Source organism: Amblyomma maculatum, chromosome 9 (genome assembly GCF_055883805.1).
Source record: "Amblyomma maculatum isolate TAMU_Amacu chromosome 9, ASM5588380v1, whole genome shotgun sequence".
In the NCBI taxonomy this organism is placed as follows: domain Eukaryota; kingdom Metazoa; phylum Arthropoda; class Arachnida; order Ixodida; family Ixodidae; genus Amblyomma; species Amblyomma maculatum.
The window spans coordinates 64,581,315-64,653,403 of record NC_139352.1 but is presented as its reverse complement, the minus strand read 5'-3'; the positions used below and the strand labels follow the sequence as shown (position 1 = coordinate 64,653,403).

The window sequence follows — 72,089 nt, the reverse complement described above, 5'->3', positions numbered from 1 at the left end:
AACGAGGAAGTTGTCATTATTGTAATCCAGGAGTCTGTTCGAAGACACAGCACTGGGCGATAGGCCAACGACAGGAAAAGCGCATGTTTTCTTCCTTCTACTTTCTATTTATGGCAAAACTACCTGCAGATTAACCACGACATGAAAAAATATTGCGACCAACCTCTACCACAGATCTACGCGTCCCAGCTTATCCCCGCCGCATCGATCGGCGCCACCTTTATTTCGATATTATTTTACCATGGTAGAACTTGATTTTACTCTGTTTAGGGCTTGTTCGGCGCCAATTTTTCAGCAGAGTGAGAGGTGAACAAACAGGGCCGCTAAAAAGACAAAAATAAAATCTCGCGCTTTCTTTAACGTTTTTTTCTACCTAACTTTGTACAGTTATTTCCGCATTAAAACTAATGCTGTTTATTGAACGGAACTGATTTTGTTGTAAAACATAAAGAGGAGAGCAGATATTTATGGCTAATAACTAGCGCTATGTAGGAATATGCGGCCAGGATTTTGATGACAATGCCCAGTCTAGAAGATCAAAACAAGGTCACGTGACTAAAAGCGCCAGCCATCTTAAGCGTCTTTTCATGACGCCGCGTCCCTTATCCTGTAGTGCGCCTAAAGTGTGTGGTACGCTGTGGCGTATTGTGTGGACGGCTGCATACAAGTCCTGTCGCGCAAGCGTGTCGCCGCCTTTCGAAGCCATGGAACACCAACAGTTATTTCTACGAGCCTCCCTACTAGTCCACCAAAACCACTGCAACCATCACTGCCCAGCCAACCGAAGGAGCGCGGTCTAGGCCCCTAGGCCATGGACTCAAAGAAGAGTCCCAATCGGTGAGTGCGCTGTCTTGAGTTCCAGCCGGCTGCCCTAGTTTAGATCGGCATCGAACGTAACCGTTACGTATCTTATACCTGGCTAGCGAGCGAGCTGGCGTAGCTAGATTGGAGGCCATCGCTCGCCCTCACATCGTCACAAAAAAAAAAAAGCCTGTTTGTGCGCAAGGCCCCTCTGGCTTGTCGTCATAAGTAAAGATGCGTTCTTTCCTCGTATTTCTTTTTCCCTCTTTCTTTCGCTGCGATATATTACCGGCCCGAGACTGGGAGGACAACTCCCGGATATGAAGTCAGCTTTAATGTTTCGTGAGTGACCGCGCTAGCTAGTAACTCTGCCAAGTGGGCGGCAAAAGTCGCAGATTCTCTTGTCGCTTCTAGGCTGCTAAATTTCCTGTGTGCCGGAGCATGTGTGTATATTTACTTGATGGTCATCTCCCGCGGCCTTGGCATTTCGCTTACGAGCAATATAATTGAGATAAGCCTCTGGCGCATTCTAAGGGTGCAAAACCCATATAGTAATCTTGCCGTACAGGACGCACAGCTACTCGAGTCCCGCTATTCTCGTTTCGCGTGCTTAACTGTTAGGTTCTTCACAGGATACTCTATGGCGCCAGCGATTGTAGTCATGATCACTGCAGTGAGGGTAATGCAGGAAACTTTCGTAGTTACTGAACCTGTCATGTAAAATAGCTGCAAGACAAGATTCTCAGTTAGATATCGGGCCTTTAATTTCCCTTGTTCTGTTCTAGTACTAGCCTTGTCAGGCAGGGTGCCATTAAATTTTGAAAATATAAGAGTTCAACTTTAATGAATAGGGAGCCAAACATATTGGCAATGACTTCATGAGGTTTCATCGGTGACAACTTGTTCTGTGACCGGCTTCTAAGCTATCATTTATCTAACCAATCATTTGTTGTAGGCTCTTTTGCAACACTTGAAAGCTTCAATTACTCCAAAACTGTGCGAGCAGGCTGTGTTTGTCGAGAGACCACGAATTCCATGTCGCCCCTCAAAGATAACAGGCAGATCAAAGGGTGCAAATGTTGCGTAACAAACTTTCAAGCACACAGCTGCCAGTGTAAAGCAGCCATGACGCGAAGGATACTATGGTCCAGGTTAACCTACCATATTCCCAATGGTGCCAAGCGCAATTAGTACTAGTTTGCATAACGAGCAACTTGAGGTGTCAGAAATTTTCACTTTTCGTGGAACTCAAAGGTTGACGACGGCTTGATGAAAGGTCACTTTAGATTCTCCAGAGTGGTATGGGATAATTTTTCATCCAGAGGATTCATTGTGTACTGTTATCTTCATATCATTCAATAACCGAGTAACCAGATTGGTAACCAGATTCTACTCACTGGTACAAAACCGCCTATTTCCATTCTAGGCAAGTACTGCTGTGTCCACCGCATTGTAGGCACTGGGAGGCTGGAATGCGGATACGAGCATGCCACACTTTTTGACCTCACTTCGACATATTTGTTTGACGCCACTTTTTGAATATGTACTTCAGTAGATCCCTTGCCCAGGAACACAAACCAGGCTAACTGTATAAAGCGATAACTACATGTGGCGTTGTTCGTTGATGATGCGTAACACGATGGCATCGCCACTGCCTGTCACTGCCGGCACACCTGCACGAAGTAACAGAACTTGGTGATAGAGCAGTGCATTTTCATTGTTGCTTTGTCTGCACCTCCTCATCGTTTCGTCGCCTTGAACGGTCAGGGAAGTATAATTATGCTACTTAAATGTTTTAAATTTTTAATGCTAAACAAGATAACATATGATAAAATTGCCGATGGAAATTCTTCTGGCAATGCACTGCATTCTAAGGGGAACAGTGCAGTGGCGCCAAACTACACTCTTCAGTACAGAGAGTTCAAAGAGGTGACCTCCCTCTCCTTTTGATAATCATTAACAATATATACGCACAAGGCTTTCTCATCTTTTATTCCTGTTAAGCTTTCACTAAACTATCTTGGTGCTTATATATGCACAGCTTGGACAAAGCAAGCGTCTGCAGGCTCTTTGCTAAAACTGCGCTAGGAAAATAAACTTCTCTCTTAAAATAGCTAGATTGGAAGTAATGTAGCAAAGTGTGTGATTGGCTGGTCTTGTGAGCTGTGTCCGGGCGACGAGTGAAATTTTCTACAGACCCAGAATCTGAGTGACGCGATGAACGGCACTGTTTTAGCAGCCTGCAGCGTATCATGTGGCGCGTGGCTGTAAACTATTACTACACGCGGTTAGTGCATAATGCACCTGGAAGAAGGCAAGATGTTTTCTCCTTCTTCCTTTTTTCTTTATTTTTTTTCTGCAGGCCGTGTTGATGTTTCATTCTGGCCTGACTGTACCTGTGCATGAGTGGTTTGTCCTTTTTAGCTGCTGGGCTAAGCTTGGTGGGCAGGGAGGTTTGATGAGAGCCCTCACTGAGCCTTAGTCGGATTGGGTAGCTTCATTGGACGCTACGTTGCGAGTTTCATTCGAGCTCAAAGACAAGAGACTGCTCACTTGGTGTCTGTTGCTGGACGACCACGAAATCAAAACCTAGACCCTGGGTAAGAACATCTGTTCGAGATGTTTTGAGTTGCCAGCTGCTTTTCTCACAAAATCAGAACTGCTGAGGTCATTTGACTTGACAGGTGGCATTGTCCAGTTGATGAAATGCAAGAACTTGCAAGTACAACTATAACTTCATCTACAACTATAACTGATCACATGTAGTCAACTTTTAGAGCAGACTTCTTTACTTGAATATGGCTGCTGTGGACTCCATTGAAGAAGAGATGAGAACGGTCTCGGAGGGTGTGGATCCACGCTTCGGCTAGAGTCACTGTTGTAAATGTAGCATGCCTTCAGTTTTGCACTTAGCGCCACCTTTGTAACCAAATTGCAATACTTTCACTTGCACACTAAATAAAAGGGTTTTTGAACTCGTTTGTAATAGCTAGTGTATGGAAAATATAGGGACTCATACACTGGTTGAAAAGTACTATTTGCTCGCTAGTCCCGTTGCGTAATTGTGCAAAGAAGCCAGCTATAAGTGCCTTACTCATGGCCGCATGTGAATGATTGTGTTGAGAAGCTCACCAGAACCAGCATCATTTGTACTGTTACAAGTAGAGCTGTGTAAGGCATGCAGAATGTGGCGTAGCAAAGGAGGCTGTGTGAAAAAGAAATTGGGCTTGAATGTGCAACTTCCAGCCAGCATTCAACAAATCCCAGTCTTTCACATTAAAGGGACGGTCTGCTGCCGGAGACGAGCATAAAGATGGCATAACTTGTGGTTTAACCAGGAAGTTATATTTTAATTTGATCAAGAAAGTCAGGTTTTAGCAGATGGTGGCATCATACCTTTCGTTGCTACTAATGTTATCTGTTAGGAGCGTCTGAAGTGAATATGCTATGTTTTATGACTATGCCACAGTGTCACACAGAGAGGTATTTGTGTTTGTATGAACATAAGGCAGCCTACTTTTTTCTCTTGCAATAAATTACAGCTAACTTTTTTCTTTAATCTTGATTGAATCACATTTAAAATGTGTTCAAAACAGAAAATCGCACAACCAAAGACTCAGCCATACTTGTAGCGGCATACTTGTGTTATAGTTTGACGAAATCTGGGCCTCCTAGTTAATGACACATTCTGCATGCAACTGAGGCAGCATGGGTTGTATTTATAGAGCTACATAGAGTTACTATACTAACTGTATGTTATTTCCATGATGTCACTGCTTGCAGATGCGGTCTACTACTGAGCAAACGAAACTACCGCGTTGAGAAATAAGTTTTAAATTGTTCTGCTGTGTTTCTCAGCTCCACAGCTGGGTATTCATTAATTTGGGGATGGAGCAAGAAAAAAAAGATTTGTTGAAGAAGTGAGTAAGGGGAGCTGCGGGAATATGTTAAAAATTTTTAGTTCATAAGCCTATCACAGTCTGTGGAGGCCCCCCTCTGCACTAGAAAAGAATACTTTAAAAGTGCGCCTCACCTTCCTGGCTCAGTGGTTACGGCACTCGTCTGCTGAACCCAAGGACCCGAGATTGAATCTTGGCTACGGCGGCCACTTTTTCATGCAGTACGAAGTCAGTGCACATTAATCAAAATTTCCAGAGCCCTCAACTGCTTCCCTATTGAGGGCACAAAGCGTAGATTTTAAACATTTATTTGGACTGCAAAGGACCAAGAAACTCAGCTGGTAGAAAAAACACCGGAGTTGCCTTTTAAAAAGACTGTTCGGGAGTTGGAAAAACTCGAAAGTATTACTGAAACAGACGTTTTCTGCCTTCGAGCTTTCAGGCTAGTTCAAAGGCTTTGATCTGGATTTCTATGCAACTTAGAATGGGCATGTAAAGTTCACCAAATACTAATGTTGCTGACACCATACCAATTTTTCACAGCTGCGGCAACAAAATTTTGATATTGGCTTTTGAATGTAGGTTGAATAGCTAACATAACATATTCTTTCTTAGACGCCTTCATAATTCAGGCTTCATAAGGGTTGAGGTACGTTGTTATAACTGGAGTGGTTTGTCACCTTTTTGAGCCCACAGCTTGGAAACTCTGCTTAATTAGACTCGACAGTAAATAAGTGTGTCACGCATATTTTTTCATGTGCTGTTGTAAATTGAGAATGTTGCTTTTTGTTTACCCTGCTTGTGCTATCTTATTTTCCATCGCCCATTGGCAGGTGAGTAATGCATTTTAGGCGTATGCTATATAGCTGAGTTTTATGTTGGTGCTGTTTTGCAAGGTGCCAGAGCCCTAAACCGCGCCGTGTTCCAATCTGGTGCAGGCGCCCCAAGCGACAGGCGCCACCGTCCAAGGAAGAGCAGGTGTGGGACTGCAGCGTCTGCACGTACCGAAACACTGCGGAGGCTTTCAAGTGTCTCATGTGTGACGTTCGCAAGGGAACATCCACAAGGTTGGTGAACCTTTTGCCGTGCGCCCCTCTTTTTTTGGTTTGCTTGTTTCGGGCCATGGTTGTGAGAGGATTAAAGATGGCGGTTAGAGTTTTGCAGATGTATTAAACACATCCACTAAAAAGGGTGTGGCTTCAGAGCAGTAGCATTAACCGGGTGAAAGATTTCACTCACTGGTTCTTTCGATGACGGCAAGCTCCAAAGTAATGTGATAGAGCTATGGTTTGAGAAAAATAAATTGTATTCCATCTGTGAGCAAGTGTTATGAAAGCTTGTATGAAAGCTTGTTACTGTGGTCAGCAGCACAAGAGCTCTATTTGCCGTATTGGGTTCTAATGATTTTGCCTTTGTAGGGACGGGATAGAGGTTACAAAACCGAATATGAAACATGCGTTTTTGTCAGCTTGATGAGTTTGTTTGCCTGTAATCAATGTGCAGACGCTAGGTAGCATTTGCAGCTGCGCTTGTTGAAAGTTGCTGTCATTAAAAAAAAAGACAATGTACTGAGACAATCAGCAAACAAAAACTTAAGTGTAAGTCTGCTTCTGAGGACTAGGTGGACATGTTATCATTGGGTTGTCGCTCAGAGTGGAGCAGAGAGTTGCGCATCACTCACATGTATGTCGTGTGTGTTGATGGCGGAGATGGAACTGCCGCTGAGTTGTCATAGAAACCAGAACTTGGTATTTTTCATGATGGCCATGCATGATTTTGTGTCGTTGTTCCTATTTGTATTTGATAAACTTAACTGCTCCGATGCTTGGGGATAGCAAACAAAAAGTGCTTAGCTAGCAAGCAGCAAGGAGGTGCTGCTCCCCATTCTACATACCACAAACTGGTTCGTTGCGCCGTTTATCCAGCAGTATCACTGTCGCATCATGCCCCTAGCTTCCTTTCTTAGTTCATTTTCATCTTTGACCAAGTGTAGCCCGCTCTCAAAAGCCAAACTATGCCTTGCATGCCGAGAATTCTGGCCTTTTTCAAAGAAATACGCACATGTAGCCATTTATTGGGGACTCGGTTAAGCAAAGTGGTTTGCTGGGTCTAGAAACTAGCCTAAAGAAAACAAAAGTAGTGTTCAGCAGTCTAGGTAGGAAGCAACAGCTCAGTGACATCCCGGCCAAAACCAAAAAGGAACCGAACGTGTAATAAAAGGGTAAGATTATTGGGCGCAGTTGTTTCGAAGATGAGGCAAGCGCAGCAGGCATGGCAGAGAGATATGGGCAAACAAGGTTAGGAAGTTTGCCAGGACGCCATGGCTACAGCTAGTACAAAACAGGATTAATTGAGAGGATGTGGGAGAAACCTTTTCCCTGCAGTAGACATAGTCTTGATGCCGGCGGTGCTGATGTGTCCATTTTGCTGTGCAGGAAGCCGCGCCTGAACGCGCAGCTGGTGGCGCAGCAGCTGGGTCCCAGCAGTGGGCGCCGGGGCTCGAGCAGCCGGCGGGGCTCTGGCGGCACAGGAGGTAGCTCCAGCGGCCGCTCCCACGGCACGGCACGGCCTCGCCTGAAGAATGTCGACCGCTCCTCGGGCCAGCAGAGGGCGGTGACGGTCAACAATGTCACTGTCATCATCACCGAATTCCAGCCCAAGCGGCTCTCGGACGCCTCCTCTTCCACCGACGGGGCTCACTCGGACGGGCACGTTGAGGGACGCTAGTGGGGCCCCTCCACCAGGTGAGGAAAACTGAGAATCCTGAGCTTCGAGCATTGCCTGTGTTGATGACAGGTGGCAGGCTTCGCCGCATTACATGATGACTCATGGTGGAGCATGCCCATCGGGGGTTTCATAAATGCATGACAGATGGCACAGCAGTATGTTTCGCTTTTTGTTCTGCTCTATAGATTGAACTCCACTGGCAGCATTTATGCATGAAACGGCACATGAAAATGGTGGTCCGTTGCAGCTAGTTTTCAGCTTTATCTGCTCTAATTAAGGAGGCTTCTGCTACATGTATTCGATGTGTGAAAGCTTCATTAAAGGGGTCATGACAGCTAACAGTTGAGCGTAAACTGATTACATATCACATGATTGCATATCACTCCTCACAGGTTAAATTACAAATCTTCGAAATTTGAGCTCATCCCGTGACATCACAATGTCAGCCGTGATGTCTCCATGTCGTCTGCTATTCGGGGTGTCGGCTGCACTCTAGCATGCACGTCGTAAATGGTGGTGTCCGAGTTTGTTTTCTTCAGCAAAAATATTTGATTATCTTTTCTTTGAGTAGCCTTCACTATAATATGCGACTTTAGAGATCCTCGGGCTTGTTTTGAGCTTTGTCCAGAGATTGCCAAAAAGACCGGGCTCATGCTGTAAAATATAGGCATGCAATCAGAAACGTATTATTCTTACATTATGGGAGTTAGCTTCTTTTAGCTTCAAGCGCTCCCGCATATAAAAGGGCACTTGTCCAATGTTTCCTTCGGCCGTGTACATGTGCCTGCGAAAGCAGGGAGGGGATATCGTTATGTTCCTGATTGTTGAGCTATTGCTGTCGCTCTTTGGGTCCAAAAACTAAGCGTAAATCTCAAACAGGCGCACGTTGCGATATTGGAGGAGCAGCCAAAACTTTCGAAAGAAGCGCTATGCTGTTATATGCGCGTGTTAGTCAGGCAATTATTTTCGGCTGGTAAAACATTTTTGCAAAATTATGCTCAGTCTGGGGGGCCACGGCCAGAGCACGAAAGAATGTGCCGCTGCCGCCGCTTAAGTCCCGTCATCACAAAACCCAACGCAATTCGATTGCTCTCCACTGCATGCCCGCACCGAAGAAGAGCTTCCCAGTCACATTTCAAAATGGCGGTTGTCTCAGTGGGAGGAGCTTCTGAATTTTGATTTCTGTTGCGTTTTTTTGTAATATGCGCCGCGCGCTAGGCACTAAAACTTTACGAGTAAAATCACAGACCTGTATATTATTCACAGAAGTATAAAACTGCAATACGTCGAACGACCTTGTCATCGCCCCATTAAGTGGCGAAAAAATTCATTAGTGTCAATGGGGCAAAGAATAGGAAGTGACGGAAAATTAGTTACTTTGCATATTTTGTTAAAAATCAGGATCATATATTTGAGTGTAGAGAGCTGTGAGTGTAAATACCGAAATTTTGCTTCCTTGTGTTCTTTCTTTTACTGTTGTGTTGGACATTGATATTAGTAGATCACCGCATGGCACTCCTGTATGACCACGAAATAATTTGAGTGAATTTCTTCTCAATTCCGTTTTGTGTTCGACGTCCGAAGAAAGGCTGCATCACGGAAGTACATATTCTACTTCTACATTTTACTAGAAAGGCGACAACTAGGTTTGAAGTTTCATATCAGGGTATTCTTTAGCAATTCTTCTTCAGCAACAGAGATCTGGTGGCAGTGGTAACATTCGGTAACCAGGAAACTGTGGAAAGGGTTGTCTGAAGATTGTTTCATAATTGAGTACAGTCGAATAGAAGCCTTCTGCTTGTGCGCAGGTGTTGCCAAACTGATTGTCGCCGGCCACTCGTGTGTTCTTCAGCTACTACTCTCCATCATGTCAAGATCCCCCCCCCCCAACGTCAAGCGGACCAGCCTTTGCGGTGCTTTGCTCGTGAAACTATCTCCACCTGGTGACTTAGTGGAGTCGACTGGTGCTGTGTGACCCTTTAGCATGCGATTGGGCCTAGCGCAAGGAACTTGTAGGGCCATCATGGTAGACTGGTGTTTGGAACAGGACAGTGCATTGTGAAAACCCCAGGATCATCACCTTGGCAAATGGAACAAACAGTGTGTTTGGAGTAGTGTTCGTGTTAGTGGTGCACACTGCGGTTCACAGTCATGATTAGTGTGACCCATAGTTGGCAAAAGCATGGTGAAGGATGTTTATGGGTTGGAGTGGGGGCGCATATTGGCATTTACATTGTCATTAACCAAGGAAAGGGGGAATGGCATCATTGTATACATATTGTCCGACTGCCGTTACATTTCTGTGCCGACTATGGTTTGACGGTCAATGGGGAGGTCATTGTCTGGGCACTGATGATACACTCGCTCAGTAGTGATACCCCGATAAAAGTAGTTTCCAATTATTTGCCATCTCCAGTGTGTGTGCGCTCGACAAAGCGGCGACTGAAGAGGATTGCCATGACTTCAGACTGGAAGTGCATTCCGTGGAGGCTGAGGTGAAGATGTGTGCTGCCTGTGCATGACCACCACTGTACAGAAAGTGATGTAATTTTCTCTCACATGGCATGCTCATGCTGTTGCTCCACGAACATGGAAGGCTAGAAAAATGCGGATATGTGATCTCGCTCTGCCTGTTAAGCATTGGTGAGGTGTTTTGATACTGTCATGCTGGTTATAGTATTTCTGCTTAGCACATTGAAAAACTTTCGTATGACTTATGGAGTAACTGCGCGGCATTGATTGGAAAATGTACATTTCTGTTTTGATGGACCTTGGTACATTAGTGCCCACAATTTTGCCATCCAGTGAGGGGAACACTGGCTGGCGCTGTGCAGGTGGGTTAAACATTAGTCTAAATTGTCATTTCTGTAAACAAAAAGTATTACTAATGTCTACTTGTAATTTTGTTCCCTTCCCCATACGCAACGGTTTTACCATTAGATCAATTGGCGAGGTTCACACTAATCGAGGCTGGCATCTCTCATGATGGCCAGTTCTGTCTGTATGTGGAAGTTTGGCAGGATATTTATGACCGACAAAAAAAAAAAAAATTGTTTATATACCTTGGAATTACTCCTTTCGTGTACTATTGTTTGGCCTCTCTTCTCTTCAGTAGGCTGGCTAGCACTGCCAAAATGCTTGCACAACTTTCGTCTCCTCGCCGGCAGCACTTCTAGCGTATTCCAACCTCTTACTTCTAACTTTCTGTACCTCTTCATTCCAAAACATTCTTTTTGTTTTTCAGCAGAACGGTAGCTTTGTTCTCACCTGCAGGTCACTTTCTTGTCTGCTGTTGGCACATTTTAGCCACCTTTGTCCCCCCAAATGACTCGCTGTGTGTAGTGACATTTCATTCTTACTATGTAGCTGTGCCACCACTGCTTTTGCTTCTGCTCAGCTTGGCTAGCTTGGTGGAAATCGATACGTTGGGCATGACATGACGACGGGTTCTTAAAGGTGTTGGTAAAGGTGCAATTCATCAGGCAAGATTAGGCATGCGAACTACGATCACTTAAGCAGAGGTGCTACAACAGAGATCTCCTATGTGCCCTGTGTTGGCTGTCCGCACTGCACAGCACGCCACTGCTCTTGCATTGCAGAATGTGTGGCTCGCTCAAGACGGCACATTGCGGCAAATAAAAGGCTGTATGCCCCGCAGTGCCCTTTTCTGGTCATGGGAGAAAAAACACTCTCGTCGAGGCATTCTGCCGAGGGTCCTGCTCCGGCGGGGAAAATTGTCTCAGCTGTGCAGGGTGCACCAGTCTGTGCTGAATACTGTAGTAGTGCAGTGTGGGGGCCACTAAAGTGACGCCTGATGACAGCCAGTGGATTTCAACTGTGCATTGCTTGTACGAATTGCCTTGAATTGTAGAGCACTTGTGACCAGCCCGGTGCACTCTGTATGGCTAGTGAGCTTCCTTCATGCTGGACCTGTGGGTTCCATTACAGATTGTACAGGGAGAGAGTTTTTAGAAGCAGAAAATAAAGATTTTTTTACACTGCCCGCCCTGCTGCCTCGAATTTGTACTTGGCTTGCCATATGTCTGCTTAAACCATATTTCTGGTAAGCCAGTATGAACTGCTGATTTTCGACCATCAGGGAGGTAGTTTCTGCGGTAAAGGAGGTTGTCACGGATAGTAAAGTGATGGGCTTGATGTCGGAGAGCTCGAGAAGGGTGGCATTGTGATTTGTTGGCCAGAACGTTCATGAGTGAAACAATCCCGGGATCTTTGCGCTGCTCAGATGCCATATCCATGGCTTTAAGGGAGAAAGGTGTGAGGCTGGCGACAGCGTGTGGTCCAGGGGCAGAGGTCACAGGGGAGCACGAAAGGGCGTCTGCGTCGGAGTGCTTGCGTCCAGACCGATAAAGGGCATGAATGTCATAGTCTTATAAACGGAGAGTCCAGCGGGTGAGACGGCTGGACGAATCTTTGAGGGACGACAGACAGCACAGAGCATGGTGATCGGTGATGACATCGAACGGCCGACCATATAAGGATGAAATTTAGTGATGGCCCAAACAATCGCCAGACATTTTAGGAGGCTATTACCTGACACTGCGGTGATAGGGGACCGTTGGCCGTGCTGGCGTCATCGTCAGCACGCGAAGGATCAGTGTGTCGATAAGCTAAGGAACCTGTTTTTCTGTTACTCGGTCGTCCGCCTTCGCATCACTCTCCGACACTTACCGATTCATATACCTAGCACCTCCATCAAGTGTAAAAAAGCGGTTTAGATAGTTCGCACAGAAATATATTTATCTTACGCAAAAGCTACGACAGCCTAGCGACAACTCGAGCTTCGTCCTCTTTATCGTCTTCAGCGCGCGACGTCTCCGATTTCCTCTTCTTTCTCTTTTCCACTGGTCATGCATCTTTCTTATAATATATATATATATATATATATATATATATATATATATATATATATATGCTGACCTCGAATAGACTACCGCTGGCAGCCACTGAATAATCGCTTCATCAAATTGTTTTTCATTTTTTTTAAGCGAGACTAGTCTACATTCCTTTTTCTTCCATATCTCTGCTGCCTTTTTTACCGTGCCCAATGGCAAACATCTAATAGAAAAGAAAAAAAACTGCGAAATATTGTGTGTGCATAGTAAGCATGATCGAACGACGTCTGCTTCAGATCCATGTATTCCCCATGTTCTTGCGCAGATGGCGTCAAACCTTTTGTCGGTGATGGTGAGAGGGTCGAGACCCCGCTGATTGAACCCAGGATCAGTGCAATAGTAATAGATTCCCTGTGTTATCGTTGCTGCCTTGTCATCAACCTTGTCATCTGAGTACACAAGAAAGACACAATCGAGTTCTGTGATGCCTATGCTGCGGATCTAGCGCAAGCTATCCGATTGATACGCCCCATACTGGCGGAAGGTAATGTGCAGCTGGGAGCAAAATTATGCTATTATATACCGTTGCCAGCGGCTCTGTACGTGTCCAATATTCTCAAAAAAGGTTCATTCTTGACATTACTTTACGCTAGACTTTATAATTTGCTAGAGCAACAAATCCTAACATGTTTTATTCTGACACCAGTGCCTGCAAGGTTGCGCTGTTTATATAGAGAAGGTGTTGGCTGGACGGAGAAGGCTTGTGGTACAGTGTTCTAGAACACTGTACTTGTGGGGAGAGAGGCGGCAGAGCCGCCCTCGGACAGCGCATAGGCTCACTGTTGACGCATCATCGAGCAGCTTTCTACACGATTTGCAGTATTTGCATTGATGTTACTCCAGCTTGGGGTTGAGTGGCAAGCACACGAGGCAGAAGTCATCCAAGGTCAGCTACTGGCGAATACCGCTGTCTTCGCGCGGTGTTAGAGAGCACAGAACTGTTCAAGTGTGCTTATTGCTTTGATTGCTGACTATTTAGATCTGGTGCCTATTGAAAGACACACTAACTACATTAGGATAATGTTTCAAGACGTAACTTGCGGACACACACGCACGCACACATTTCACATCATGTGGACCCGCTATAATTGGTGCTGATACTTTAGGGCCGTTATTCATGCAGGAATGCTCCAAACGAACTAGACGCGGAAGTCGTCTCCTAGCCTCCGCATTCAGCCCTAGCAGTCAGAGCTTTGACCCCAACCCACGATGCGAGAAGTCACCATTGCGGCGGGTTCGGATCTGAGAGGACAAACACGAGTTGCGTACCCCAAGCTGGCTTTATTGTGCCCGAGTACACGGTAAAATACCGCACTCAAATGCAACCGCCGGAGCGAGCGGACGTCCCGCTTGCGTATGGGGTTGAAAGAGAATCACCGAAAGGGGAAGCAGATGCGGAAAAGTGAGAGGAATGTTCTGTTCACCTGGTGTGGATTCGCACTCACGGCCTGCGGCGGTGTCTGCGATGACCAGATGGCTCAAGCGACGGCAGTGGTTTCCTCGGCAGGATGTCTGAGCCACGCGCGTGTGCGATCACCCGCGGAAAGATAAAGAATTACGGGAGGCGCGCTCGTCTCAGTGTGTGGATCATGCCGGGCTCAAAACCGCGGCGGCGCCGCTGCGGGAGGTTGGGAGGCAGTGGGGGTTGACCGTGTGCCCATTTCTCAGATTGGGAGGCGGGGGGGGGGGGGGGGGGGGGGAGGGGGGGGGGTTGACCGTGTGTTCTTTTCTCACCATGCTCACTAACAGCGCGATGTAATATCGCGTTTTAACTACGTGGGCCGTGCCCTGTTTGCATGGACTGACAGCGGATGGTCGAGTTGGAGAGTTGAGTGTGCTTGACCCTTGAGTGTGCCCCGACTCAACCCGACAGTGTTTACATGCTTCCTGTGGCGGGGGCAAATCCGCTCAATTCACTCTTTGCGCGGGAGTTGACTAGACTTGGCCCGTCGACTCCGACCCGACGGGATTTACATGAACCCGGTAACCGGTTTTCTACCCGATAATTCAACTCAGCTCACTCCTGTCGTGTCCATGTAAACACCGCTACAATGGGACTGGAGATTCATGTGTATCCCCAGAGATTACCCACTCGCCCGGCCGAAGCCAGTGACGTAGGAAAGCCAGCGCCTTTCGGTGCGAGTGTAACTGAATTTCACAGCGTGACACTGCGTGAATGACATCAATTACAAATATCACTCGTTGAACGGGACACTTAATTTTTAATTTTGATAACGCAAATAACCTTGCAGCTACACAATGGTATGGTGAAAATATCTTTGAAAATATATTACAGCGCCCGAATGCTGGCAAATCGCGGTGCAGGCGCGGCCTCGGAGATTCCGCAGTCCCGCGGTCCCCAGAGAGACGGATCCGATGGCGGTGCACAAGTCAGCAGAAAACGACTGAACGCGAGAGCGGGTCTAAATCTGGTCGAAGGAATACTGTTAAAACCGCCATCATAACGAGAAACCGCACAAGCTATTGGCTGAGGATAACAAGAACACCTTTTGAAAGCTATTATATTTCGGTTATAGTTTCGCCCAAACCGATACCGCTGGTTCTCCCCTGTTTAGGCGCTTGTCCCACGCTTTTCTGTATATCATGGGGCTTGCGAACAAGCTTGCAGTCTTGTAGTGACCGCCATCCATACTACATGTGGGAGGAGGCCCTGACAGGGGAAAAGCCTAGCACAAAGTACAAGCGAGTCCGGCTAGTACGCGAGTCGACTTCTGCCAGCATTGCAACCTGATCTGCTCTACAATCCTCCCACTCAACTTCAATTTAGAAATAAAAGGTGCATCATCATAATCATCATCATCGAAGTACGACCCTGCAATAATGCGCTGCACGTTGATAGCCAGCAGCTTTGATTTACTTCCGACCAGCGTCATCAGCGCCATTCCGAAATTCTCAAACTGGTAATTTTTGAAGTTACATTGCTGCCAATCATCTACTGATATGATCTGATCTATTTACCTACTGATGTAAGTTCGTTTAGAGTGCCGGGAAGGATGTGTATGATTGCTATGACGTCTATTTCTGTACCCCCACCCCCTCCCCCAACGCTTATGTAGTACATACAGTTTTGTGGCGGACTCAGTACAAAATGCGATTAAACCGAACATTAATGGAGCCCGAGGTACAAATCCCACCAGAATTCCGTCGTTCTCACACGTAGTTTCTTTTGCTATGTGCGCCTCTACATGCGCCATCAAAAAAAAAAAAAAAAAAAAAAAAAACAGAGCACCTGTATACAATATCAGCAGAGCATATGTTCGTCCTAGCTACGGCTCACATTGAAAATTGGTATGCTTAATTCATCGCTCGATTTGAGCGTCTACTCCATGCTTTCTTTCACACATGGTGCTCTTCTGATAGCAATGAAGTGTTCAAAAAGGTCTCGTCACATGAAAATACTCTCAGCATGCGTTCACACAATCTGTAATGCGCGCGACCAACACATCACGTGGTACTTGTACATGCCAGGGCCAGCCAGGAAAAGAAAATCTAGCAGTCGAGCTATAATTTATAGGACGCCAGCATGAGCCAGTCAGGAACTAGAAAGGTTGGCTTCCAACGATAACAAATGCTTCAGCAGAGGCGTTTGCCGATCAAGATACGAGATAGCGGCACGTGCTCGTCTGCGATAGGTGAGATTTGCCGAGACTAGGCCTAACCCCAGCAGAATGCTACGGAGCCGCCGAAGCACAGCTTTGCATTCCCGACCCTGCCCAGGTTACGCTAATTGATTCCGAACGTTTCAACTCCGCCCAGGACTAACCAGACTACTCTGTACGATGCGTTTCAATAATAGAGGTATTAGAACATTCCTCGCCTCTCTTCTCAGTCCCTGCAGTTGTGAACTGTGACGTTGTTCAAACCCTACAAATGCCGAGGCCTCGGAATCTATACCATGCTGCACGCTCGCCTGTCCACTGCAATCGCCAATCGACAGTGTTGTGTCTGTGCAAGAAGTTCATCCGAACGTCGCCAACCACTGCTGGTTACTGTTTTCATGGCGTTCTAAACTGTATCAGCAGCACTTCCTGCCAGTCTTCGCGGTGGGATGTTATTGGCGCCGCACCGTGTGTCAGCCAGATTCAGCTCTGCGTGCAAGATCAAAGTTCCTCACCCCCAGCGCCCAAATGGTAAGTGTCAGTTTTTGTCCCTTGTGTCGCCATATATGGCAATGTTGTCCCCGCTTGGTTTAATATCATCAGAATCTGGAACGCATTGGACGCTGTTTCGAACACCCCTTTAACGAGGTGTTTTCATTCTGAAATATTTGCAGCGCCGATCTTCGTATGTAGGGCTAGAATTAGCAAAAAAAAAAAAAAAAAGTAAAGCCACATTATGCTTGTGGCATTAGTGTGTACCTGCAGTTATTTTAGTGTATATAGAAGTTTTAGCTCATCGTCCTTGCATTAAAAATTAACGACGTTCTTGTTAACTTATCCCATCAAATTTACTTAGAAAAAAACACGACGAAATAAATTTTCATAATCAAAATGACGCCATAGTAACCTACGAGTACCATCTGAAATGTTCACATATTTACGCCACTGTTGGTGATCTGTCATTCATGATCCGATGGTACTTTCCGAAAGTACTCGTCCCATTCTGATTCTAGTTATTTATGCAACGTTTCGTGACCTAGATCTGCAGCCACAATCCGTCGTAAGTAGACGTATTTCGTTACTACATCTAGCTCCTCGCTACTCTCCATTCCGGCATAATGCTGTGTAACTCCATTCCCCACACATATTTCTTGGCACTGGCGATAATTCCTCGGAATGACGAGCTCGAATGTCTCTGCGATTCACGTGTTGATTTTAGCACCATGCGATAGGAACACATTAGAATATTTTCTTAATTCGCGTGTGCTCAGCTCGCCAACGTGCGGTGTCATTTCGCGGCTTTACGCCATATATTGTGCGAGATTCGCGTACCGTGTGCCATCGATTCGCATACGTTAAATCTGTCACTTTTTTAATAAAACAATATCTTTATGATGCCGTGTCGCCTTCACAATGCTGTTGTACGTAATAATGCAAATTTTTGCGCTACTGGTATGTCGCAAAGTGAATACGCTATGAGCTAACACTTAAAACAAAGTGATTTGCCCCGAATCATGCGCAGTTCCCCTTTATTCCACGACTTTTGTAACGTACCGTCTTTGCCAAAAGTAACCAGGCTGCTCCGAAGGTTGCCGGAGCAAGCGCGCGGCCGTGTGGCGGCGTTGCGCTCGCTGTGGCTTTAAAGCCCCTTGATACTTTGAAAGTTACGCCAACGATTGGTGGTGGTGGTGGTGACTATGGTTTATTTTTGGGGAGGGGGTACTGGTCACGTCTTATGTTAGCCATCTTTGTGGCATCACTCTTGGTGACCAGGGGGAAGGGGAAGTTGGGATTAGGGGAAGGTTGGGGAGGGGAACCAACGATTGAACTTCGCCGCCGCCGCGCTACCTCCTCGCCTCCTCCTCGCCCCTTGCGCGCCCCTTCGCTGAAGGCCGGCTCTCCGCCCGATTTCCCGAGCGACGATTGGTCTCCCTGCCGTTGCCCTTGGAAACCGACGCGCGTCCGGCGTTTTCCTTGTGTTTTCTTTTTCCTTCGCGCCATTTTTCCCCTAGTCTCGGCGAGCGAATATTGCGCGCTGTGCTTTTATTGCAGCGTGCAAGCTCTATGCCGTGCTGTTGTGCGTACAACTGCAGCAAGCGGCCTGAAGATGGTTATGCGGTATTCATGATATCTCAAGGCAAGCGTGACGGCTTGCGCACGAGTCAATGGATTCACAAGATTAGTCGAAAGACGTTTATTCCTAGAAACAACAGAGTTGTTTGCGACGTCGAGTGCCTTTCTCACTCCCCGTAATAACGCGTCGTAATAACGCGTCGTAACGCTGCGTTTTTTATTCCTGCTTGCTGCTCAATATTTTTGCGGCGGCAGCATGTTCATTGTATAAAAATAAGGTTGTACTCTGCAGCATGCTGAATATTCTGCGAGGCTCCAAGGCTCCATCATTTAACACGCTTCGACTTCTGTACAGTCAGAAACAGGGCGCTATAATCTGCTTTTTGCTGTCAGAAATAACTGGAAAATTACAGTCTCTCGATTGCATTTGTCGCGATTATTCTAGGATCCCTGGCCTCCTAAAAATCAAAATTCGGGCTTGTAGAGGAGCTAGCATTTCCAGCTTTTACTTGTAGTGTGCGTCGGTTACTCGGGAGCAATGAATGCTGGCCCTGAAAAACTCTTTGGCAAGTAAACCCGAGGTATTGCGGGTAATCTGCACTAGTTAGGTCGTATGGCATTTTTTTTTTTTTTCAATTCTTGAATGTGTCTTGCCATGCTTCGACGCACGCGTGGGTTAAAAAATATGCGTTCGTTTTATCAGGGATACGGCCAATGTGCAGGAGGTGTTCATATGATCACACACGCTTCACTTTGACCATGACTACTAGGCGTTGGCAGGTTACCTTCGCTTTGAAAGCTGGAGCTCTAAAAGCGCGATTCCGCGTATTCATTTATCGATGTCAAATCAGCCGGAATCATTGCATCAATTTTCTGTATTTACGAAACTTAAACAATCAATAATGATTATAGTTATTATGTAAAAATAGGGGAACATTTTGCGAGCAACAATTCTTAACACTAACATATTACTCATTTCAATTGTATGCAAGATTTTTTTTTTTCACCTAGCCTGAGTAATTATCTCATCGCTCTATGTTCTAGCTACATTTCACTGAAGACCAGTTTGAGCCGCCAATATTACACGAACTCGAAAAAAAGAACAGACCAAACGCAGTTCCATCAATTTTCTCTCACCGACCTGTCCTGAAGTAAAGGAAGCCTCCTCGACAGAGACATGAACCTCGCGCTGATATTAGTCAGTTATTTCTGTGGCTTGCTCTTTTCCCACCTCCATTTATGAGAAAACAAGAAAGTATAAGAATTAAAAGTCAATGTATAGTTGTCTCGTCAGATATTATGAGATAATAGAGATATGACTGACAACGTAAGTCAATGAAAATTGAAGTATATCAATGGGTCATGGGACGGCATCAGATTAAATAGTGATGGTTATGAATAGTGATAAGTAATGATGGTGACTGTTACGGATAATAATAGTAAATTATAGTGATAGGCCCGGATAGTGAGGTGATAGTGTTCGTTGCGGATAGTGACAGTTACGATAGGTCTCTGGCATTAGTAGATATAGTGATAGATAGGATAGCGATAGTTAATGAATTGGCAGTTATATGCTTTCTCATTTCCGCACGTTGAAGACCTATGTGCACCTTGTAATTTTTTTATTTGATTGTTGCGTTCAATGAAATCAAGCTCTTTTACACAGCGCATGAGACCACAGCATGCTTGCCCCAGAACTTCAGTGTATCGGCAATAGGGCCCACCACTTCTCCCAGTGTACCCTGCTGTCTTTTAACCACACGCGAAGTCAGTGAGGGGCCACGTACTCATAAAATTATTTAATTCCTCCATCAGCATCATATCAAGCCTGCCGTGGCAAACCTGTTCCTTGCCTCGAAGCAGCAAGGAACAGCTCAAATTTTGATTTTATACAAAATTAACTAATGAACGCAGATTATCGCGGATCGCTAACTAGCACAGTGCCATTACGCTTGGCCTAAGCTTTCCAACGGTATACGGTTCGGTGTTGCAGCTAAAATTTAGATTTTAAATGCAATATTAATTTGGCCCAGTAATTGATTGAAATACATGTACAATTAACCAATAATCCAATCTCATGGTTGATCACGTGACATATACTATGCTTAGAGAGATAGCTTGACAGTAGCGAAATAGACCTATAGTCCTGCTTTACCTTCTCTAATCTTGAAGTTCAAAGCACCAGCCTGGATCGTTTTCTGAAGTTTTACCGCGGTGACAGATTTCACGCTCTAAAAAAAAAACAAACACAAAGTCAGAGGCAGTACTAGATTAAGTGCACAAAGTAAAACCTTATCATGAGACTTGTGTCTGTAGCACAGAACTCGCCTGAAAGCTTTGTTTATCAGTATTCCCCATTCAAACAGTTCTAAGAAGAAACCAATCAATTCATGAACTTTACTATCGGCATTCTCAATGCTTTTCTCGCAATTTTTCAAAAATTTTGTGCACTCCTAGAGCGCAGACCTGGCCCAAAAGCTCGCGCTTCACTCACTGCTGCGGCCGGCCGGTGGGCGTCAGGGGGAAAAAGCGTGTCGTGCGCAGCGCTCGCCGCCGCCGCGCGAGGAGAATCGAGGAGGAAAGCGCGGCGCGGAGGAGAGTGTCGCTACTTTCAAATTATCAAGGGACTTTATGTGGCTTATCGGTGCTCGTCAGCTGCGAGGGTACAACAGCTGACGTAACTTCGCACCCTCACTCTCGCCCGTTGGATGATAAAAATTAGGCGCGTATGATGTGTGGGCTGCGGTTTCACGCAGGCGGAGCCTGGTTGTGCCCAGCGAGGGCGCTCAGTATAGCGACGGGGCTATTATCTCTTCTCAGCAACTGCGGAAAACAGAAAAGCAGGGGATAGTAGACACGGTGAGCTCTTGTTCGTTTCTAGGACGAATATGGGCTAGATTTGCCGGACAATGCTGCTCTGAAATAAGGGTTCCGCGAACGAGAAAGCAGTCATGTGCATATAATGGCTAAGCGTGAAGAAGCTTTCATTATCGTTTGTTACCTATACCAAAATTTACCTACCAGCAAATGTGAGAATTTGTTAGAATCAAACATTAATCTTATTTATACACAGCCTCCCCAAGCTACTAGCACAATTTTGCAAGCCTAAAAGAGAGATAAGGTGGCTTGGAAGGGCTCACAAGCTTTCCCATAACTTTGTACCGGAGTTACGGTCCGTAAAATTGCAGTACGCAAGGCACCTCGGAGAAAGCATGTTGAAATTTCAAGGTGCGTTATCATTCTTTATGTACAGGCGCATTAAACACGCAGGAAAGCGCAATTCTGCTGGCGTGTTTCAGTACCGGATTGCAGAACACAAGCACGTATAATTATATAGCGAGAAACGCGAAATCTGCTTCAGGGCAGTTGCCGAGAAGAGTGCATAACCCCCTCGCTGGGCAAAACCAAGCTTCGCACGCGTGAAACCGACGCTCGCACATCATATGCGCCTAGTTTTTATCATCCAACGAGCGAGAGTAAGGGTGCGAAGTTACGTCAGCTGTTGTACCCTCAGAGCTGACGAGCACCGATAAGCCACAGCGAGCGAAACGCCGCCACACGGCCGCGCACTTGCTCCGCCAGCCTTCGCAGCAGCCTGGTTACTTTTGGCAAAGACGGTACGCTGCTCGTTCATTCGGAAAGGCATCGCTACCCCCGAATTACGAAAAACGTGTTGGAAAAAAAGGCGCCAGAATGTGGTAGCCACCGGAACTAATCGAGACCTTCTACGTCATTGCGGAGACAGATAAGGCCTCCGTCTTCCAAGTCTGACGCACCCTATCAAGTCCCAAAACGGCTTTCGCAGTGCGAAATGTGCGTCTGCGTCGATTTTTCTCAATGCGGAAGCACCCCACTGGGCCACAGGCCGCTATCGCGTGACATCTTTGAGGCGGAGCGTAAGTGTTCCCCTTATCGTCAAAGCTTCGCGCTTTCAATGTCATTATTAGCGCTCAATACTTACTACTCTTTTCAGTGATTGTGACCAAGACAACTTTTAAACCGAATTCTATATTCTATAATCCTATAACGAAAATGGTATATTCGACGCTGACTTTCATTTTATCGTCTAATAAGAAACCTAATGACGTTGTTTGATGATTTTTGTTTGATCAAAGACAAAGAGAGGGCTGAATTCCGTATACGGTAGTATCGGTTTGCGCTTATGAAAACATAGCCCTCTCCTTATGCGCTAAAGACAACCTCTCAAAACCCGTATACCTCATGCAAGCGCTCCAGTCGAGCCGTGCATACGATGGCCAGAATCACCCCTGCAGAATCGCAGCTGCAGCAGAGGCACCTGGCAGCGAAGCTCATCGCCGTCGGTCCAGGACCTCCACAAGCTCCTCGCTGTTACGAGCGTATACGCGAAAATGCCATAGCGTCAGGTGAATGACAGATACCTACACGAAAAGCTATAGGGGGTGCGCCCGCCGTAGCTATGTTTGATAAAGACCCCCCCCCCCCCCCCTCCTTCGATTTCTGTTTATTAGCAGGGGTGCCAATTTGGCCAGAATTTTTTGCCACTGCGAAGGGCGAGTATTCGAGATTCGAAACGCAGCGCAATAAAGGGAGGGAGTTTAGTTGCTATGGTTGGAGAAGCGTACCAGTGTTCCCTGAATCGAAACGCGGGTATATGTAATTGTACTCATCCGCCGGTGTAATACAGCTCCACTATTAACTATTAACTTGTGTGTATTAACGTGATAAGCTAGATTAGTTTATTAAGATTAGTGCTTAACGAGCGCAGGGTAAAACGAAAGGGCATGAGCACTGTAGTTTTGCTCCGTCATCGACTTTATGCGCTCTTACATGTGAACTTTATTAAGCATGTTGTTTCGCACTCCGCACTGCTTCTACGCCCTTTTTTATACTCGGCACGAAGACAGCGAAAAAAGTCAACCATACATGAGCACGCGACACAAAAGAACGCTGCTATCAGCTGATGTTAATTTCTGTGGTTGTTTTTTGTGCTGTCCTCTCCAGTTCAGTTCAGTCGTGTCCGACTCTTCGTGACCCTATGGACCATGTCACGACACGCTTTCCGGTCTCTCACTATCTTCCTAACATTACATAACTTCGTTTGTAATGCCTCGAGGATGCCATCTAACCATCGCTTTCGCTGCCTACCCCTTCTCCGGCGACCCTCAACCTTTCCAAACATCAAATCTTTCGCCAGCGACTCCTCTCTTCTCATCAGATGACCAAAGTAGCTGAGCTTTAACTTAAGAATTTGACCCTCCAATGAGCAGTCAGGGTTTAGGTCGACAATATCGACTGATTTGATCTTCTGGCAGTCCAAGGAACTCTCAAGAGTCTTCGCCAGCACCACAATTCAAACGCGTCAATTCTTCGGCGGTCAGCCTTTTTCACAGTCCAACTCTCGCATCCATACATCACAACTGGAAAGACCATAGCACGAGTTATACGGATCTTGGTTGGCAAACTGTCTCTGCTCTTTACTAGGCGGTCAAGGCTAACCATTGCTCTCTTTCCCAGTGGTCCTCTTACTGAATGCGATTAACTAACTAGCCCAGCACCACGTGTTATTGCAGCCCTGTTTTAGCTCTCTCATTTCCAGGGGAGTAGCGTCACCGAACATTTTCGCTATCGGCTACAGCTCGAGAGTGGCTTCAGAGCAGTTAGGCTCATTGCAGGCAGAGAACAGTTTTGTGATAAACGGCAGCAAAAAGCCTGAGATTGGTTCAGACATTAGTAACTAACGCTCTAGCGAGGATTATAACCTTTCTCTGATTATGTACACCTACATTCGTGTAGTTACGGACAGGTCGTAAGAATACCACCTGCGAGCGTTCCTTACTGGTTGGGTTTGTTTTGGTTTTAAACGCCCCGCAGCGAATCAGGCGATGATAGACGCCGTAGTGGAGAGCTCTGGGAATTTCGACCACCTGAGGTGTTAGCGGGCACTGATATCGCACAGCACTACCATCCTTCCACCTCCATCGAAAGCCTGAATGACCTGACGTTGTCTTACATCGGTCGTGACTCCCGAGCCGATTGGCAGGTCTTCACGCTTTTCGAATGTTTCGCAAATTGCAGTATGTTGTCCCGGCTAGATTACTGCAGACTTCGTTGCGGAACTCCTATTACGAACTGCAGCAGCGAAGACACATCGTCACAGAAGTAATTCACAAACGACGAAATTACGATTCCAAACGTCCCTTACGGATATACCCGGTTACGCCGCCTTCATTTCATATTCCGAACGTTTTGCAGCATATTTCTTCCGGGTGTTTCATCTATCAAGCAGCTTTACAATCCGCATTTCCAAAGCAGAATGAATGCGATGCAGCAGGGACACGGAAGACGCTGACAAGGGAAGGAGAATCATAGGCTCATATATCTGAAAGACGTGTAAAAGCGCTTTCATAACTTGCGTGCACGTGTGCAAGCTGTTTCCATGTGACACACGAAGGCACGATGCCGCTTTCCAGTCCCGTTTCCAGTTTTGCATTCCGCACCGCATGTTCCACATTCATTACCGCTGTACCGTACGCGTACAAAACCAGCACCAGCAGTAACAGGCATCCACCCTTCGGATGCCCGGGGGACAGCGAGAGGAGATGATGTGCCGAAAAGGCACACCACCTCGCCTTGTCCACCACACACGGCGACTAAGTGTACAGCCGGAGTCTGTACGGCTCCGGAACGACACCAGTAAGAATCTCAGTCCCCGCAACACAGCGATCGAAGGCACAAGCGCTGCAGGCGCTGGGATTCGAACCAGCGTCTTCGCGTGTGCGAGCTCAGCACGTTACCCACTTAGCTACCGTGTGGCACGGCTTCTAGGTGACACTCAGAATAGGTGTTGCGTGGGGGATGAAGCGTTCATACCGGAGCATGCGCCGTGCCGACTTGCTGCTTTTTACGTGATAGTGCGAGCGGGAAGGATATCTTGCGATATCGAGTGCAGCCTCTGTAGCGTGCGCACTTGATATCGAATGTAGCCGCTTTAACTTTCGTGCCTGGTCATGCATGATTACCTTGTCACTTAATTCCGTGCTTCGTTGTGCAGACGGCGGATGTAAGAACGGTGCAAACAAGGTCGGCGGAGTCTGCGTTGAATACAAATGTTACTCGCAGTGCTGTAGACTGTTTCCATGGCGAAAACATTGCCGCCTACGTAACTACAAAACACTAAAAGGCCAATAAATACAGCAGCTGCAATATAGTTTTAATGTTACTAATTTGTATAAACATATACTAAATAATAATTCAACCTTTTTCGCCGTACTCCTCACTTTCTCGGAGTTACTCTGAGATTTGTCGCTCTCCTACGTTGTCAGATAGCCCCTGCAAGCATACACCCCCCTCGCACGATGTTGGCTGGAGGAGTGCAGATATGTTGCCACCATGTCAGTTATTTTTTGCTTACGCTCAAGCACATGCAGTCTCCCACTTCTTCGCTAGAGCGGAAAAACAGCTTGGCGCGGAGCAAGCGTAGTTCATGTTGTCTTGACGCATTTTTCGTCGTTGGGATAGCGAAGTTCGTGGCAGTTATCGCCATAGAATTGACCCCAAAGTGCTTGTCCATTTTCAAAGAACACAGTAAGCAACCAGCTTACGTGGAAGATCACGTGACTGATTTCAACCGTTCGTGCTCATAGCCACTTCCTTCTGGCACGTGAACCAAAGGTCCTGAGGTGTTTAATTGAGTATTTCTTTATATGTTAAATTAGCTAAGCGATTCGCTTACCTTTTATTAGACATTTTCACTCCATGCGCGACGTGCCGTTTTACCTGTGCCCTGTGGTGTGTTCTAAATTAGAGGTCATATAGCTCGGACATCATGACCCTTTCGACCTGTCGGAATTCGTAACACGCGACGAACTGCGGGGGACACTAACGACGTGGCTTTTCTGCAACACGTTGTCCTTCTGCTTTTCACGCAGTCAGGTTGAACTCGAATGGATTCGTCTCATTTTAACAAAATGAAATTCATCGGCGCCTCTACGCCCGTTAAACATTGCGATTTGAAACTCCGAGCCCACGACAGGTCCATGATGGGATTTAGCTGTTTGACACGATATTCAGGGATAAAATCTAGACAGCCGAAGCCGCAGCAAAAGGTGTCTATCGAGACTGTGATAACTATTTTCTTCTCTTTCCTCGTCAAATATCTGTTTTTGCCTTTCATTGAGGCGACCTGTCACGCAGATCAAGAAATTACACATCTAAAAATTCACCTCCCGCGCATTCATATATAGCTGCTGCTGTGGAGCCATAGAAATATTTTGCCAATATTATATATATTTTTTAATGCGTTGTCTGCAGAAAAAACATTCGTGGGGGTGTTCGCGTCACACTTTTAAACTTACGCCATTGCAATGCATGTATTTGATGGTGCACGTGTGGCCTGCTGGGACACAGGAAAAAGCGCAGCATCACAGCGTACACAAGTGGCCCGCACAATGCGTACTGGCGTTTGCTCCTTGCTTAGCAAAATGAGCTCGGTCTACAACGCATTGTGAAGGTGCGAAGTCAAGGACGCTGAAGAGCATAATTACCTTATATAATAAAGGGAAGATGAACATCATCTGTTCGTGTACAAACGCGTGAAAACAAAACTCACTGGCTGCAAAACGACGATGTAAGTATTCACTTGACAGTGCCAGCAGGGCTACATGATCTGTGAGCATTCAGTTCTCACTTTCTGCAGTTAAGTGGCGAACACTGCATGAATAATATGAAGTAAAACATCATCGAACAGTTTATATAGCAGCTATTGCCTTTGTCTGACGTCAATGACTGGCTCCATCACCAAAGCAAGACGTGACCATTGAAGTTCCATAGCAAATATGTTGTCGATCTATTCTCCCCACTTGCAAGGTACAGAGGAAATACGTTTACTGCCGACCACCATTTTAACATGTGGTGGTGTATTCACTCCCATTGCAATCTTCCACCAATCTTCCTGTACAGAGATTCTGTTTCTTCCGATTTGGTTTCACCGTATGTACGTGGGATCAGATCCTGGGTGTGTGGTCCGATTTGGTTTCACCGTATGTACGTGGGATCAGATCCTGGGTGTGTGGTGAGTGGTGCTTTCTGAAGACTACAGATAGACGCAGGTAGGGCCTATGGGAAGTTCAGGGAGGTATATGGGTGGTGGGTTGACGGAACAATACGACTGCGCTAGTTCTGTTCTTCCATGTGTCCTGTGTCCGTGTTTCCACAGCACTGCACATTTCCATGATGTCTCACTGAGTGGCCCACACGAAGGTATCAACTGGCGCCTCTAGCTGGCAGTGTAAGATTTGGGACCCGCAAGGCGCCCCTAAGGTAGAGACGTTCTTTTGCACGTCTACGCCAACACCTGGCACGTTTTCCAATAATGCTCGTTGTAATGTGAATGTTTTAGAAGAAATAACATAAAAACCAACCAGCCAATAAGTAAATTCTCGTTCAGAATGATATGTCGTCTACATTTCCAAATGCTTTATTAATGCTGACGTGGCGCACAACGCCTCTTTGCTCGAGATATTTGGTTTGGTTTATGGGGTTTGACGTCCCAAAGCGACTCCAGGTATAATAGACACCGCAGTGGAAAGTTCCGAAAATTTTGATCATTTACAGTTCTTTAAAGTGCACTGACATCGCACAGCACACGGGCGCTTCACTTTCCGCTTCCATCGAAAGGCGGCCGCCGCGTCAGAATTCGATCCTGCATCCTTGTGCACAGTGGTGGATCCCAAGTGGATCAAAAGACTGCTATTCATATACCGAATTTCGCGGAGTTCGCATGCCCAATCTAGTTCATTATTCACCGATTAGCCAGCTCAGTCAAAACAACGAGTTCTGCGTGTGAATGGTGTACTATAAAAGAAGAAAAATAGTGCAGCAAAGCCTAGTGTGTTAGCACATCAATCAGCGTGAGCTGATAGAGCCCCGAACGCTGTTCTGCGCCAATAACCACGGCAAAGCGGCGACTCGATGTCAACACTCGCTGTCAGCGCACCGAGCGCTGGTGAGCTTTTGTGACATGTTTTCGGCTACACTGCGAGATACCGAATTTTGCGACAGAGAGATGATGCTGCTCGTCTTATATTCCCGTTGCGCCAAAGCTGTAACCGCGACTTCCCATGTTGAAGTTGAAGTTCAAAGTTTATTTTTGAATCAAAAAAGAACTTACAAAAACATACAGCGAGAGATCCCATGGTACAAGACCGCAGGTGGGACTTCCCATGGTAATATATTTCGATAGGTAACATAATGAATAATAATATTGTAAGAAAATTTATGAAGCAACACTGAAAATAAATAACGAAATACATAGTAAAGAGTGCGTTGACGACAGATTTAGATACAAAAACAGAATGCAGAAAAAAGTACAAAAACACTTACGAATTCTGCGACACAAAAGATAAAGAAATCACAAATTAAGAAGAATTTTTTTTTTTTTAATTTCAACTTGAACAAAGGAAGTGTATTAGTTTGCTTAATGTCGAAATTCAAAGAATTCCAAAATGCGGGCAGTGGACCTCCGAGTGGCGCCACATATTAACAGGAGACGTAGCTTCCAAAGTCAGGCATCTGTGTGACTAGAGTTGTGTAGTTTAGAGTACCCTTCTCCTCCGCTTGGTGACTGCGCGTTCCGGAGAAACGCACTCTTCAATAGGAGAGGGCACCACGCTTTTCTATCTGCTGCCTTTCCGGGCCGTGTTACGCTAGCGACCTGCGGAGTGGTCGCTAGAGGAGGGTAAAGCACGGCGTGAGCACTGTTGGGGGCGGATCTCTCGGGGAGTGGATGCAATAACCTTCTAGCCTGCAATGCTGTTTCGGTTGGCAATGGGGTTTGCTTTTATTTCCTTTTTTTTTTTATGGCTTCATTTCCTCTCTATTCACCCCGGGAGACTTACCTTAGGAGATGCAGCGTCACTCAGCAAGGACTACACCGGCATTAGCGTGAAGAGCTTGAAGTTCGGGTGCCTCAGTCTACACACAGTTCATTTGTCCGAACTGGACTGCGGTAATTTGTCTACGGTCGAAATATGTTGTCGATTCTAACGGAAGACCAGAAATTTCAATCAAATAATACCAATTTCCGGCCGTTTTCTGGAGAAAGAATGCCTGCGATAAACGCCCATTTTCTTTTTTAGAGCAACAAGCTCACCATAGAGTTCAAATAATAACAAGCACCCATCAATGCGCGCTTCCGAAACATCCCGTGATACTTGTACATGCCAGGGCCAGCCTAGAAGAAAAGAAAACTCTGCAGTCGAGCTATGATTGATACGCCAGCATGAAACTGTCATGAACCAGAACGGCTGGCTTCCAAAGATATCAAATGCTGCAGCAGGGGCGTGTGTCGATCGAGATACAAGATAACGGCACATGCTCCGTCTGGGACAGCTGTGATTTGCCTAGACTATAGGCCTAACAGCTGAATGCAACGGAGAAGCCGAAGCACAGCAACGCTTTTCCGCCGTCGGATGCCGTCATCGCCGCGCCGTGTGTCAGCCAACTTCAAAGTTCGTCACCCGCAGGCGCCAAAATGGCAGGTGCTTGTCATTTAATACCCCTTGCGTCGCCATATATAGCGGTGTTGTCCCCCGCTTGGTTAAATATTCTCAGAATCTGGAACGCATTGAACGCTCTGTTGAACATCCTTTTAACGAGGTGTTTTCATTCTGAAATATTTACAGCGCACATCTTCGTATGAGGGCTAGAATTAGCAACAAAAAACAACGAAAAACTATAGCCGCGTTACGTTAGTGGATCATTAGCGTGTACCTGCAGTTTTTATAGTGTATATGGAAGTTTAAGCTGATCGTCCTTGCTTTACATGTTCTCTCCACTTAGAGATGGTATATGAACAAGGTTTGCGTTGGTGTCAATGAGTAATTACTTCCTTATTACAAATCTACTCCACCTTAGGAGATTCCCTATATATTCGACCAACGCCGTTCCCTCTTCGAGTAGTTAATCAATTTGCTCTTGCCCTATACATATGATCTGTTGACCGTGCTGGTTAGCTCAGCAAGGTGACGGCCCAGAAATGCGATGGTCTCGGGTTCCATTCCCGGACCATGACGAATTCTTCATCAACTACGAAGTTTCTGAAAAAGTTGCATAGCTTTACTTCGTGGCCGTATGGCTGCGCTTGGATGGATGTCAGTGTGAATTGATCCCTTATTATAAATTTACTCCATTTTGAGGGATTCCCCTCAATATTCAACTAACCTAAATACTAGTAGCCGTTTCTTTGTCAGTGGCAAGGCATCACCGACACCGTATTCTTTATCACCAATGATCATAATAGTTGCTGGTGTAATTCGTACGACCAAGAGATGGTTGCTTGTTATTTGAACTCCATTCTTCAAGCAATGCATGTGAAGCCGAGGATATTGTTTGTGTGGTCCAATGGCAGGAATAATCGATGGGCTGCTTTCGTTCTGAGTTCTTGCGTTTTTCGGGGCTCCGATTCATTATTTCGAAGTTGGTTTCTGTGTTTTGCTTTTAATATGTGCATGCTTCTATAATGCCAGCATGTTAGCAAGTTACGGTGCCGAAAACAAAATCGTAGAACTGCCATATACAGACCTAATTTCAGCGCTGTCATGACATGCGGAAACAATCGAATCACTTGTCTTCAAAGCTATAATGCAATTCCTATTTTGTCGCCCCATTAAGAAAACTGTGGCGGTTAAACTATTCTTGAATCGAGTTTCGCGAGCGTAAGCCAACGCCTGGAGCCACAGAAACACACATGCGCGGTAAAACGTACACAGTAATTGACATCACAGGCGCGAGTCGAGTCCAATGTCGCTCAAGAAGCGTCAAAGAGCCTACATTGCCGGTATATACGCCCTTTTTTTATCGGAGTAAGTGCCTATAGTGGCAAATCCTCTATGAGAGTTCAGTTGTCCAAAAGCTTCAAGAAAATAGCCAGCATTATCCAATCCCGAGCATACCCTATATAGACACACCACTATGTATGCTTTACAGTCTTCCAAATACAACAAGTGGGACATTCCAGGAAGCTCGCCTGTTCAATTCAATGCAAGAATTTGCGCATGAAAACCACGTTTAAACGCACCCTTTCGAGCGAGGATGCATTACGGCGCGGAATTATTTGCAGAACGGAAAACTTCGGATCAACTCCGGATCATTCCTTCCCATCTAGCTGCCTCAGCGATAAATCTCCGAAGCAGGGTCAGCGTAGTGTAGTGCGTGATAGGTATTTGTTACTCGTCCTTTGAGAAACGTGTGAAACAGCATTTCAGAATCTGACTCGTCATATAGCTGCGGTGTAGGTAAGACAGCGAAAAAGGGAAGTCGAAAAATAGTTCTGACGTGGTGCGTCTTGTCCGCCTTTTCATTTGAATGTCCGCACAGTGTATTTTGTCGTTTCCCCATGTAGGCACACGACGGGATCTTGAGTATAGTTACAGATGATTAAAAGAGCACTAAAAAATTGATTGTGATCATGGTCGTTTCTACGAACCGTATTTTCATCATCGATGGTCGCCAACTTCCCTTCTAATCAATTGGTCGTTTTATGTTAATGTGGTTTTGTTTCATAGAACCGTTTTCACTTCCACTTTTTTTTTGTCCTCCAGTTGTTTCGACCTACAGTAGTATATCTAGCTTATTTTACGTTGTTGCTATTGATAACTGCACCCGAAAACTGGGCAATGCGGCTAGTATTTCAGCGCGTTCAAGCAGCTGACGCGCTAACGTATGGTCATATGACAAAGCGGTGGTGCGTGCTGCACTGGAACGATGTAATGGAGGGCAATTAGGCGATAAGCGCATCCCTATACCGTATTTCCAGGATCTCTTTTTTTTTCTTGACATTCACCTCCCCCCCCCCCCCCCCCCCCTGCTCCCCCTTTCATCTGTTACTTCCTTTAAATATTCGCTTGTTTGGAACCTGCATAAGGACCTGTAAAACAACCGGTTTCTTGTTTTTATGCCTTCTGCAGCAGCGTCACAGAACTGTTCCGCTATCCGCTACAGCAGTCAAGCTGATTCCAGGCAGAGAACAGTTTTGTGATCAACGGGAACAAAAAGCATGAGGTTGGTTCATCCATTCGTAACTAGCGCTCTAGCGATTATTCTAACTTTTGTCTGGTTATGTAAAGCTGCAGTCATGTAGTTAAGGGCAGATCGTGAGAATACTACTTGCAAGCGTCCCTTATAGGTTTGGTTGGTTTTAGGGTTTAACGTTCTAAAGTGAATACGATAGACGCCGTATAGGAGAGCTCCGGGAATTTCGCTCACCTTATGTTTTTTAACGTGCACTGATGTCGCACAGCACAGGAATGCTGTACACGTGTCACCTCTATCAAAAGCTGCCGCCTGAATTAAAGTGCGTTATCTTGCTTCAGTCATATATCTCCCTAGCTGATCAGCGCGTCCTGACGCTTTTCGAATGTGTCGTTAATTCGAATGGATTATTTCGTTAATTCGAACGGGGTGGATTATTACAAATTATGTGGCATGATTAATATTACGAACTGCAGTAGTGAAGGGATAACGACACCAAAATCACCTTTCCTTCTACACATCCCTTACCGATACCCTAGGTTCCGCCGCTTACATTTCATAATCGGAGCTTTATTTGGCAGCATATTTCTTAGCGGTGTTTCATCTCCAAAGCACTTTCGAATCCCCGCACTATGAACGAGCTTTACAATCCGCATTTCCAAAGCAGAATGTATGCGATACAGCAGGGACACGAGAGACGCTGACAAGGGAAGGAGAATCATAGACGGCTCATATATCTGAAAGACGTGGAAAAGCGCTTTCATAACTTGCGTGCACGTGTGCAAGCTGTTTCCATGTGACACACGAAGGCACGATGCCGCTTTCTCCCGTTTCCAGTTTCGCATTCCGCACCGCATGTTCTACATTCATTACCGCTGTACCGTATGCGTACAAAACCAGCACCAGCAGCAACAGGCATCCACCCTTCGGATGCCCGGGGGACAGCGAGAGGAGATGCTGTGCCGAAAAGGCACACCACCTCGCCTTGTCCACCACACACGGCGGCTAAGTGTACAGCCGGAGTCTGTACGGCTCCGGAACGACACCAGTAGGAATCTCAGTCCCCGCAACACAGCGATCGAAGGCACAAGCGCTGCAGGCGCTGGGATTCGAACCACCGTCTTCGCGTGTGCGAGCTCAGCACGTTACCCACTTAGCTACCGTGTGGCACGGCTTCTAGGTGACACTCGGAATAGGTGTTGCGTGGGGGATGAAGCGGTCATACCGGGGCATGCGCCGTGCCTACTTGCTGCTTTTCACGTGATGGGGCGAGCTTGAAGCTTATCTCTGGATATCGAGTGCAGCCTCTGTAGCGTGCGCGCTTGATATCGAATGCAGCCGCTGTAACTTTCGTGCCTGGTCGTGCATGATTACCTTGTCACCTAATTCCGTGCTTCGTTGTGCAGACGGCGGATATAAGAACGGTGCAAACAAGGAGAACGTGCCTATATTTCAATATTGGGCGTGCTGTTTGGTACTTCTATAGTGAAGTTCACTTTTGATGACGTTAACGTAAAGAGAGGGGAAGTAGATCAATTGAATGAGGCTAATTCTCCTCACACGCACTCTGCGAAGAATTCTTATTCTGCTGACAGAATATTGATTTCATAGCATGTATATGCATTTTTTCTCGGCATCGATATGCCATATATGACAGCCCCGATGAGAAGGTCGAAGTAAGGGATGAGTACAGTAAATATGGCATGCAAGTGTTCACATGAAGCGAAATTGAAAACGACTTTCTAATCTATAAGCGAAGTTCGACAAGTACGGGCACGTGGAGATGAAAGAGTGCATTGAGATGTGCGGGTTGTCGGGGGAACGTAGGGCGTGTTAGTAAAAGTGGATTTATCTATGTATAGGTATTTTTGAAACATGCAAAGGCTGAGGTTACGGCGACGAAGTACGAGGTGGCACACCCGGATTTCACATTGTGGTTTGGTCGGTCGGGTTTAACGTCCCAAAGCGAGTCAAGCTATCAGAGATGCCGTACTGGAGGGCTCCAGAAATGCCGACCACCTGGGGCTCTTTAACGCGCAGTGATATCGCACAGCACACGTTCGCCTTCCGTTCGCCTCCATCGAAAGCGGCCGACGAGGCCGGGATTCGATCCCGCGTACTTCTGCACAGTTGTCGACCGCCTTGACCACCGGGACACCTCGGCGGGGTATATCGAATTCGACGGCATCACTTCAGAAACATATACACGAAATCCATACCGGCATTACTCTTTTGGTCGCTGCAATGTAAGCCTTGCAACTTTTTCACGAGTCTTTTTTGATCGCTCTCTGAATTAGGCACGCACCATTTATACCGGGTGTCCCGGCTAACTTCGACCAAGGTTTTCAAAATGCAGTTCGCCCTAGTCCAGTGAAATAAATTCAGAGATTTGCAGAGTCGCATATGCTAATCTTCTATCGTTATTTCACTTTAGTTAATTTGTGAATACTAATTAGCGAATTCTCTAATTATGAACTTCAGAGAAAATGTGTCGATGCAAAAGTTCATATCGAAAAACTTCTAGCTGCGTTGTCTCCATCACGCTACGACTTCCGCCGCCCTATTTACAATCCTTCAAAAATACCGTGACGTGACCAGCCTCAGTTCTCACTTTCTGAAGGTAAGTGGCGAACACCACATAAATAATATCAAGTAAAACATCATCGAACAGTTTATATAGCAGCTATTGCCTTTGTCTGGCGTTAATGACTGGTTCCATCACCAAAGCAAGACGTGACCATTGAAGTTTCATAGTAAAAATGTCGATTTCTATTCTCCTCACTTGCAAAGTACAGAGGAAAGACGTTTACTGCCGACCACTGTTTTACATGTGCTGGTGTATTCACTTCAGTTAGTCTCCTCCAGCCGCTTACGGGTCCTGTACAGAGATTCTGCTTCTTCCGATTTGGTTTCACCGTATGTACACGTGGTATCAGAAGGCTCCTGGGTGTGTGGTGAATGGGGCTTTCTGAAGACTGCAGACAGACGCACACTGTAAACCACTTTGCACCCTTAAGGGTATATTAGTCATTATAACATCCTTACAACACCGATGTTTTTTCGTGAAATGGGTGTTCTTATTTGTTCGCACCCATTTTACCTCTACTCAGAATTTCTGGGGTATTGAAAAGGTTCATTTTCAACACCGCCTAATTTCAAGGATGTAAGGGTGTTTTTGATTTTTGTTTACATTTTTCTTCAATAACGGAAACTTCAGGACAAGGGGAGGGACCAGCGTGGATTGTGTTTGCAGAATGACGAAGTCTGTTCCAGTAATCGTGAAAGCAGTACAAATACTCTCACGGTACTGATATCATGTGCTCTTTACTATACATTCAGGCGCTCATTTTTTTTTTTGTAAACGGTTGCAAGAATGAAAAAAAGATACGGTGTGCGGGGTTCAGTGTCCATAGTTCGGCTATATACAACAACAACAGCTAGGGAGCGTCGTGCGTAGTGGAGCAATCAGAGATTAACTTGTAATGCACCATACATTGGCGTTGTAAACAATACATGTTTTTAGTATCCATTTTCGGCAAACTTACGAAATCTGGGCACTGCACTACGGTGGTGAGAGTCAATGCATCAGATATAACATGAAGTCAACATTTTCATCCACCCTGATAAGAGCATATCGCCGCACATTATGCGGGCTCAGAGTGATGGCGCCAAACGGACCGTGCAATGCCGTTGCGCAATTAAAATGTCTCCGGCGCTTCTTTTGCATCCTGACGATCTAGGAGAAAGTTGCATATTACGGTAGGCGCATTGTTAACTATGCGCAGCTCGTAAACATTACTGCATGTTGCTATTTTATTTGGCCACAGATTTAACGCTTAGACCACCACCACTCTACCTCCCCTTCCGGCTTTCCTGCCTCCATGGCCCCATTACGAGTAGCCAGATGCCGTACGTCACTGCACTGTCCTTCGAAGGTGGCGACTGATGGTGGAGCGTAGAACCAGCGCAGCGCGTAACTCGAGCGGTCCCATCGATCGCTCGAAGCGCGGCACCAGGTATACGCACTCGCCGTCGGGAGAAGGCTTGCGTCCTTGAATTTGTGCTGCCGATCTGTACTACGTGAAAGAACGCTACTTGATCACTACTCCGGTGACAGCAACACTGCCGCCCGATACGCTGAACCGCGATGAAGGAATGCGCCCCTCCCGAAAAAGGGGCTGCGTTCAGAATGAAAGTAACGAAAAATCGAAATGTGGGGCATCACATATTCATTTCAAATTTAAACATGAACATTCAGTTAAGCTCAGTTTTCATGCGTCAGTAGTTTTTGCGCTCCATGAACCTATAGAACTAGAGGCCGACAGTCTTTCTTTAAAGCTCCTTGTTACCTCGTTATGGGCGCATCTGAGAAAGCGCTTTGCTTTGTAATTAGTTATTCCATGTGTTGATGCGGGCTTGCTTCTTATTCTAATGCATGCCGTGAGACCAACCTTCGTGGCGGCAGAGCAGATTATACATGCAACTGTAGCAATCGTTCTGGCTGCTGCTGCTGCTGCTGCTGTACAAAAAATACAGGTTTCGTTTCGCAATAAAACCGAAACCGAAAGCGAGGCTGCATCACGGCATGTCTGCCTCCAGGTGGCCACCGGTAGCTTTGTGGTGACGTTTTCCCGTCATTTTGTTTTTCAGCGTGTGGCATGGCGGCTGTGTGGTGTTCACACCAACGGCATTTTCGGACATATTTGCGACGTATTGAAGTGAGCCGTAGTGTTTTGTGTGCATATTTAACTGCAGATGTAAGTAGTTTCGTTCGCTGTTGTCAATGTGCCGCCTGACATATACTTGGAACAGAAGTGGCCCTCGAAGTTCCCTATGTGCTTTGCGTTTTGTTGTCTTCACGACGTTGCTCGACCTCCCTCTAAAAGTAAGCAATCTCATGTATTGGCGCATGGTGAGTGCGAATTTTAGAACGCATGTTTTACGGAAAGCATGCCTGGCATACTGCTGAGTTTGACGCTCAGGTAATTGCAAGCGTTACAGACTCGTTCGGAGCTCGCCGCCGAGAGCGGGTGCGCTGAACAGTAAACATAAAGAGAAATCATTCGATTTATACGGTTATACCTGGAAGGCATGCATGCATGTTAAAGATTACTAGCGCATACCTCTGCGTTCTGCCAGATTTAAAATTTGACAAGTTTGAAAGGCAAGGAGAATGCGTTTGGTCGATTTCCAACTCGTCCAGTCAACTTTTGCTTTCATGCGCGCTCATGGGCTGTATTTTAGCTGTATGCGATACATTGCGTAAGCACAATATTTGAGACAAATTTTATTTATCTTCTGCACAGGCGCTGGCCGCTGGTTTGTGCATCTGATTGCTTTGCATTTCTTTCATGCTGTCTTGTTTAAGCGACAGCTTATGCAGCACGTTTGGTCGAAAAGTCGTCGGCATATTAATACTAGTAGCAGACATGGGCATCCTCACGAGGATGAACCCTCATGAGGGCGTCCTCACCCTCACCTCGTGAGGATTTGATTCAGTGAGGTGAGGGCGAGGGAGGATCAGTGCTGAAAAATTTGTGAGGACGAGAGCAGAGGCGGTGAGGTGCGGGTGAGGGAGGGAAAGATACATAGTTTGAGGGGAAATGCAAACCTTCCACGAAAGGCGTAGTTTCTGTACAGTAAGAAAAAGCATGCGGCAACACTAAAGGCACAAGTGACCACTAACTTTCTCCTCCACTAAGGGTGTGTTGTATAGAAAACAGATGGAACGGGACACAGGTGCTGCAGCAAAAAGAAGCAAAGCGAAAGCCACAAAGTTGCCCCGGTGCTCGTGAAGAAAAGTTTAAAAACGACACTAGAGAGCTGCAAGGAGTCATCGAAAGTGATGTCGCTGTTTCCAGCCTCACGGAACACGACGGGACCAGGGAAATACACAGGACAGCCGTTTCTAACTGCTAATGTTCATTGCCATTCAGGCAAAATCAGGTCCAGAGAAAAAAAGGAGCTAGTCCAAAAGAGCTGGTACTTGCACTAGAAACATTGAACACAAAAGACCAAGGTGGGGTGATCTTATCTGCTGCGACCCTACCATACATTCTTTGTTGCTTTTCTTTTCATAGAACTTTCGTAAAAAGTGTAAATTACAATTCGCAGCAAAAGCAAAGGAATATAAACAACAGTGAATTTGTGCTAAGAGCTCCAATAAAATAAACCGCAGTTCAATATCCGATGCAATCTTTGTCATGTGTTTGCAGAAACAAGCAGAATTTTCTTGCTTCTTTTACGATTTTTTGCTTTGTTGTGAATTAGCAAAATCATCATATTGTGCATTAATATGCGCGGCACATAATTACAATGCATTGTTTTTTCTGTAATTTCTATAACATTAGGTTTTAGTTTATCTATGTTCTTGAGATAGTTTTCTTCAGATAGGTTTTAATATTGTTAGTGAAGTAATACCCTGTGAGCATTGAGCACAATTTCACGAAAGAGTTGTTTCATTTCCAGTATCCAAAGAGTGTGTTCGCATTTCGTGTTAACCTGTTGAAGTCCTGTACCAGAGTAAGGTTCCCCTATTCTTTCTTTGATTTTAACATTTGTTCTGTAGTCAGAATAAGTTTAATGCATCGTAATACCCGACACACGTAAGGCATTCTGTTATGACACTCGCGCATTACAGGGGTATGACAATGCCGAACCGGGTTCTATGAATCTTTGCCAAATGCACTTCCAGGTTGGCTTCAGCTATGAGGTGCCAGTGCAAGGGTGCTTGCAGCTCTTAGATACATTTGTTGCTGTTCGCAAAATCAAAGCGTGCTGATGGTATGAGCCTCGCTAAAAAAGAAGGTATTTTAAACCACCAGTCAGCTCATTGTAAATTTCCAGGGGTATTGCTAAAAAACTACCTGCGTGCCGCTCTTCACAAATCGTGTCGACATGAAATGACACATAGCATAGATGTTTGGCTGCAAACACTGATCAGTGCGTGTAGGATTTCCCTGTGAGGTGGTTACCCTGTTTTAAAGGGCTTTGCTAATGATGCTAGGGATGTAGAGGAGCACCGCTGAGCTGAAGAAGCGCAAAGTACAAGACCCATTGCCATTCCATATTACTATCAAATCTCCCACCGCTTAAAAAAACGTGGTTCAGAAAGGTGACGGCCTTGTAGTCATCACTGCTTCAAAAATATTTGCTGGTGTGTGCGATATGATGCAGGGAAAGCACAAGCAGGGATGTAGTATCAAGCGCGTAGGCAGGTTCGTCTCGAGGAAAGTGCATTCGTTTACCGTACACGGCTACCATATTCCAAAAGCTACATAGAACAAATTGGATCTTGCAAAAACGGCACACTTCAGGAGCTGCACGCACGAGTAGGCGCACTGGCGGGAGGAAAAGAGGGGGGGGGGGGGGGACTGAACGTCTGTTGCCGCCGCTGCATCCGAACCGAGGCCGCGACTCTAGACCGTGAAAAGTATACGAAGCATACTGCATTAAGATGGAATTCACCACTTGTGTTAGCAATTGAGGCCTCGGTCGCCTTATCCGATGACTTGAGGAGTTTAAATATCCCACACATGTCAGCTTGCCAGTCTTCTTAGTTTGCCATTACTTTGCCATAATTAGTTTGCCATCAGCTTCACTGTAGGGGTGGACCATGTTTATGTTGGCTTTCAACGGCTTCTTCTCCAAAGCATGGTTTCCTGTGCTTGGTTCGTCAAGATATAAAGCGAAAAAGGGATGCTGGTTCATTGCTGCAGAAATAACGCAACTGCTGAAATCAAATTTTTAATTGACACATAGTGGGGTTTATATCGAGAAAAGCTACAAAGTGTCTCCTCACACTCTGTGATAGAGATCCGCACGGGCTGGACCTGACCCGCTGTGGAGCGTTTTTTACCTATTGAGATGAGAAGGTGACATCGTAGTCCAGCCCTCCAGGACGCTTGGATCTTGAGTACAGGCTGTAATTTTAGCTTACGACTTTATGAGATCGTTTTAATAAGTATCCCAACAAGATGGCAAGCTGAGATGAAGTACCTGTATGCATGCTGCCAAGGCTAGAGTCGCACCAGAGAGCACCTGTCTCGCATACTGTTAAAACGTCTGCCAGGTCTGAATAAAAGGAAGACTTCGGGGAAGAAAGCTTGAGGGTTTGCGTGATACCTGCTCTTGAACGCTACCCTTCAGCACCTCACACTCACTCTAAGACTGACTCAATAAAGCAGACAGCTGAGGTTTAATGAAATCTAATTCCGTGTAATCATGGTATGTCCTTGGGTCTCTAGCTGGCAGGTTGAAATTGTGACAGCACTGCTTTTTGTACACCTGATTCTGCTTAGCCATTTCTGTGGAGGGAAAGAGGCCTCCTCTCTTCTGCGGATTCTCCGTGTTGTTGTGCAAGCAGTTGTTCGCTCCTCGTGTGAGTGAGATGCCTGCTTTCAGATAGCGTCCTGTCCCTTTTTCTGCCTTGTGCCAAACACCCATACACCATGTGTGTGTTGCTAAACAAACTAAAAACGAAGCAACGAAACTTATACTAGGCCGGGAAGATGTTCCATTCGGCGGGCTACAGTGTTCTAGAAGGCTGTAGCCGGAACGTTGTTAGCCGGGGCGCATCTCAGCCTGCGCACACGAGAGCTTTGCGTGGCGGCACTTCGTTTGAAGACTGACTCGGCGCTGCTGGGAGGTGACAGATAAAGCAGAACGCAAGCAAGTGTGCGTTGGGCAAAGCCTGACGCACACTTGCGCCGACGACACACTATACTCACTTCACAATGAGGGCAGCTGTCAATAGGAAAGCTCTTTGAAAAAAAAAAAAAGAAATTCTTCTGCGGTGCGGGCAGACCACGCATGTTGGTCCACGGCCAGGCTCAAGTAGCGGCTGGTCTTATCAGATCTCCCTGAGGTGGCGGGTGGAGACATGGGTGCATGTGGCAGCAGTGCTCTCAGAAGGGGACACACGCGTCCACCACCGTTCGTTCCTTTCCTGCTGTCTCTGTCCAAAAGGTCTTCCTTCAGTTCAATTCCCCCCCCTCCACACACACACGTGCACACACACACACACACACACACACACACACACACAAAAACAGCGAACGGCAGGAATGGCTGGGAAAGCCCTGCAGTTTGTGTTGCTGTGTGCTTTCGATCAGACCACTCAAGTTGTTGATACTTATGTTGAAAACAACAATTTGGTGCGCTGTTGCAAATTATATATGCTCAAGGACGTCTGTGTACAATGTGTGCGAATAAGTTTCCTTTGAGGCAGTGCCCTCGGTTATTTTCGGCAAATGCGCGGTCCAAGTGAAAAGTTTGTTCATGTAGGTTCGAGGTGAGTTTCATTATTTTGCGGCTCTTGCCTTCTCAGTGTGGGCAATCCGGTTCTCGACTTTTGCATATGCGGTTACATATTGTCCGGAGTTAAGATCATCTAGGAGATGTGGGCTTAGGCAAATTGATACAGTGGCAATTACAGCAAGTTGATGCGTATGTGTTGCTCTTCTGTCCCCATTCTAAGTGTTGCTTTTTTTCATAAGCGAATCTAGATTTGAGCACACAATCCAGGAAGCATAATCAAACCTTAAGCACGAAATACTGGCCTGTTCATTTTGTACGTCGTACTGCTCTAGTTAGGCGCTGTCTCGTTCTGTTCTCGTATAAATGAAAAAAAAAAAAAGTTTAGGCACTGTAATGAGGCGGCATTCGCAAAAATCAGAATCGCAACAGAGTTACGTTTTTCGCTTTGCTTTTTCTGTTTGTACCTGGAGGAAGTCGGGATGCGATCGGGGCACATCATCGGTGGCACCTGCGGAGCCGTGTCCAAACAGCATTTTTACGTGACGTCTTCCAAATGACACCTGTTGCACACGGCCCCAGACTTGCATGTTATATGTCCCCCCATCCCACCCCCCTCGGCAAAGCGAATAAGGGTCGGGACCCACTGACCTCCTCAAACTTTATGCTTCAGTGTGATAGCGTTTTCCTGTTACTTGAATTACACTGTTCTGTTGCCAATATGCCTTATATGCCTCATGATTTCACCGTCTTCGACTGGCTAGAAGTTTGTATCTCTTCCTGCCTCATGCGGTGTAGAGTATTTCGTCTATCTCCTTCAAATATTGAGTGTGAACTGGTGGACAGGTTTGCTCAGTAAACTATGCCAGTTGTTATTTTTCTTCCTCCTCGAAGTTTCGCCTTTTATTGACATGCCTAGGGCACTGTCCGAATTGTTCTTTGCACTTTTCACAGCCCCTGGCTTTCTCGTGCAGTGCATATCTCATTCTCGGCAGCTGTCGGAACAAGTACCAGATGGCTCTTGCCAGTGATTCGCTACAGGATGAACGCAGCCACGCAATTTATTTAAGTCCATTATTAGCTCCGAGAAATTCGGATTGCTAAATAATTAACTCGGCTTGACACCGCCGAAAACAGACACAGAGAAGAATAGTTTGTGCCCACTTCGACTCAGTATAACGTTGACATAGATCGAAAATAATGAAAGAGCTAGAATATTAAAACTGCTGAACATGAGGTTGAGGGTGAGGGAGTGCAAACGAAATGAGAGTGAGGGCGAGGGAGGACCGCCAATTGCAAAATGAGGGTGAAGGAGGAAAGGCCAAAATGAAGGCATTTGCCCATCTCTGACTAGTAGTAGTAGTAGTAGTAATACCAGGGGTGGAAGTGCTGCTCCATTTGCTTCATTCTGCTCCAAACTGCTTTTCCTGCTCCATCCTGCTCTAAATTGCAATATTGCTCCAAAACTGCTCCAAACTGGCTGTCTCGAGGTTCTGCCATCAAATTTAGCAGAACATGGGAGCAAATCAAATTTTTGTAATGGAGGGAAGCATGGAGCATATAATAAATATTTGTTCTCAAGTAAATTTAGTATTCGAGAAAAAGCGCACTGTGCTTGTGGTGTAGCAGCACCTCTCCACCTTTTGAACCGCTAGTGGAGAGAGAAACGACATCAGCAAGCGAAGCAGATAGTGCAAACTACTGTGAGCCTTTAGGAAATTTGTCAGACTGCAAAAACTGCACGAGTTATTCTAATGGTTCTGCTGTGAAAACGACTTCATCATCGAGCCTCTTTATCAATGGTAATCTTGTCAGGCCTACGGCAGACAAAATACTTGAAGCATTCTGCATTGGTATGCCAAATATGTCAATCACTAGGAAGCTTCTCAGGAGTGTTGAAAAACTATACAGGGCCTATGCCAAGATGTTAAAAATGAGCCCCAACATTGCTGAAGCAAAGAATGATGAACTATTGGCAGGAGACAGTGAAGTAATTAAGCTGAAGGATAGGCTACCCTTCAGTGCCATCTATCGTTCCTGAAGGCACCGCTGACCGGTAGTCAGGAATTTATCAGCACAGGCATAGGATCGAAAAGGATATCCATAAGATATAGAGAACGCAAATGTTGGGCCCATTAATCTGACCCTAAATTAGTGGCACTACTTGAGAGCATAAAAGTGGTAGTCTCGACATACCATGTGAAAATAGGCAAATGCTTCAGATCAGAGTGAGTGAGTGTTCAGTTAGGAAGCGCACCAGCAAGCGTTCTGTTTGCTGCTAGTCTGTTCCAAGTTGTTGCTAAGGTCAGTCTGTGTTATATATATATTTACATTCTTTGGCTGCTTGTGTTGTCAGAGAAGAGTGCAAAGTTGGTAAGGCATTGAACTGGCATAAAAAGAAATCGGATTTGATATTTTGTATTTCAAAAAGAGAAATCTGCATTAATCAAAGGCACTTGACCTTAGAAACTTGCTCCAAATCAAAATTCAAATGCTCCAAAATTCTCATTTCATTGCTCCAAAGCTGCTCCAAAATGGCTTTATTACTGCTCCCAAAGCTGCTCCAAAATGCTCGAGCCTGCTTCCACCCCTGTAATACTAGCAGTAGTCATAGTAGTAGTTGGCACAGCATGCCAAAAATAAGAGAACATAAAAATATTAATCATGGTAATTTGTGGTTCTAGTGATAGATGATTGATTGGCGTGTGATAGGCGAAGAGTTGATACAATCATTGTAATTCAGCAATGATGAATTTAAAAAAATAAATTTAAAAAGAGGGTTCAAAGGCAGGAGAATGCTCAGACTGAATGCTTGATGGTGCTAATTATGAAAATATAGTGTATAATTGACCAATTCATTTATTGGAACAAAAATGAAAATGCTTTCAATGTTGTCAGACTGCTTAGAACGGAAAGCCAATGTTTGTGGTGCTAAGTATTGGTGTATAAAAGAAAAAATGGGAAGTGAAAAATATTTTCTGTGTGTGAAAAACCACTGCGTGATAACCTCTACAGAGCTTATTTTATTTATTCTCACTTCTGCCACATTTTTGTTCTGGCCACATTGCTCAATTGTATTTATGTCAGCATTACATTATGTCTGCAGGACATAACACATGGAAGCTCACAGCACTGGCTTTGTGGCAACTGGGAAATATTCAGGAGCGGCATTTGAACCAATGGTGCACGTTCTGGCTGCAGTGCTTCTCTTTAAGTTCGATTATGTGTTCCCGATCCTAAGTACTCCAGTAGAACTTTTTGCTGGGCTAGTTGATGCATGTTATGTAATAAAGAAGCGTCAGCAATGAACAAATACAAGTAAGTGTCGCAGACAACTTGTATGAAACAGCACTGAACAAGGGTGGAGGGAGATGCCTAAGTTCGCAGGGCGAGCCGACGTTTTTACCAGTTGGCTTGTACATCTTCCTCTGGGCGGAGAGATCATCACTGGCAGGGGTTTAAATACGCTGAAGAAGAAAAGCTGGGGAGGAGAGGAGGGTGCATGAGAAGAAAGTAGGTCAAGAACTGAAACAAAAATGGTCTTAGTATGGATTTCTCAGCCTGGAATCGGTGATCCTGTGGCCTGAAAATAAATAAAAGTAGTAGCAACAGGAAAAACTGCAATGCAGGGTAGATGATTAGTCAGCATAGTCCAGGGTTTCACGGACTACCGTCTGCAAGGAGCAAACATTGCAGAAACAAACATACACTCGCCAAAATGTTTTGAAAAAAAAAAAAGAAGAATATGACATTTTGTGTCCCGTACGGGTCCCTTGATCGCATAGAGTGCTGCATGGAACTACGGCGCCTTAAGTACAGCTAAAATTGGGTAGTGTCTGATTGTAGATCTCTGGAAGGTTTCCACATGTCCTATTAAAAGCATACATGAGGCATGCTCTTAACAGGACACGTGGAAATCTTCCAGTGATTTACAATCGGACAGTATGCAATTTTAACTATATTTAAGCCGCCGTCGTTCCATGCAGTGCTTCATGTTATCAAGGGACCCGTACGGGCCCCGAAACATCGTGTTTCCGTCTTTTTTGTTTTCTTCAAAACATTGGGGTGAGTGTATGGTTGTTTCTGCAGTGATTAGTTGGCACCTAAAGCAGTTTTACTGCAGACACACCTTTCTTGAAAGGCAATGTTCATTCCAAACGGTCCTGATAAGGAGTATATCTGCTGGGGAACAATTCTCAGAAGCTTTCCGCAAAGGGGGAGAAGGAAAAAGAAATGAAATATTAAGAGAACAGTGAACCACACCTGCCATTGTGGTTCACTGTCTTGTTTTTAATTCTGTTTCTTTGTCCTTCTCCCCCGTCTGCAGAATGCTTTTGAGAATATTTTTTTGTGCAGTTGTGGCCGAGCGTTTAAGGTGATGGACTAGATATATCCTTGCAAGGTGTTTTGCTGGGCTAGTTGGTAGTTGTCGACATTATGGTATTGGAGCGCTGGCTTTCAGACGAGAACAAAATCAAAAATGTATTTAAACCTCTGCCAGTGATGATCGCTCTGCCCAGACCGGAAAAGGTCCACTTGTTGAAATGTTGGCTCAATCTGCGAACTGAGGCTTCAACCCTCGACTCTTGTTCAGTGCTCTTTCATATAGTGTGGTAATCTTCTTCCTCTCATTCTACACGAATAACTTGTAGTGGAACTTGTATTCGTTCATCGTTGGCACTTCTTTATTTCATAGCAATATGTATAACTATGCACTAAATACCTTATTCATTCTTGGTAGTTGGATTTCAGCCGAGACTTGTTTCAGACCACTTTGAATATTATGTTGAGCATCAGTGTTCCTTAAAACCCTGCATTAAGTGAATGAAAGGCAAAATGTGTGGAGAGGCTATCATTGATGTAAATGTGAGCAGGCAGAAATGGACCTTCTCATGGCTTCTTTATTCATGTGTCATTAAATTGGGAATTCTGAAGCACTCTCTCATAATAAATGTTTACTAATGGATGGCTACGGCTGTTGAAAAGCTGATTGGTATTGAAATTGTGCTAAAACAAAAAGCTAACTCACTATGTGCTTACTTTGAGGCCTGTATTTGAAACCAAATATATTGTGAGATATGCAAGGGCCTCAATATGACCTAATTAATCCAGGTCCAATCATTTACATAAGTCATTCAAGAAGGCCAAATGCTGAGGCAAATATAAAGTCCTAATTTATCAGAGGTGAGAATTGGAAGAAAACAAATAACAACCCTTGCTGCAGCTATAGATGAAGCCACAGCTGGACTCAATTGCTGTATGAAACTGCTATAACATCCTTAGCAGCTAATTTGTGTGGCACCAAGAGCCTGCAAACAAATATGGCTTGAATATCAGTATTCTGTCATTAAAATAGAGCAGAACAAAATGAAGGCAATAGGCTACATGGAGTCAAAGGAGACTGAACCAGGATTGAGGGGGAGCCACAGTCTTCCAGTGGATGTTGTGACAAGTGAACTTGTCAATGTCTGGGCAGTGGTGCAATTTATGTTTGTTTTTGCTTCCCAAGGAATAAGGCAAGTAGGGAAGGAACAAAAAGATGCTGCCTAGGAGATGGCCTTATATGAACTGGGAACTTGTGATCCCTTAACCTGAAGAAAATACAAATGTTGCCGCAGCACTTAAAGAGTAGTGCATTGTACACGATGAATAAGCACAAGAAGCAGGTTGGATGTTTGCATGTGTTTGTAGGAGAAAATTGATGATTTTAAAGGGACCTGGGGAAAAATATGGTTGCAGCAGAATTCGTAAGGAGAACACTCCATAAATAGTTAAAAAAAAAAAATATGCTGGGAAACAATGCTGATGCAAAAAGAAAGGATAAAGAATAGAAGATAAGTTGGTGACTTGGTTAAAATGCATATGCTGTGCACAAAGGAGGGTGGATACCTGATAGTGAATTGCCATGCCAACTTAGCTGTGAATAGCAGTAGGTACTGTGAGAAACAAATCGCAAAGAAGGCAGGGAAGAAAAAGTCGGAGGTTCCAGGAAGGCATTGCTGATGAGTCTGGAGGGTGACGTTAAGAAAGGAATAAATAAGGTGGAAAGGAGATACTTGAACAGAACGAATTATGTTACACCACACATGCAAAGGATGAAATGCCAAAAGAAAAGAGACAAATGCAATACAAAGTGAAAAGCACCATCAAAATTTTCAAAAAGCAATGCAGGTTATACTGTAGAGGAGGGAACAATTATTTTGAAAAAACAGTGCAATTCATGCTCCATGTGGTTGCCATCCAGAATAGTAATGAGGAGGTCGAGTATATTACAGAAATGTAATTGAACTCTCAAGGTCATTACTCCTGATGGTCGCATTGTTTTCAGTTTATGGGTCTAAATCTTTTCTGCTACTATCATAAGGCTGGTGTATCACCTCTTCCTTGCCGCTGTGAAAAAAAAAAAGAATATCAATTTATCGAAGCTGTGACCATCTCTCTCTCTTTTTATTGATCTATTCAGGCCGTGTTATTGCTTTTATGCAGGCCATAGCAGGTGTCTACTGTCTCTTCATTTTTAATATTTCTGAACATCATACATAGTGTGCAGTGAATGAAAACAAACCAAACCAGTTTGCTGTGTCTTTTATTTGTCGTTTATCTTTCTAAGTTGCCCTTTGGTCTTGTAGGACGACTAACCAAAACCTCATTTTTTATTCACTTAATAATTTTTTAAAGTAAAAGTTTAATCTATTGAGACTGCACTTAGGCTTTCTTCATCCCTTGATATTATGCTGTGCCCCCCCCCCCCCCCCCTATAGATGAATAGAAGATCGTTTGGAGCTCAGGTCATTCTTTAACGCATTAAAAATTTACATATTGACATATTAACATAGTTTACAGGGAAACTAGGTAGACTTAATAGTTTCTGAGCAATATTTCCCTGTGGATACCTTCAACACAACTGCAAGGTATGAAAGGGCAAATATGTGGCTTGGTAATACACCTTTCCTCTCATGCACAGACATACTGGGTTTCCTGAAGAATGTATTGCATTAATCTTAGTTGCCATTTTCATTGTGATATTTGGCAATAGCAGCATCCACAGCAGTGTTAAGATTGCCATTCAGTGGAAAACATGAAGGCATGCTGAAAAAAATTTGGATTGCTCAAAATGTGTGGCAGCTGCTTAGCAGCGAATGCAAAAGAGCAAGGTGCTTGCAATGTCAGTGCGCGTTAAAGAACTATAAATGGTCAGAATTTCGAGAGCCCTCCACTATGGTGTATCTCATAGCCTGAGTCGCCTTGGGCTGTTAAATGCCCTAAACCATAAAGAAAAAATGTTTGACATCAGTGTGGAGTGGCTGAACTGAAAATCATTGTACCATTCATAAACTCCGACTACAAGGTCACTTCTTGCCTGGAACATCATTACGACTTGTGAGTGTATAAAATAATGCAAAGCAATGATCATAAGGCTAAACATTGGTTGCAATATGTTAGAAATGGCAGTCTAGATAGATCATGCTGTGGACTGATGCAGTGAGGTTTCATTGACACTGCACTATCATGCTTTACTCATGAAGTGCTCCCTTGGCAAGGGTTTACTTACCAATTTGATGTTTTTCAGAGAAATATAGGAGCAGATGCCTATTGCTGTCTTAGTTTCTAATATATGGCTGTTATTTGGAGCGCTTCGTGAATGCATATTGTAATCATGCAAGTTTGTTGCTCCATGCAGTAACTGTTGCAAGTTAACATCTCTCCTTTGTTTTGCCTTTTTCTTATACTGGTCTCTTTGTAGTTCCTGCATTATGGCAGTGCAAACAGGGACATGAAAGTGGTTCTCCAGGCTGATGCATGGGTATTGCCCCAAGACACAAGAAATGTGAGTAGTTGCAATATTGAATAAATTGCAAGATTGAGTCATGCACTTTACATTGTTCATAGAAGTGCACCAATTGTGGACCGAGCAAGACTAGGCTCATAGGCAGCAAGTAGGAGTGAAAGGTGCTTTATGAGAATAATGAGTGTGAATAAAAGGTTATATTGCCCATAGTTGTTTTAGGCATTGGTTTCTGAGCTGCTGTTGGGTATGTCTAACCTATTCGAGCGTATCCAATTGGGGATGGGGAACGTCCAGAATTTGGCCCCCTGGACCCCCAAATTTCACTTCATGAGATACGACCAAAGTTGATTTTGATATTCAGCTTTAACCAAAGATGACAACCTTTGTGTATGAAGGATGAGTGATACCTTCAGTGATATCACTACTGGGTGCACGATAGAAGTAGGTGGTAGGCTAGACAAGATACCGGTAAGGTGTCTAATGAGACAAAATATTTGAGTAAGAAATGCCAAAGTATAAAAGCTTCCAACCCAATAGGCAATAAAACTGGCAAAGCTATCAAAGGAAATGAACAGGTACAAAGTGTCTGACGTAAGGAAGTATTACGCGAAGAAAGTTTAGCGTGTTCTAAAGAACGCGGCAGCCTTAAAGTGGTAAATCTATGTATCATCCTAAGTAGTCAGGACAGCAAGATTGGCTGTAGTGAAAAGCAATCAGACGTTCCACCAGTGACAAGGACGACATTGAGAAAGCTTTAGAAACTATGAAAAGGGGGAAAGCAGCTGGGGAGGATCAGGTATACAGATTTGTTGTAGGATGGGGGGATACCATGCTAAGAAAACTAGCCACCCTTTAAGTGTAATGCCTGGTGTCATCAACGGTACTGGAATCGTGGAAGATTGTTGACACTATCTTAATTCATAAAAAGGGGAAGCCAGGGACTTGAAAATTACAGACCAGTCAGCTTACTATCTGTTACATATAAGGTTTTACTAAGGCAATTGCTAACAGAATTAGGTCAACCTTAAACGTCTGTCTGGCAAAAGATCAAGCAGGTCTTCGGAAAGGGTACTATTGGCCTCGAGATTGAGCAGAGTCGCCACCTTGTGGCTCAGCGGCGAAACCTACTCAGTGTGGATGTGTTTTCGCGTCGCGTGCCAGCTCGCAGTGATTTGCGTGCGCGCATGCGGCGTGTACAGGAGTGTTTTTGTTTGTTTGGCCAGTTTCTGCGAGCTTTTGCTTACCTATATGTCTCTTGCAAAATAAATATGAACAGTCTATAACCCCAACGCTTCTTTAAAAACTTACTTTAAAATATATACTTGTCCGTATCGAGCATGTCATGCTTGGACAAGGACATCATCCATCGCGGTCTTCGGTGCTTGAGATCCTTTGACATGCAATGTCTCAAACGAAGTGGTACTGTCGTTACCGCCGTGTCAAAGCAAAACGGGTCGTTGCCGTGAATAAAAGTTAATGCAAATGCTGAGAAATCGCAAATTCCCCTTTCTGTTTGGAATACCGCAGCTACTAAAACATATGCCATCGCAGACTGCTTCATATAGCAGAATGCAGTTTGAACAGATGACTCTATGCCTGTTATGCCGTCTGTATGCATGATAGAGTTGTGTGAGTACTTTTTTTTTTTTTTTTTTTTTTTTTTTTTTTTTTTTTTTTTGCTTTTAAACCTCTGTAGCGGTGTCTTAATGGTGAGGGCGGTCGACTGCTGATTTTGAGAACGGGGGATTCAATTACAACCGTTTCGAAAGGCGTTCCTCTGCTGTGGGATTTGACTGCACAATAAACAATCCCACGTGGTAAATGTGGTGTTAATAATTAAAAAAAAAAAATACTCCACCAAAACCAGCCTCTGCAATCATCCGTCATAGCCGATGCTGCTTTCATGCGTTAAACCCGGGCCAATATGCATTTCTTTTCTTTTCTTTTGTTGTTGAAGGCGTCTGTGCATTCGTAAAAGTTTTAGTGAGCACATTTTGCTTTAGAGAAATGCCCGAATGTTTGGGAAACATATTCCCTGCACCTAATTGTTACCCTAAATATTACATAATACACCTAGATCAATGTACTTTACTGGCAGCCTATTATAATCATTATAATCCCTTTTCGTCCAAGTGCTGTCTTCCGACAAAACTCGTCATTTCTGACAAGGGGAGTAAAACAGCTTCATGCAGGCTTAAATATCAGTGTTTAGTCCGGGAATAAATACATTTTTATAGTCGCATGATAAGATGACCTCCATTTCTTTCGGAATGGTTTTATATCCGGCATCTGTTTAGGAAGCAACCCTAATATTTTACTTCGCATAAGATTTAGTCACTGCTAAATAATTAGTGATAAAGAAATTTTCAACCTGTAAAATTGCTTCCCAGAACATGACAGTGCCCATGCGCAGTTTATAACGATGTCTTCGCAGCGAGTAATTCGTAGCTTGCATTTTAATGTTACTGAACATTAATCGCTGATTATTGTAAATTCTGTCAAGTGTGTAAAAGTTCTCTCACAGGGTGAAATTTATTCACATTGCAAAACAAAATAATTACTCTACTAATTTACCATTATATATTAACATCACACACATCAGAAATCCCTTATACTTTCCTCGGTTTCAGGAAATCATTTACAGTTAGTGGCGCATGCATTAATACATTATCACATTCTATAACAGTGGCCGCAAAAAGCATCTCGGCAAATTCAATCCACTCAGCGCTGCACACGTGAACAATCAGCTTTCCTGTGCGGCAAGGTTTCCTGTATAGTGTCGGCATGATCTCATTTTTGGGGAATACTTGTGCGTGGTTGTCTGGGCCAGAGTTGATGTGCACTCAGTCTAAAGCAACTCTCCATGCAGTGCGCTGCCAATGCTACATTTAACCTGCTTAATCCTCGAGTCAAGTACGATATAGTGAACCACGCTGCCTCGATTCAGTCTAAATTACTGCAGGTCAGAGCATGAACCTTGTATCTGCATGGGCTTGACACTAAATTCGCCGGTCTCACTCGCATGAGACACGTACAAACTGTTTAAAAGTCCGATAAGAAAAACAGAGCTGTCATCAGGCAGCCCCTAGGATTAAGGCGTGTGAGCGCGGTACAGCGCAAGAAACGTGCAAAGTAAATCTAGAAGACTGGTGGTTGCGTGCTTTGTTTTCCTAAAATCCGCTCTTCTTCTGCTGCATTGGCGAAATCCTTGGACTTTTTTCTGCAATATTGCAGAAATACTGCAGAAGACTCGTTTTCATCGCCAACAAACCCGCCGTAAACTCGGAAGCAGACCTACGCAGCGTGCGTTTCTGCGAGCGCCGCCGACTGCCGATCCACACTGGATGGATGGATGGAATATAGGAGCGTCCCCTTTGAAACGGGGTGGTAGCAGTAGCTATCATGCTCTTTTTTCTCCCTATATCTTATTTATTGATCTAGAATGGTTAACTAAACCATCATTCTATATATTAAATTTTGTTCCTACATTACTAACATTATGTCACTTCTCTGCTTTTAAGCCACCAATCTTCCAGTCGTTTTTTGCTAGTTTCCACCGCCGGTTTATTCACCCGGCCACTGTTATCTCTAAATCCCAGAGCTTCAGGAACAGTGATTGCGCCTGCACCAACTTCCGGATGGGTACCATTACATTTGAGTATAATATGGTCAGTTGTTTCACTGGAGTTTCCACATACAGCACATGCGTCATCTCCATTGTTAAATTTCTTTTTGTAGCTGCGTGTTCTAAGGCACCCTGATCTAGCTTCAAAAAGTAGGGCACTGCTTCTTGAGTTATCAAAGAAATCTTCCTTCCTGATCTGCATTTTCCACTTTCGGTATAATTCCACATTCTGTTTCTTTTCCATCGAATTTATCCAATTTTTACCTTCTGTGTTTTTCACCTGTTGCTTAATGCTCTTTATTTCTCCATCCTTGTTACTAGCATACTTACTAGTTAGTTTCCTAGTTCTTTTCCTCCATTGTGAGTCAACGCTTTTTAGGTACAGGTATTTAAATACTCTAGCTGCCCATCTGTTACTGTCCAATTTCCTCAGGCGTTCCTCATATAATATTTTACTCTGAGCTTCCCGCACTTCGAAAGATGCCCAGCCCATATCTCCCAGTACCGCCTCATTTGTAGTTTTGCCGTGAGCACCTAGTGCTAATCGTCCAACGGATCTCTGATTTGTTTCTAATGTCGACTGTACCTCTGATTTTAGGCACAAAACCGCATTTCTGAAAGTCCGGGCACCATAATTCCTTTCCAAATACCCCTCAATACCTCATACCTATTGTATCCCCACAATGCCTTATGCTTCATTATCCCGGCATTCCTTCGCCCTTTGGCCTTAAGTGATTGCTCATGGTTTCCAATGTATGCCAATCCTTCGTTTACCCATACCCCCAGATATGTATATTCTGCTACTCTAGGTATTTCAAGGCCTTGTATTTTAAGACCCTGATCAGTTGAGCCGTTGCAAATCATCAGACCCGACTTAACTGCGCTGAAACTGAAGCCTAGAGCGTCCGCTTCGTCTCCGCAATACTTAACTAGAGTTTGCAATTCTTCCAGACTCTCAGCTAGCAGCACAATATCGTCCGCATACATCAAACCGGGGAGGCGCTGCTCTACCGCCTTTCCACCTAATCTATGCGACAGGTTAAAACCTAGGTTTATGTCTTGTATCCTCCGCTCCAGGTTTATCATATAAAGCATGAACAGCACCGGTGATAGAGGACAGCTTTGTCTTAATCCTTTGCATACTTTGACATCCTCCATACTTCTTATCCCTTCCCACGTAATTTCTACTTTGTTATCCCGGTATATTTCCTGTAGGAACTCTATTATCTCATAACCGATACCTTCTTCTTTTAATATGTTCCACAGGAGTTCCCTGCCTACGTTGTCGTACGCCCCGTTTATGTCCAGGAAGGCCAAATACAAAGGTCTATTTTCCACTCTAGATGTTTTGATGCATTGGGTAAGCACGAACAGGCTATCATCTAAGCGCCTACCATTTCTAAAGCTGTTCTGAAGTTCTCCGAGTATCGTGTTACTTTCAACCCATGCTTGCACCTTTAATTTCACCGCCTGCATGGCTAACCTGTACATAACAGATGTTATGGTAATCGGCCTGTAGAATTTTATGTGCATCCTGTCTCCTTTCCCTTTATAAATCAAATTCATTTTACTCTGCCGCCAGCTGTCCGGAATTTGCTTATTCGTTATGACTGTTTCCAGAGCTTTTAACGACGCGACGTTTCCTTACTTTTTGGACCGAGTTCATTAATCAGCTTGATTAGAATTCCATCTATTCCTGTAGATGTGTTTTTAGGAATATTTTTTTCTGCCTTTTTCCAGTTTAGATTGGTCAGTTCTAAGCTGCTTTGAATTCTGCTACCTTGCTACACTACCTTGCTACAATTCTGCTACACTACCGGAGTGACGGTGGCGCCACCTCTAGGTCGATCTCGCGGTGAATACTCTACTATCGATCATATCCATACCATAGTAGAACATACATTTCAGTTAGTTGGTAGATCTTCGAAAACTTTACCAGTATGGTTATGTACGTGTTGCCGTTCTTGTACACATAATAGGCTTCATGCAATTCCCTTGTCAATTGATCTTGATGTCTGAATAACTTTTGCCCTGTTAAAAAGAGGAGTGCGTGCTTTTTATTTGATACATTAGGCACACTTAGTTTGTTCAGGTGAGTCTCAGTAATGTAGGGCTAAATTTGATGAAGGACTATTTAACGCCGTTTTGTGTTGGCATAAGTGCGTGTTCATGAATTTCCCGGTTTGGCCTGTATAGTTCTTGCCAAATTTAAAAGGTATGTCATTGACCGCTCCCTCTTCATATGGCACAAAATGCAACTGATGTTCCTCTTGGCAGGCATTTTTCCTTTCGCTTCTTTTTTGTTTTCATTCTCTGGCTCTGCAGTCAACAACAGCACAAATTCTTGCTAGCTTATTAGGAGCTGAAAACAGCTCTTTAATGCCAACTTGTTTATGCCAATGGGATAACCGATGGATGTATAATATTACTGCATACTTCTTTTTCTCTCTGCTGGAAGGCCCCTGTGGATCATGTTTACCAAACGACTATCTTTTTCAGGATTTTATTGCAAGCAAGTGTTTCAAGTGATTCAGAAAGCCGGCTAACCTGAGCCTCTGGGTCTGCTGCTTGAAACTTCTGTCTAGCATAGACGCATGATTTAATAATCGCTGATCCTAAGCAACTATATTCAAATGCCCTGAATAATAAATAAGTAAAGGCTTTTCCGACCACTGTAGAAAGGAACAACAAACTTGATCTTTGTTCCCTTCTATTCAAACATCCAGGAATTGGGGCTGCTTTCTTTCCGGTATTTTTATTTTATTTTTATTTTTCAAATTTCGATATTTACTTTTGAAATACGAAATGAAATCAGCTCCAATCTTGGCTGTTGGAAAAGAAGGAAGATCACATTTGTCGGCTCTTTCTACATGGGTTGGACAAACCTTTACTTATTTATCATTCAGAGAATTCGAAGATATTTAAGTGAGGCTTAGCAGTGCCATGCTTATCAGCGACTACTAAATCATGCATCCACGATATAGACAGAGGCTTCAAGCAGCAGGTCCAGAGTCTAAGGTTAGCCGGATTCCAAAATGATGTGATAACGCTTGCAATAAAATCCTGAAAAAGATAGTCGTATGGTAAATATGATCCACAGGGGCCTTCCAGTAGGGATAAACAGAAGTATGCAGTGATACCATACATCCATCATTTATCCCATAGGCTTAAACAAGTTGGCACTAGATATGCGGTTAAGGTATTATTTTTGGCTCCTAATAAGCTAGGAAAATTTTGTGCTTTTTTTTTTACAGAAGAGCCAGAGAATGAAAACAAAAAAGAAGCAAAAACAAGGCCTGCGAAGTGGAACATGTGTGGCATTTTGTGCCATGTGGAGAGGGCGTGGTCTATGAGATACCTTTTAAATGCGGCAAGAACTATAATATAGGCTAGACTGAGAAATTCATTAAAACGCAAAACGTCTTTGAATGGTGCTCCTTCATCAAATTTAGCCCTACATTACCTAGACACCTGAACAAACGAAGTGTGTCTAATGTGTCAAAAAAAGCATGTGCTCCTCTTTTTAACCTGGCAAAAGTGATGTTCAGATCAAGATCAATTGACAACGGAATTGTATGAAGCCTAATGACAAGAACAGCAACACGGGCATAAGCACCCCTTCAGTAAATACACATGAATGAAATTTCGTATCCGGATGCCTAAATAATGTCTGTTCTATTTCTTTTCTTTTTATGGGGTAAGGAGTAAGCACTTCCACTTTTGGTTGTCTTTTGTGACTATATGATTTGTGTATTTTTCATATAAACTGCGGTTGTTAGTAGCGCTTCTCCTTCCTTCTGATCTTTGTCCTCTGTCGCAGCACTGGCATTAGAATAGAATAGCTGATAAAAAATGCTTGTTATATAACCAGACCTTACACATAGCATTCTTTCATTGAGAAAAAGCGTTTGACCCAGTAGAAACCTCAGCAGTCGTGCAGGCAATGCTCACTGCGGAATCTGGGGTTAGAGAAGCCTCATGTGAAAGTACTGGAAGATATCTGTAGTGGCTGTATAGCAACCATTATTCTGCATGAAAGAGGTAGCAAAATTGCAATACAAATAAGGTGTTACGGAGGAGACACGATTTCCTCATTGCTATTCACAGCTTTAGTCAGACTTGTAATGGGAGCAGTTAGGGATAACAGTTGATGGAGAATATCAAAAAAAGAGGTAGCAAAATTGCAATACAAATAAGGTGTTACGGAGGAGACACGATTTCCTCATTGCTATTCACAGCTTTAGTCAGACTTGTAATGGGAGCAGTTAGGGATAACAGTTGATGGAGAATATCGAAGTGATCTACAATTCGCTGATGATGTTGCCTTGTTAAGTAATTGAGGAGATGAACTACAAAATATATTTGGTGACCTCGGCAGGGAAAGCAGAAAGGAAGGTGGGCTTGAAAATAAATATGCAGAAGACTGAAGTAATGTTCAGCAACCTCGAGAAGGAACAGCAGTTTACAATAGGCAATGGAGCACTGGAAATGGTAGGCAAATATGTCAACTTAGGACAGGTAGCTACAGATCCAGGCCATGAAAGGGAATTAACTAGGAGAATAAGATTGCAGTCTGTAAGTACTCGCAGTACTCGCAGATTTGACTAGCAGCAAACCAGTGGGTCAGAAATAATTAGTTAATGACATTCTGGCAGAAATCAAGAAGAAGAAAAGGACATGTGCCGGGCATGTATTGTGAACATAGGATAACTGATTGTTGCTTAGCGTAACAAATTGGATTTGAAGGGCTGGAAAGCATAGCAGGGGGTGGCAGAAAGTTAGGTGGGTGGATGAGGTTTAGTTTGTTGGGGTCAAAATAATGCAGCTGGTACAGGAAAGGGCTAATTGGAAAAATATGGTGATATGCATGTGCCTTTCAGTGGGTATAGTCTGGCTGATGGGGCTGTCTAATATAATTTGAGTACTACCAATTTAGGTGGCCACATGGTGATTGGGAACCTCCACAATTTGATGAAAATCAATGTCTGACAATGCGAGTATGCCGAATTCAGTGCATACCTCCAAACAAAGGCAGGTCCCCTCTTAAATTTAACTATTACCATTTTGCCGAAAATTGGTGTCTAATCTTATTTGAGTGTGACCAATTCTGCAATGACTTTCAAATTTAGGTGAGCTATTTCGAAAATTAATTTGAAAGCTAATTTGAGTATAGCTGACTCAGTTGTGATTACCAGATTCAGTGGGCCACTCCTGGAATTTGGTTTCTTGATTCCCATATTTGAACGATAGAAAGGGCAACTAAGTAACGAATTCTGCACGTGATCAGGCTTAAGTGCACCACTGTAATTTTTTATTCTAGCAGCGTGGCTGAAGCATCATTAGAGGGAAACTTCCTAATAGTAGAATGGCTCCTCTGATATCGTGACATGAATGTGTGGCCATGTTCTATGGGTGTATGCAATGCATACATTTTAGTCACAGTTTGTGAGCTTCGAAATCATATCAGAAAATTCCTTCAGAAAATTTTATTCCTGCTCTCAGTATTTTCACTGATGCAGCTCTGGTTTTTGGTGGACAGTGAGCAGTAGGATGCTCAGAAAATCGTACTGTCAGCTTTCATAGTGCCTTGTTCTTACTAAACAAAGACTGGACCAAAACCTCAATCTTGGCTTATTTTTGTCTTTATGTTACAGACATCCAAGCTGCATAGATCTTTTGCTTGCTGTCGAAACATGTGAATCAACTGAGAGCAAAGGGAACAACTTCTGTGCCCTTGGTGAGTTAAGCTAGCATTATGCTGTACACAGTGTGTGCTAACTGGAATGTTCTTTTCGTATTTAGACCCTCGTATACTGTTTAAAAGAAATCGTAGTCTCATGTTACTTGTAATATTTGCAATCATTATGTGGCGCCGGAAATTTCATTTTAAATTTGGACTTATGTTATTTTGTATTTTTGTGGATATTATTCAAGCACAGCTATGCAAAAATATTTGAAAATAGTAATCACATTCTTCTAAGCATGAGAATGAAGCATCAGTTTTGATAGTACATTCCTCTTCAGGACTAAGTTACAATGGTAACCTGCATAAGTAGAACTCTTTAATTATATGTGACCAGGGCTCATACTAGATCTGGCTATTGGTGAAACAGATTCTATTCAGTAGGGTTTTTGCACTCAATAAAAAAATTTGTTCTACATACTGGTGCCTGAACAGGGACAAAAACGAAGGTACTTGAAGCAGTGCCCAATATTCCACTCATGTGTGTCTGATCTAGCTGTTCGAAACACTGCACCGAATATGATAGCCAGGAAAAATTCATTAAAAGGGCTTATAGACTGGTATTAAAAAAAAGGAAAGCCTGAGACGTAGACAGTTATTTGATAGAAGTTTTGAAGACTGACTGCTTCGTTCTGCCTTGCAGGTTCGAAAGTGAAATATTTTATGATACTGCAGTAGCAGCTTTTGCTGACACAAATTTGTAAGCCAGTAGATGGCAACAATGCTGTCATTAGTAGAAATAGCAAACATTTTAACTTCTGTTCTTCCTTTTTGTTTCTTATTCAGGACAAAGAGAAGCTATATACACCATGCATGGGATTCACCAGCATCATCGTCGCAGAGGCACAAGAGATTTTTTTTTTTAATTCTGTACTCAGAGTTCCAGACATCATAGAAGGCGCTATAGCTTTTATGGCAACACACTGGGTTTTCATATATTTGATCAGCTATTTTGAAGTGCTTATGTAACACAGGCCTGATACACATCATTCAGCTCTTCATAGCAGCACATGATATTGCTTTTGCGTAAAGACCAGGCCATGGTTAAGTTCATTCTTTCTTGCCATTCAGAATCTGCTCTTCTAGCCTTCAAGCAAAGTCATATTTTTGATAGCATGTAACTGTCTGTCCTGTCCCCTGAGTGGTTTCAATGAATGGTTTTCGAAGAGTACAGTTTCATGTGTGTTCATTCTCGTTGAATGTTTGACATCGTTTAAACATTGTGAAAGGAAGAGGAAGCAGGTGTGTTGTCTGCTGCACATACTGGATATTTTGGGAAGTGCAAGGCTTTCATATTTCACTCGGCATTCCTTCACCACGCAGTATGTAGTAAAGAAATTTCCGAAACGAAAGGGACGGTATAAAATCGCAAAATTAAATAACTGTGCTAAGGTAAGGAATGTTTTCTACACCCATTGTGAAACGGTGTAACTGGCACAGAACACCTTTCCGAGTTTCTGCTGTAAAATGGAGAAATAAAAATTCTCACAAATTCGCATTCGTAAGGGTACATTTGAACGTAAATTTACGATGTTTGAAGGGCACTCTTGCTTCCAGACGTTCATATCCACCTTTAACGGTGTATTTCGGTGTATTACGGGTGTATTCGGGCTGTGAGCTTCAAATCAATGTTTAACGGGCGTAAAGGCGCCCGTTCAAAAACGCCTGTTAAAGGATTAAAGAACTGGTCCGCGAGCTATTGTTACGCCCAACGAGTGACAAATTCAGTCTTTTAGAAACACTAGTTTATTCCCGATACACATAAAAGCACTTACTAAAATGAGATATCAGGCGCTACTGCGCTGAGAACATACAGTTCATACGCGCGACAATAGAACACCGAGCGGGAAAAAAGTCACGGCCATACTGCGGCGAGACAGAACACACTGTGGAGCGAACAGCACGAGCAATAGGGTCAAAGCGCTAATGGCGGCACAACAAACATTGCTTCTGTCACGCGAATAGGCCTAGGTTGCATCTTCGTGTCGCCGGCCTTCTTTCCGTCGTCCGTGCACACCCCGCTGGCCCATGCCGCTCGCTGGGGCTTCCTTCTGAAGCGCCTATCTACCCTCCTCTTTCACTGCTAACATCCCGCCCCCAAGATTATCTGCTCACTCATGTGCACTCGCGCTGTCCGCGCAAACACCATGCGAATAGGGAAACGAGCGCGGGGTTTAACACACTTAAAAGGACTGCGGAGCCCCACATTCCCCCCCCCCCCCCCCCCCAGCTGTCTCAAGACGGGACACCTCCCGAGACGTCAAAGAACGAAAGAAGGGCACTGGGAGGAGTACATAAACAATGCTGCTGCTGCTGCTGCTGCTGATGAGCTGCCTACTTCAAGGCATCAGCTGGGTTCGGGACATTCATCGAACAATGGTCCGTGTGGCTCACATCTGGTACACCGAGTGCCTTTACATACTTTCTGGCCACTCTTAGTACTTTCTGAGGTCGACGATGTTGACTGGTCCGGTCTCCTAGCCACCCATGACGAATGTAAGCGAGCCGCGAAGGACGCTTTATTACTATGAAAGTACCAGTCCACCGAGGAGCGAGAGAGGCCGCAAACCCTCCTGCGGCATCACTTATCGGGTGCGAGCGGTGGAGCACTTTATCCCTAACCTCCAACTGCAAAGGACACCTGCCCTTCCTGTACTGGCCGCAGTGCTCCAGGCGGGCAACGTCGAAGTTTTCCCTGGCCTCCTTTAGGGTTCCAGTGAGACGACTGGAGAGATCGTGTGTGAACCTGGAATAACTCGGAGCCTGTAATTAAGAGTCATGGGTAAGGAGTGCTGTGCTTCCTGTACATGTTCAATTGGAAATCGAAGCTCACGACCAAGAAGTATAGCCGCCGGCGTAAAACGAGTCGACTGGTTTACTGCGGTTCTTGTGGCAAACGCCATCTCATGCACACGCGAATCCCAGTCTTTGTGACGCTGCGTGAAAGCCACGAGCATGAATTTCAGGTTTCTGTTGACCCGCTCTGTGATGTTGGCCTGAGGATGGTAGCACGTAGTCCTTTTGTGCCGCACGCCAAGAGCTTTGCAGGTGTCAGCAAACATCCAGCCCGTTAAATACGTCGCATTATCAGTGATTACCTGCGCCGGGAAGCCGAACGGAGTGAATGCGTCTAGGAGTTTATCCCAGATTACCTTGGAGTCCAGTTTACGCAGCGGGTATAATTCAACCCATTTAGAAAATGGTCAGTGGCCACTAGCAAGTAGTGATTCCTTTTCACAGATCTAGGATAAGGGCCCATTACGTCGCAGGCAACAATTTCCCACGAGTGATCGCTTTCCACAGGTTGCAAGAAGCCCGGTTGTTTACCTCCCCTTGCCTTACCTGTCTGACATGTAAGACAAGTACTGACGTATGCCGCGGCTTCCCTTCTCATGCGGGGCGAAGTCACGATGCGATCCAAGATTTGATATGTTTCCTTGCCATTGCTATGACCTACAAGGCGTGCGTCGTTACAATACTGTAAAAAGAGCTTGCGGGGGCTCTTCCTCTGCATCCTCTGCTTCCAGGTAGCAATCATAGCTGCTGGTAGGCGCTGTGCTTCCTGCAGGGCTGGCGCTGTCCAGGCCTTTTCGTATCTGGATGCACTGAGGATCGCTTCGCTGAGCTTCAAGCAGCTGTTCATGGGAAACCAGCATGCCCCAGGCATCAGCGGCTTCTGCGGTGACCATCTGCAAGTAACGGAGCTCACGACAGGGCGCCAGCTGCCTTGTTGAAGGTGCCTTTCCTGTACTCCACCCTGTAATTATATATGTGAAGAGGGAGTGCCCAGCGGGCTAAGCGACCAGCTGGGTTTTTGCAGCTTTGACAGCGAAGACAGTGCCTGATGATCAGTCTAAATTCTGAACTGAGCTCCATCCAAATACATGTCAAACTTTTTAAGCACAAATAAAAATGCCAAGCAGCAGCAGGAGTGGCAGTAGTAACAGCAGCAGGAGCAGTAGCAGCGGCAGCAGCAGTTCCAGTAACAGCAGGAGGAGCAGCAGCACGTGCAGGAGCAGTAGCGGCAGTAGCAGCAGCAGCAACACGTGCAGGAGCAGCAGCAGCAGGAGCAGTAGCACGTGCAAGAGGAGAAGCAGCAGTAGCGGCGGGAGCAGCAGGTGCAGTAGGATTGGCAGGAGCAGTAGAACAGGCAGCAGTAGCACGTGCAGGAGCAGCAGTAGCGGCAGCAACAGGGGCAACAGCAGCAGCAGTAGAGCAGCATGAACAGCAGCACATGCAGGAGCAGCAGCAGTAGCGGCGGGAGCAGCAGCGGTAGCAGTACCGGCAGGAGGAGCAGCAGCAGGAGCGGTAGTAGCGGCAGGAGCAGTAGTAGTAGCATCAGCACCAGTAGCGGCAGCAGGAGCAGTAGCACATACAGGAGCAGCAGCAGTTGCAGTAGCAGCAGGAGAAGTGGCAGGAGCAGCAGCAGCAATAGTAGGAGTAGTAGCAGCAGTAGAACGGCATGAGCAGCAGCAGTTTCAGTAGCGGCAGGAGAAGCAGTAGTAGTGACAGGAGCAGCACCGGCAGGAGGAGCAGCAGCGAGAGCACATGCAGGAGCTGCAGCAGGAGCAGCAGCACGTGCAGGAGCAGCAGTAGGAGCATGTGCCGCAGCAGCAGCAGGAGCACCAGCAAGATGAGCGGCACGTGCAGGAGCAAGTGCGGCAGCAGGAGCATGTGCAGCTGCACGTGCTACAGCAGGAGCACGTGCAGAGCAGCGGCACGTGCACCAGGAAGAGCACATGCAGGAGCAGCGGCGCGTGCAGCAGCAGGAGGATGTGCAGGAGCACCTGCTGCTCCTCCTGCAGGAGCACGTGCAGGGGCAGCAGCAGGGGCAGTAGTAGGAGCACGTGCAGCAACAGGGGCATGTGCAGGAGCACCAGCACGTGGAGGAGCAGCTGCACGTGTAGCAGGAGCATATGCAACAGCGGTAGCACGTGCAGCGGCACGTCCAGCAGCAGGAGCTGCAGCAGCACGTGCTGCAGCAGGAGCAGTGGCACGTGCAGCAGGGGCACGTGCAGCTGCAGCGGCACATGCAGCAGCAGTAGCACGCGCAGCAGCAGGGGCACGTGCAGGAGTGCAGCAGCAGGGGCACGTGCAGGAGCAGCTGCACGTGCAGCAGCGCCACGTGCAGCAGCAGGAGCACGTGCAGCAGGATAAACGGCACGACGTGCAGGGGCAGCTGCATGTGCATGAGCAGCGACACGTGCAGTAACTGGAGCACGTGCAGCAGCACCACGACGTGCAGGAGCAGCCGCAGTGCTAGAGCAGCAGCACGTGCAGGAGCAGCAGCAGGACCACGTGCAGGAGCATCACCTGCAGCAGGAGCACGTGCAGAATCAGGAGCAGCAGCGCATGCAAGAGCAGCACGAAGTGAAGGAGCACGTGCAGGAGCAGCAGTACGTGCAGCTGCAGCACCTGTAGCAGGAGCAGCAGCACGTACAGCGGGAGCAGGTGCAGCAGCAGGAACAGTGGCACGTGCACCAGCAGCGGCGCGTGCAGGAGCAGGAGCACATGCAGTGCAGGGAGATGTGCAGGAGCATCAGCTCCTGCTGTAACGGCACGTGCAGCAGCAGCACGTGCAGGAGCTGCGGCACCTGTAGCAGCAGGGGCTGCAGCAGCACGTGCAGAGGGAAGAGCACGTGCGGCAGCATGTGCAGAAGGAAGGGCACGTGCAGGAGCAGCCGCACGTGCAGCTGCAGCGGGAGGAGCGTGATGTGCAGCAGCAGGAGCATGTGCAGAAGTAGTGGCACCTGCAGTGGCAGGAGCACGTGTAAGAGCAGCGGCACATGCATGGAGGGGTGCACGTGCATCAGCAGGAGCACATCCAGTAGCAGTGGCACGTGCAGCAGCAGCAGCAGGAGGATGTCCAGGAGCACCAGCACGTGCAGGAGCACGTGCAGCAGCAGGAGCATGTGCAACAGCGGTAGCACGTGCAGCAGCACGTGCAGGAACATCGGCACGTGCAGCTGCAGCAGCAGGGGCACGTGCAGGAGTGCAGCAGCAGCAGCAAGTGGAGGAGCAGCGGCACGTGCAGCAGTAAAGCAGCACCAGGTGCAGGGGCAGCTGCAAGTGTGGTGCAGCGCCACATGCAGTAGCAGGAGCACGTGAAGGGGCACGTGCAGGAGGAGGTGCAGCAGCGGTATGTGCAGGAGTGCAGCAGCAGTAGCACGTGCAGTAGCAGTGGCACCTGAAGCAGGAGCACGTTCAGGACGGGTGGCACGTGCAGCAGCAGGAACTGCAGCAGCACGTGCAGAAGGAAGAGCACGTGCAGGAGCAGCGGCACGTGCAGCAGCAGCAGCAGCAGGAGGATGTGTAGGAGCACCAGCTGTTGCTCCTGCAGCCGCACGTGATGCTGCTGCACGTGCGGTAGGAGCGGCACGTGCAGGAGCATTCGCACGTAAGAGCGGGAGCACGTGCAGCGGAAGCATGTGCAGGAGTGCAGCAGCAGGAGCAAAGCACGTGCAGCAGCAGGAGCTGCAGCAGCACGTGCTGCAGCAGGAGCAGTGGCACGTGCAGCAGGGGCACGTGCAGCTGCAGCGGCACATGCAGCAGCAGTAGCACGCGCAGCAGCAGGGGCACGTGCAGGAGCAGCTGCACGTGCAGCAGTAAGGCAGCACCAGGTGCAGGGGCAGCTGGAAGTGTGGAGCAGCGCCACGTGCAGCAGCAGGAGCACGTGCAGGAAGATAAACGGCACGACGTGCAGGGGCAGCTGCATGTGCATGAGCAGTGACACGTGCAGCAGCAGGACCACGTGCAGTAACTGGAGCACGTGCAGCAGCACCACGACGTGCAGGAGCAGCCGCAGTGCTAGAGCAGCAGCACGTGCAGAAGCAGCAGCAGGACCACGTGCAGGAGCATCACCTGCAGCAGGAAGTGCAGCAGGACGACGTGCTGCAGCAGGAATACGTGCGGAATCAGGAGCAGCAGCGCATGTAAGAGCAGCACGAAGTGAAGGAGCATGTGCAGGAGCAGCAGTACGTGCAGCTGCAGCACCTGTAGCAGTAGGAGCAGCAGCACGTACAGCGGGAGCAGGTGCAGCTGCAGGAACAGTGGCACGTGCACCAGCAGCGGCGCGTGCAGGAGCAGGAGCACATGCAGTGCAGGGCGATGTACAGGAGCAGTAGGATGTGCAGCAGCAGGGGCAAATGCAGGAGCATTAGCTCGTGCTGTAACGGCACGTGCAGCAGCAGCACGTGCAGGAGCTGCGGCACCTGCAGCAGCAGGGGCTGCAGCAGCACGTGCAGAGGGAAGAGCACGTGCAGGAGCAGCGGCACGTGCGGCAGCATGTGCAGAAGGCAGGGCACGTGCAGGAGCAGCGGAACGTGCAGCTGCAGCGGGAGGAGCGTGATGTGCAGTAGCAGGAGCATGTGCAGAAGTAGTGGCACCTGCAGCAGCAGCGGCAGGAGCACGTGTAAGAGCAGCTGCACATACATTAAGAGGTGCACGTGTATCAGCAGGAACACATCCAGTAGGAGCAGCACGTGCAGCAGCAGGAGCATGTGCGACAGCGGTAGCACGTGCAGCAGCACGTGCAGGAACATCGGCACGTGCAGCAGCAGGGGCACGTGCAGGAGGAGGTGCAGCAGCGGTATGTGCAGGAGTGCAGCAGCAGTAGCACGTGCAGGAGCTGCGGCACGTGCAGTAGCAGTGGCACCTGAAGCAGGAGCACGTTCAGGACGGGCGGCACGTCCAGCAGCAGGGACTGCAGCAGCACGTGCAGAAGGAAGAGCGCGTGCAGGAGCAGCGGGACGTGCAGCAGCAGGGGCACGTGCAGGAGGAGGTGCAGCAGCGGTATGTGCAGGAGTGCAGCAGCAGTAGCACGTGCAGGAGCTGCGGCACGTGCAGTAGCAGTGGCACCTGAAGCAGGAGCACGTTCAGGACGGGCGGCACGTCCAGCAGCAGGGACTGCAGCAGCACGTGCAGAAGGAAGAGCACGTGCAGGAGCAGCGGGACGTGCAGCAGCAGCAGCATGTGCGGCTGCAGGAGCAGCAGCAGGAGGATGTGTAGGAGCACCAGCTGTTGCTCCTGCAGCCGCACGTGATGCTGCTGCACGTGCGGTAGGAGCCGCACGTGCAGCGGGAGCATGTGCAGGAGTGCAGCAGCAGCAGGAGCACATGCAGGGGCGGCTGCTTGTGTGCTAGCAGTGGCACGTGCAGGAGCAGCAGCAGCACCATGTGCAGCTGCAGCACCTGAAGCAGCAGGAGCAGCAGCACGTGCAGCAGCAGGGGCACGTGCTGCAGGAGCAGCACCACGTGCGGAAGCAGTGGCACCTACAGCAGCAGGAGCACATGCAGCAGCAGGGATATGTGCAGGAGCAGTGGCACGTGCAGGAAGAAGTGCAGCAGCGGCACGTGCAGGAGCAGCTGCACGTGCAGCAGGAGCACGCGCAGGAGTGCAGCAGCAGGAGCGTGTGCAGGTGTGCGGCAGCAGTACTGGCAGGAGCTGCGGCACCTGCAGAAGCAGCAGGATGTGGAGGAGCAGGAGCAGCACGTGCAGGAGCAGTGGCACGTGCAGCAGCGGCACGTGCAGCAGCAGCAGAGGCACGTGCTGCAGTAGGAGCAACGGCAGGTGCGGGAGCACGTGCAGCAGCAAGAGTACGTGCAGAAGCAGCGGCGCTTGCTGCAACAGGAGCACGTGCAGGAGCAGCAGTACGCGCAGCTGCAGCACCTGAAGCAGCAGCACATGCAGCAGGAGGAGCACGTGCTGCAGGAGCAGTAAGTGCAGATACAGCGGCACGTGCATCAGCAGCGGCACGAGCTGGAGCAGTGGCACGTGCAGCAGCAGGAGCACACGCAGGAGTGCAGCAGCACGTGTAGCGGCAGGAGCTGCGGTACCTGTAGCAGCACGTGCAGGAGCAGCATCGGCACGTGCAGCAGCAGGGACACGCGCAGGGAAATCGGCACGTGCAGCAGCAGGAGCAGCGGCACATGCAGGAGCAACAGCAGCAGCAGGAGCACGTGCAGGAGTGCAGAAGCAGCGGCACGTTCTGCAGCAGGAGCAGCGGCAGGTGCAGTAGCAGCGGGAGCACGTGCATTAGCAGTGGCACATGCAGCAGCAGGAGTATGTGCATGAGCAGCAGCATGTGCAGCGAAAAGAGCACGTGCAGGAGCAGCGGCACGTGCTCCTGCTGCTGCTCGTGCCGCTGCTTATGCACGTGCTCTTGCTGCTGCACGTACTGTTATTACTGCTCCTGCTGCTGCACGTGCTGCTGCAGGAGCAGCGGCACGTGCAGCAGCAGGAGGATGTGCAGGAGCACCTGCTGCTGCTCCTGCTGCTACACGGGCAGCAGCAGGAGCACGTGCAGGAGTGCAGCAGCAGTAAAAGCATGTGCAGCAGCAGGGGCACGTGCAGGGGCATCAGCACATGCAGGAGCACATACAGTAGAGGCACGTGCAGGAGCAGGAGCTGCATATGCAGCAGCAGCGCGTGCAGCAGCAAGAGCTGCGGCACGTGCTGGAGCACGTGCAGCAGCGGGAGCACATGCAGGAGCACGTGCAGCAGCACCACCACATGCAGAAGCAGCAGCAGGAGCAGCCGCAGGTGCAAGAGTAGCAGCACGTGCAGCAGCAGCATTTGCAGCAGGACGACGTGCAGGATCAGGAGCTTGTCAGGAGCAGCAGCACGTGCAGGAGGAGCACCACGTGCAGGAGCAGCAGCACGTGCAGCGGGAGCACGTGCAGCAGCAGCAGAAGCACGTGTAGGAGCAGCAGCAGGAGTAGGAGCAGCAGCAGCTGTAGGAGGAGCAGCAAAGCAGTTCCCGTTTATCACGAAACAGTTGCTTGCCTGCAATGAGGGTAACTGCTGTGAAGCCGCTCTCGAGCTGTAGCCGATAGCGAAAATGTTCGGTAATGCTACTTTCCTGGAAATGGGACAGCTAGAACAAGACTGCAATAAAACATAGTGCTCGGCTGGTTCGTTAATCACATTCAGTAAGAAAACAGTGCAAAAAAATCCAGACAAAATTAGCAGAGCGTATCGTTCTTTTGTGTCACGCGCTCTTCAATGGTTGACCTTTTTCGCTGTCTTCGTACCGAGTATAAAACGCGGCGTAGAAGCAGTGCCGAGTGCGAAACAGCATGCTTAATAAAGTTCACATGTAAGGGCGTGTAAAGTCGACGGCCGAAAGATTTGGTTGGATTACCCGCCCTGCTGCCTCCAATTGGTACTTAGTTTGCCGTATGTCTGCTTAAACCATATTTCTGTTAAAACCAGTATGAATTGCTTTATCTAGGCCTTGATTAGTTGCTATGTTTCAGAGATCAGTACTTTGCTCTGAATCATCTCTGTAGCTTGATACAACACAAGAAGAAAGCACATAGCCCTTAAAGGAGGCCTTTCAGCTGATAGCATTGCTAGATCCAGAACAAACTAAGACCGCCGCTCAAGGACAGCTGAAAAGATGGGTTCATAAATATCAGGGCACGGCTGAAGATCTCATAGAGGAATTGAAGAGCAGAGGACCAGAGAAACACAGCTAGATAGAGAAATATCAATAGTGGAGGTATGGAGAGCAGTGAGTCAGCTAAGAACCACATCAGCAGCGGGAGCAGATGGGGTCAGCAATAAAATGCTGAGAAACCTAGATTTAGTATCAGTCACAGCACTCACAGACCTTCTTATGGGGTATGGAAACGAGGTAGAATGCCTTCAGAGTGGAAACATGCTACAGTGGTCTTCATTCCGAAGCCTGGGAAGAAACTTGAAGTAGGCAACCTCAGGCCGATATCGCTAACATCGTGCCTAGGGAAGCTGATGGACCATGTAATACTACACCGACTTCAGGAGTATGCAGAGGAAAGGGAGGTATTTTCCGAAACAATGCTAGGTTTCAGGAGCAAGCTGTCCACGCAGGATGTAATGATTGAATTCTCACAGCAGACATAATTGACGCGCCCAATAAAGGGGGCACAAAAACTGTACCTGGCCTTCACCTACAGAAAGCCTTCGATAATGTCGAACACGAAGCCATATTAAATAATCTGGAGGAAATTGCCCTTCTCAAGAGGATTTGCGATTATGTTGGGGATTTTCTAACCGAAAGAACAGCAGAAGTAAGCCTTGGAGACATCAGGTCTGAAACAATTAAGCTCGGAGACAAGGGCACACCTCAGGGCTCAGTTCTTTCCCCTTTCTTCGACCTAGCGGTAAAGAACCTCCCACCATTACTGAAAACTGTGAAAGGGGTGAAACACGCTATATGCTGATGATGTCACGTTATGGACGTGCACAGGCAACGATGGGGAAATGGAAGAAAATCTTCAACAAGCAATCAACATTTTTGAAGAATATGGGGAATGGGCAGGGCTGAAATGCTCACCAAGCAAATCGGAACTTCTGGTAATCCAAAGAACAAAAAAAAAACGCAATATCAACGCAGAAGATATTTTCGTGGAATTAAATGGCACACCGACAACCAGAGTGGACAAAATCAGGGTCTTGGGACTGATAATACAAGACAATGGAAAGAACGCAGAAATAATAAATCAACTTAAGTCCATTACCATGACAACCAGGTTGATAAGGTGAATAGCCAACAAAAGACGCGGGGTCAAAGAGAAAGATTTGTGCCGAATTATTCAGGCTTTTGTGATTAGCAGATTAGTGTACACCATCCCCTACCTCAAGCTAGGGGTGGCAGAAAAGAACAAAATTGAAACGATCATAAGGCAGGCATATACAGCAGCACTGGGGCTACCCCAGTGCACCCCTATGGAAAGACTTCTTAAACTGTACAATAACACCATGGTGTACAATAACAGTAACATAACCATGGTGTACAATAACACCATGCAACTATGCGAGGCACATATAACACAGCTAAAAAGGCTCGCCACCACATCCACAGGATGGAAAATCCTGGGTAAATTAGGACGAAAAGATATCCCAGAAAGAAATGCACAAGTAAAACTGCCGACTGAAGTAAGGAACGCACTTACTATTTAGCCGCTACCAAAACACATGCACCCTGCTTTTCATGAAGGCAGGAGAAAAGCAAGAGCAAAGGCCCTTGAGGACAAGTTAGGAGGCTCTGAATACAGTTTATGTAGACGCCGCAGAATACAAAGGAGGCAACTGTTTTGCTATCGTGGGCGTGAACGACTCGGGTAAAACATTAACGGCAGGTTCAATAAAAACAAACTACTCAGGGACAGCGGCGGAGGCGGCTATCGCCATGGCGATGGTCAGCACCAAAGCGGTTACCATAATTAGCGACTTCAAATCTGCTATAAACAATTTTGCGAGGGGCATGATCTCCAAAGAGACAGAGCGAATTTTAAGATATAAACCAAAAGACTGGAACCAAAAAGAGGTGGAATTAATATGGGTGCCGGCACACTCGGGGAACAAAGGAAACGAGTTTGCTCGCAGTATAGCTCGAGGTTATATCAGCCGAGCAGTGTGCCAGGTTGATTCCGCAATTTCCCGAGAGATACACTAATCACTTTAAACTAGAAATGCGGATATATCCTCCACCAGACAAGAAACTAGACGAAAGGCAAGAAGTAATCTCGCGTCGGCCCCAGACGCGTGCCTTCTTCAGCCCTTCTATATTAGCGCACATGTCAACACTGTATTGTATTGTACCCAGCACAATACAATCCAAATTGTAAACACTGCAGCGAAATAGCAGGATATGATCACATATTGTGGAGCTGCACAAACGCGCCGCTAGCAGCGGACCTACTACCAGTCCCTTCTTTTGAGCGGTGGGAGGCTATACTGGCCAGCTCAGACCTGTTAACGGAAGTTCGGGCTACTGAGTGGGCTCAAGAGGTCGCCGAGAGCAACGGTATTGAGGCCATCTAAGTGTAGCGCCCACAAATCGCTCATTGCTGACAATAAATGTTTTCCAATCCAATCCATTCTTTCGTGCCGAATTGGAAGCAATCTGCATTGCGGGCAATGTCATATGTTTCACACTTCGCAGGCATCTGTAAGTGAAATTGGAGGCTAGTTTGCAGCAGTCATTTGAACTGACTACAGACGATCATCCCATTGTATGCCTTAAGCACCACACGACGTGACGTGGTGCAGCTTGCACCGTCGGAGAAGTAAACATAGATAACAAGAAAATAGAAGATCAGCTTCATATAAGCCTGCAAATGAACGAATAATCTCTCCTTCATCCATGGACAAGCAGAAAGTACATAGGGCGTCGCACTACCATTAACGTGGGGGCGGGAACTCATCGTGCAAGTGAGAGTCGCATTCATACACGTAGGCGGTGCTGAGTGTACATTTGTAAGAGCTTATATAGCTTGTTCGGCCGAAAAGCTGTTCCATGCATGACCAGGCGCGAAAGTTACAGCGGCTGCATCGATATCAAGCGCGCACGCTACAGAGGCTGCACTCGATATCGCGAGATATGCTTCACGCTCGCACTATCGCGTAAAAAGCAGCGGTCATACCGGCGCATGCTCCGGTATGACCGCTTCATCCCCCCCCGCAACACTTATTCTGAGTGTCACCTAGAAGCCGTGCCACACGGTAGCGAAGTGGGTAACGTGCTGAGCTCGCACACGCGAAGACGCTGGTTCGAATCCCAGCGCCTGCAGCGCTTGTGCCTTCGATCGCTGTGTTGCGGGGACTGAGATTCTTAGTGGTGTCGTTCCGGAGCGTTCAGACTCCGGCTG

General features: G+C 46.3%; 1 protein-coding gene and 1 long non-coding RNA gene across 2 annotated transcripts; both read left to right on the top strand.

Annotated features, from left to right (window-relative positions):
* Positions 1-526: 526 nt before the first annotated feature.
* On the top strand, positions 527-11,430 carry RYBP (ring and YY1 binding protein). The gene is made up of 4 exons (XM_084578921.1): positions 527-837; positions 5,639-5,767; positions 7,136-7,444; positions 9,236-11,430. The coding sequence occupies exons 1-3, from the start codon at positions 812-814 to the stop codon at positions 7,425-7,427; spliced, it is 447 nt and encodes a 148-aa protein (XP_084435047.1). The 5' UTR covers positions 527-811; the 3' UTR covers positions 7,428-7,444; positions 9,236-11,430.
* Positions 11,431-36,704: 25,274 nt separating this feature from the next.
* Positions 36,705-60,042, top strand: LOC146179238 (uncharacterized). The gene is made up of 4 exons (XR_014700714.1): positions 36,705-36,928; positions 49,043-49,126; positions 58,367-58,449; positions 59,242-60,042. It is a non-coding gene; the product is annotated as an uncharacterized LOC146179238 (long non-coding RNA).
* The last annotated feature ends 12,047 nt before the right edge of the window (positions 60,043-72,089 follow it).

Coding starts and splice junctions, on each gene's coding strand:
- RYBP (XM_084578921.1), top strand. CDS start 812: ATGGACTCAAAGAAGAGTCCCAATCG. Junction 838..5,638: donor TCAAAGAAGAGTCCCAATCG/GTGAGTGCGCTG, acceptor AATCTGGTGCAG/GCGCCCCAAGCGACAGGCGC. Junction 5,768..7,135: donor CGCAAGGGAACATCCACAAG/GTTGGTGAACCT, acceptor TTTGCTGTGCAG/GAAGCCGCGCCTGAACGCGC.